This window comes from Chlorocebus sabaeus, chromosome 5 (genome assembly GCF_047675955.1).
Source record: "Chlorocebus sabaeus isolate Y175 chromosome 5, mChlSab1.0.hap1, whole genome shotgun sequence".
NCBI lineage: Eukaryota > Metazoa > Chordata > Mammalia > Primates > Cercopithecidae > Chlorocebus > Chlorocebus sabaeus.
Window position 1 is genome coordinate 46,906,431 of NC_132908.1, and position 71,566 is coordinate 46,977,996.

Here is a 71,566-nt window from a genome sequence, read left to right on the forward strand (position 1 = left end):
AGGCAAGTAACAGCCATGGTGTTCTGGCAGGAAAACATCAGCTAAGAAAGGAAACTGGGTCCTATGGCTTAGACTTTCCAATCCTGACAGACCAGCAGGACAGACACAAGTGGTTCAGGAGCCCTTGCCGGCCTCTAGAGAAACCCCAGAACACTCAACCCTAACACATTAACACCCTGCACTGGTGGGAGACTGCTGGCCACGCAGACCCACCGAGCCATGAACTTGTCTTCCACAAGCACGTTCTTACCTCAGCCACAAAGTGACCAAGCCACATATACTAAGGCCTGAGATCCAAGATATGTACAGGGTACTTAACAGATAGCAAGGGAACAGTTAACTTGCATACAAGGTCAAAATCAGCAACAAGTTCTACAATCCAGTGCTGATATTGGATACAAACTTCAAGGACAGATTTCTTTTCGAAGGCTTATTCCAGTTTCATGAGGCTAGCATGGGGTGTATGCATTTGCCAGGAGCAAATTTATTCTTCTCAATTAACCCATGCAGCAAATGCTAGGCATCTGCTCGCAGTCCATTTAGAAGCATTTGCGCTGGATGACGGAGGGGCCCGACTCCTCGTACTCCTGCTTGCTAATCCACATCTGCTGGAAGGCAGACAGGGAGGCCAGGATGGAGCCACCGATCCACACCGTGTACCTGCGCTCAGGGTACTCGATGATGTGATCTTCATGGTGCTGGGCGCCAGGCTGGTGACCTCCTGCATCCTGCCCGCAATGTACAGGTACATGGTGGTGCCGCAGGACAGCACCATCTCGGCCTACAGGTATTTGTGGATGTCCACGTCACACTTTATGATGGAACTGAAGGTGGTCTCGTGGATGCCGCGGGTTCCATGCCCAGGAAAGAAAGCTGGAACACTGCCTCTGGACACCAGACCCACTCGTTGCAGATGGTGACGACCTGGCCGTCAGGTGGCTCATAGCTCTTCTCCAGGAACGAGGAGAACACGGCGGTGGCCAGATCCTGCTTGAAGTCCAGGGTAACATAGCGCAGCTTCTCCTTGATGTCATGCACTATCTCCCACTCGGCCATGGGGGTGAAGCTGTAGCCACACTCAGTGAGGATCTTCATGAGGTAGTTGATTAGGGGAGATGGGCATCATGTGGGCGACCCCATCTCCAGAGTCCGTGACAATGCCACTGGTGTGCCCAGAGGACTAGAGGGGCAGCACGGTGTGGATGGCCACACACATGGCCAGGGTGTTGAAGGTCTCAATCATGATCCAAGTCATCTTCTCTCTGCTGGTCTTGGGGTTCGAGGGGCCTTGGTCAGCAGCACTGAGTGGTCCTTGGGGCCGCACACAGCTCATTGTAGGTGTGGTGCCAGATCTTCTCCATGTCATCCCGGTTGGTGACTATGCCCTGCTCGATGGGATACTTCAGGGTCAGGATGCTGCACTTGCTCTGGGCCTCGTCACCCACATAGGGGTCCTTCTGGCCCATCCATGTCCACCACCATGATCTGGTGCCCGGGGCACCCGACAATGGAGGGGAATATGGTTCAGGGGGCATCATCCCTAGCAAAGCCAGCTTTGCACCTGCCAGAGCCATTGTCAATGATAAGCATGATGATCTCTTCTTCCATCGCCATCGTGCAGAAGCAGGTGGCTGAGCAGCAGGAGGACATGGTGTGCAGGCTAGTGGTGGCGAGTGAGCAATAATTTCTTCTACAGGACCTTTGTTAAAGGCAGCATAAAGCTGCAAGGCTAGACAGACTGTAAATGCCACGACGTCATGGACTGGGGCTTAGTTCTCTCATTATCGCTAGCACCTGCTGCAGGGACTGATACCTGGCAAGCACTCAATAACCAATATCTACTAAGTGAATGAATAAATGAAGGAATGGCATGAAATTCAGTGGGTAGCAGGTCCCTTTGCAGTGACTTCCTTGGGTTGGCTGTCAGCAGTTATGCAATTGTCACACCTATCTCAGCAAGTTCTGAGGACCAAGTGGGGGACGACCAGCAACAGTGCCTATCCCAGGTTCTGACACCCACTCAGGAGGCACCCAACAGGCAATTTTCCTTCCTTTCCTGAAATCATCAAAATAGTTCCCAGCCCTCTAATATTTCAAAAACCCTTACCAAGTCTATGTAAATAAAGAAAACTTCCCATGTACATACAGCCTGTTAGTGGCAGAATTGCAACTAGAGACCCAGTGTCTAATCACCTTGCAGATGACTTTGCCAGCAGTGACATTCCTTGTTGGTGACTACTGAGTCACTCTATGTAGGGTCAGCTCAGAAGAGGACAGTAACCGTGAAGAGGGAGTAGACATTCCAGGGACATTAATTCAGCGAAGTGCCAGGCACTGCTAATTCAGAGGCTAGTGTGGGCAGCTCATGTGTATATGTATTTTTTTGTTTTTGAAACAGGGTCTCACTCCATCACCCAGGCTGGAGTGCAGCGGTGCAATCACAGCTCTCTGCAGCCTTAAACTCCTGGGCTCAAGTGATCCTCCCACTTCAGCCTCCGGAGTAGCTGGGACCACAGGCTTGTGCCACAATGCCTGGCTAATTTTTTGTATTTTTTGTAGAGACAGGATTTGCCACAACGTTCAGGCTGGTCTTAAACTCCTGGGCTCAAGCAATCTGCCCACCTTGGCTTCCCAAAGTGCTGGAACTACAGGCGTGAGTCACCGTGCCTGGCCTCACATGTATACCTTTGATGACAACTCATGAACAATTACTTTTTTTTTTTTTTTTAGGGACAGGGTCTCGCTCTGTCACCCAGGCTGGAGTGCAGTGGTATGACTGTAGCTTGCTACAGCCTCCAACTTCTGGGCTCAAGCGATTCTCCTGCCTCAGCCTGATGAGTAGCTGGGACTACAGGCGTGCGCCACGACACCTGGCTTCATGAAAACTTCTGAGAGAGGTACAGGGCACATAAAGTACACGGCTGGCCCAAGGGCGCAGCATCTGCTGGGGCAGCAGGAAATGGAGGACAGTAGGCCAGGGCCCAGGGCTTGGCCATCTTTTGGGTTTATATTTCTCATTCTTCCCACAATGAGTCCCTAAAGCTCACAGGAACTGTAAGTGGATCAGAGATTGTGTGCTAGGAGAATGGCGATGATTAACACCAGCGTGAGCTATGGAAGCTTGCCCAGCTCTACAGTCCTCCAGGCCTAAGGAAAGCAAAGTCCCACAGAGTTTCTGGGAAGACTAAGGAGGCTCCCAGGGCTGGAAATGTGGTGTTGGAGGCACATGGCAGAGGGCTGTGGCCACATCTTGTATGTTATGTAAAGGGCTGAACCTGACTGTATAGGACCATGGGACTGTCTAAATGTTCTAGAAAATATTGATCTGAGTGTGTTGTAGGAAGATTACATTATAAAAATTCGAAGGGGGAGAAACAGGAGTCTGGTAGAGCATCTTTTTTTTTTTTTTTTTTTTTTTTTTTCCAGACAGGGTATCACTTTGTGGCCCAGGCTGAAGTGTAGTGGTGCAATCATAGTTCACTGCAGTCTCGAACTCCTGGGCTCAAGTGATCTTCCCACCTCAGTCTCCTAAATAGCTGGGACTACAGGCAAACACCAATGTGCTTGGCTAATTTCTAAACTTTTTGTAGAGATATGGTCTCTTCATGTTGTCCAGGCTGGTCTCAAACTCCTGCAGTCAGGTGATTCTCCCACCTTGGCCTCCCAAAGTTCTGGGAATACAGGTGAGCCACTGCACCCAGCCTAATTCCTTTTTTTTTTTTTTTTTTTTTAAATTTGTCAGACCAATAATTGATGACAAGCTTATTTCCAACTTGTCTCAAGGGAAGAAGCTTCTAAGCAGTCTAATTCAAAAATTCCCTCTTGACAAAGATAATTTGCAGGAAAAAGGGATGGTTAGCTAATCATTACTTCACTGCATTTTAAAAAATGACTGGTGAAGGAAGATTAGACTGGTTAAAGATCACTGGGCTCCTTCCAAGACTGACAATCGACTGAGGGCGGCTCCCAGAAGAGCTCTTAAGCTCATTAAATAAAGCTAATTATTCATTTTAGTAGCAATGGTAATTTATCACTGGAAAGAGTAACTAACGATAACAGACCACAAAGTTCTGTTCTAGCTATAGTACTTATATTTATTTATGTTTTTTAAAGACTTTATTTTTATTTTTTGAGACAGGGTCTCACTCTGTCACCTAGGCTAGAGTGCAGTGGTGTGATCTCGGCTCACTGAAGCCTTCACCTCCCACGCTCAAGTGATCCTCCCACCTCAGCCTCCCAAGTAGCTGGGACCACAGGCACACACCACCACACTCAGCTAATTTTTTAATTTTTTGTAGAGATGGGGTCGCATTATGTTGCCCATGCTGGTCTTGAAATCCTGGGCTCAAGCGATCCAGCAGCCACGGCCTCCCAAAGTGCTGGGATTACAGGTTACAGCCACTGAACCTGGCCAACAACTTTATTTTTTAGAATAGTTTCAGGTTCATGGCAAAATTGAGAGGGAAGTACAGAGATTTCCCACATACTCCCAGCCCTGACATATGCACAGCCTCCCCCATGATAACATCTTACACCGTGATGCATTTGTTACAACCACGAACCTACATTGACACGCCATTATCACCCCAAATCTGTAGTTTACATTAGGGTTTGCTCTGGGTGTTATACATTCTAGACGTCTGGAAAAATGTACAATGACATGTATCCACCATTATATCATATAGAGTATTTTCACTGCCCTAAAATTCCTCTGTGCTCATCTAGTTAAGGTTTTTGTTTTGTTTTGTTTTGTTTTTGAGACAGAGTCTCGTTCTGTCGCCCAGGCTGGAGTGCAGTGGTATGATCTCAGCTCACTGCAACCTCCACCTCCCAGGTTCCAGTGGTTCTCCTGCCTCAGCCTCCTGAGTAGCTGGGACTACAGGCACGTACCACCACGCTTGGCTAATGTTTGTATTTTTTGTAGAGACGGGGTTTCACCATGTTGGCCAGGCTGGTCTGGAACTCCTGACCTCAGGTGATCTGCCCGCCTCAGCCTCCCAAAGTGCTGGGATTACAGGCATGAGCCACTGTGCCTAGCCTGGGTTTTGAACCACTTTTTTCTTGTTTATCACCACAGTGAGAGAAACAGGAGGAATCTGTTTCTATCTCATCTAAATTCTTATCATCTTATTCCATCTAAATTGCATGTCCTACTCTTTCCTGTGTGGTCTCTCCATTCATTCAAGAAATTGCATGACTATCTTGTGCCAGGCTCTAGGCTAGTGTTGGGGATACCGTGATGTGTGAAAATGGGCACTGTCTTGTCTTTATAGGTGCGTAGTGTTCAGTTGGGGAGAAAGGCAATGGTATAACCGTTCACAAAGAAATTAAAATTACAACTGTAATTTTGATATGTGCTTTGAAGCAAAGAAACGAAGTACATGCAGGTCTCAAGGGAGACCTCTCACTATGAAGTCCCTGTCCCTGCCTATGGAGACTGTGTTCACTAGTTCATAGGGTAGGGGCTGGGGTTTGTGCAAAGCCCTGAGGCCCCATAGATGTTGGCTAAAAGAGCAAAATGAAGAGGTGACGCTGGGGGCCGGGGTGAAACCCTGCAACCCTGCAACCCTGGTAAGATTTGGATCTTTATCCAAAGAGAAAGGGAAGCCATTGAAAAGTTGTTTTTTTTTTTTTTTTTTTTGGGACAGAGTCTTGCTTTGTCACCCAGGCTGGAGACCAGTGGTGCAATGTGGGCTCATTGCAACCTCCGCCTCCCAGGTTGAAGTGATTCTCCTGCCTCAGCCTCCTGAGTAGCTGGGACTACAGGCCAGCGCCACCACACCCAGCTAATTTTTGTATTTTTAGTAGAGACAGGGTTTCACCACTTTGGCCAGGCCAGTCTTGAACTCATGACCTCAGTGATCCACCCGCCTGGGCCTCCCAAAGCGCTGGGATTACAGGGGTGAGCCACCATGCCCAGCAGCCACTGAAAAGTTTTAAGTGAGGAAGTGAATACAATATAAGGAGAAAGGTGGAGGAATATTTTGAGATCACTCTAGCTGCTCAATGGATGGGGGACAGGCAGGGTGGAAATGGAGAGACCAGAAAGCCACGTGCTCAAGATAAAAGAAAGTAGCTTAGGCTGGGCGTGGTGGATCACGCCTGTAATCCCAGCACTTTGGGAGGCTGAGACAGGTGGATCACCTGAGGTTAGGAGTTTGAGACCAGTCTGGCCAACATGGTAAAACCCCATCTCTACTAAAAATACAAAATTTAGCTGGGTATGGTGGCACGCACCTGTAATCCCAGCTACTCAGGAGGCTGAGGCAGGAAAACCACTTGAACCCAAGAGGCAGAGGTTTCAGTGAGCCAAGATCATGCCATTGCACTCCAGCCTGAGCAACAAGAAAGAGACTCCATCTCAAAAAATAAAGACGGTTGCCTGGACTAGGTAGGTGGCAGGCAGATAGATGGCCCGATAAGATATACAGGAAGGAAAACCCACCAACATGTATTTAGTGGCTCCAAGGTTGATTTTTTTTTTTTTTTTTTTTTTTTGAGACGGAGTCTTGCTCTGTCACCCAAGCTGGAGTGCAGTGGTGCGATCTCGGCTCACTGCAACCTTTGCCTCCCAGGTTCACCGCCACCTGCCGGGCGCGGTGGCTCAAGCTTGTAATCCCAGCACTTTGGGAGGCTGAGATGGGCGGATCACGAGGTCAGGAGACCGAGACCATCCTGGCTAACACGGTGAAACCCTGTCTCTACTAAAAAATACAAAAAACTAGCCGGGCGAGGTGGTGGGTGCCTGTAGTCCCAGCCACTCCGGAGGCTGAGGCAGGAGAATGGCATAAACCCGGGAGGCGGGGCTTGCAGTGAGCTGAGATCCAGCCACAGCACTCCAGCCTGGGCAACAGATCGAGACTCCGTCTCAAAAAAAAAAAAAAAAAAAGAGATTCTCCTGCCTCAGCCTCCAAGTAGCTGAGACTACAGGCACACGCCACCATGCCTGGCTAATTTTTGTATATTTAGTAGAGACGGGGGTTTCATCATATTGGTCAGGCTGGTCTTGAACTCCTGACCTCAGGTGATCCACTCACCTTGGCCTCCCAAAGTGGTGGGTTTAACAGGTGTGAGCCACAGTGCCCAGCCCAAGACTGATCTTTGATAGGCCCAAACGCAACACGAGCTACACTTCTGTTACTCTCTAAAATTTGCCATAGTAATTAATGTTATTTCCCTTACTGGACAGTCAACTCTTTGATGGTAGCGTTGCCATGGAATGGAACTTTTCTCCAGTAGAATGTTGACCTGAGCCCGGGCGTGGTGGCTCATACCTGTAATACTAGCACTTTGGGAGGCTGAGGCGGGCAGATCATTTGAGATCAAGAGTTCGAGACCAGTCTGACCAACATGGTAAAACCCCGTCTCTACTGAAAAAAAAAAAAAAAAAAAAAGCTGGGCATGGTGGCACATGCCTGTAATCTCAGCTACTTAGGAGGCTAAGGCAGGAGGATTGCTTGAACTCAGAGGCAGAGGTTACAATAAGCCCAGATGGCACCATTGCACTCAGCCTGGACAATAGAGTGAGACTCTGTTTCAAAAACAAAAAGAAAAAAAGAAAGTTGACCCAAAGCTATGCATATATTGAGTACTCACTCGTTACATGTCTAATTGTAAAGACCACCTAAGATTCTCTTGTACTTTTCCCTCTGCTTAGTATTTACTACAATTTACCACAAAGTTATTCATATGATTATATATTCAACAGATCTCTCCCTGGACTGTAAACTCCATAAGGACAGGGAGAGAGGACAGGAACCAAATTGTCTTGATTATTGTTTTATTCCAATGCCCAGCACTGTACCTAGTACTCAACAAATATTTCCAAAAGAATCTTTGTTAAATACAAGTTTCCAAACATTTCCATAGTGCTTATTATCTGCCAGTCTCTGTTCTTAGCACCTTAAACATATGAACACATTTAGTTTTCGTAACAACTCCATGAGGTATATACTATCAATGTCCCCACTTCACTGATGAGGAAACGAAGGCAGGGAGATTAGGTTCTTAAGCGATTCTGTTTTATCAAATATAGACACACATTTGTTCCAAAACATTAACTGGTCTCTATGACAGGAGCTATGGGAGGTGCTGGGGACACAAAATAAAATCGTGGTTAACACTTTTTGAGTACCTACTATATGTCAGGCTTGGTGTTAGGCACTTTATAGAACTTTATGAACTTTACAGAACTTACAATATCCTTAATCACATTTGATTATTTGTACTCAGTATTACTGATTGCTTGCTTGATTGATAGAGGGTCTCGCTCTGTCGCCCAGGATGGAGTGCAGTAGCAGGATCACGGCTCACTGTAGCCTCAAACTCCTGGGGTCAAGTGATCTTCCCGCTTCAACCTCCCGAGTAGCTGGGACTACGCACACACGCCACTGTGCCCAGCTAATTTTTAATTTTTTGCGGGGGAAGGGTCGGGGGGTGGAGTGTTTTCCTATGTTGCCCAAGATGGTCTCGAACTTCAGGCCTCAAGTGATCCTCCCGCCTGGGTCGGCGTTACTATTCTAGTCCAGCCTCCTACTTTCCCGGTAAACCCACAAGACTCCGCCCCTTTGCAGAAGCTGGCCCCGCCTATGCCCTCTCCCACGCCTGCGCGCTCCGCGCACCAGCCCCCCCCCACTCCCCCGCCCCGACCCCGACCCAGCAGACGACGCGCCGCGCGCCTGCGCACGGTTTCCCCATGTGTTCTCCAGCCGTCAGCAGGCCCAGCTGAGCAGCAGCCACGGACGTTGCTTGTCACCGGCGCGGCAGCCTCCCCCGCCTGCTGTTGCCCTCCTCCCTCGGTGGTCTGTCAGCACAGCGCACGTCGCCATGGGTAAGAGCCGGACGAAGCGCTTCAAGCGACCTCAGTTCTCCCCTACGGGCGACTGTCAGGCCGAGGCGGCTGCGGCGGCGAATGGGACCGGAGGCGAGGAGGACGACGGGCCAGCGGCGGAGCTGCTGGAAAAGGTGAGGCGAGGGCTCCGTCGGGCGGGGAGAGCGAGACGAAGTTGCCCCGTGCGCGTGCGCACTGCTCTCCTTCTGACCCTCCTCGCTCTCCGCAGCTGCAGCACCCGAGCGCCGAGGTCCGCGAGTGCGCCTGCGCGGGGCTGGCCCGGCTGGTGCAGCAGCGGCCGGCACTCCCGGGCCTGGCGCGCCGAGACGCCGTGCGCCGCCTCGGGCCGCTGCTTCTGGACCCTAGCCTGGCCGTCAGGGAGACTGCAGCCGGCGCGCTGAGGTGAGCCGGGATGGGTCCGGGGCGGTGCCCACTTCTAGCCTCCCCCGCGCCTGGGCTGCGGGCGGTCGCAGCGGTCAGCCAGCGCCTTCTGTGTGCCACCAGGCCCTGGCCGGGTCTCCCGTTTGCAGAGATTTGAAGCCAGTCTCCAGGCTCCAGAGAACTCCAGTATCCCCGAACCACACGCATCTCATCTGTCCACCTGGCTGCTTCACCTGCAGCGTCCACCTGCTCAAGCGTCACGCCTGCGCACGTTTTACCCTCTCCAAAAGCCCTCCTTAGGGTCCCTTCCTTGGATGAACTCTTCACTTCATGTGTCAGGAATCGTTCTAAATGCAGGGAATTTTGAGCAGCCAAGACTGTTGAGCGAGATCTGTTGACAGCCAAGATCTCCTGTCTTGGCACAAGTCATGTTGATGGGGAGACAGACAGGAAGCTAGTAAAAAGGTAAAACATAGTATTACATAGTGAGAATTGCTGTGGGAAAACGAGATGATGATGAGTTGGGGGTGGGAAGTTTGAATTAGGTGCTCTTGGGCCGGGCGCGGTGGCTCACGCCTGTAATCCCATTGCTTTGGGAGGCCAAGGAAGGAGGATCACTGGAGGCCAGGAGTCTAAGGCCAGTCTGGGCAACATAGCAAGACCCCGTCTCTAGAACAATTTTAAACAATTAGTCAGGCGTGGTGGTGGGTGCCCTTTATCCCAGCTACTCAGGAGGCTGGGGTGGAAGTATCGCTTCAGCCCAGGAGTTCGAGGCTGCAGTGAGGCATGATCACACCACTGCACTCCAGCCTGGGTGATAGAGCAAGACCCTGTGTCAAAAAAAAAATAAAATAAAAAAGAAGGTGCTCTTTAGATGGCTTGTGAACAGAGATCTGCAGGGTGAGAGAGCCAGGAGACATGGGAAAATAGGGGGAAGAGCATTTCCCACAAAGGGAGCAGCAGCAGCAAAGAAGCGAAGCAGCAGGCGGCTTGATGTGGTTAAAGAGCAGAGCGGGTAGGTAGGTGGCTGAAAAGAGCAGGGGTGGGTAAGTACAGGAGGTGAGGCTGGAGAGAGGGATGAGCTGTACGATGGTGTAGGGCTGAGGACTTAATCTAAGCAGGGAAGAGACATGCTGTAACTCACCTTTTGAGAAAGCCACTCTGCTGGCTGTGCAGAGAATGGACTGCAGAGGGGGCAAGAGTGGAAGTTAGTATTTGTAGTTCTTGTAGCTCTGTCTCTACTTGTTATTTATATTTCATTCACTGATATAGCAAATATGTATAAAGTGCCTATGTGCTAGACACTGAGCTAGGCTGTGGGCATGGGGTAGTGAGCAAGGCAGCGTCTCTCCTTAAGAAATCTTAAAGTTATTGAGGGAGACAAGCATTAACCAAACAGTTACATAAGTGTATAATTACAATGAATGATAGTGACAAAGGATGCTACAGGAGGGTACAAACAAAGGGTTCAGGGAAGAAGACTCTGAGTGAGTGGTGCTGGAGGTGAGCTCTGAGGGATGAATGGGCATTCACCAGTTGCTGGAGGGGAGAGAGACGCTCTTCTTCCTCTAGGGAGGAAACAGCATGTGGAAAGCCCTTCGCTTCCTCCCACAGCATACACAGGCTAGGGGATCCTGGCGGATTGTGAGGGCATCTTCTGACTATATCCTTAGGTACTAGCACAGTGCTGTGTACTCGGAAGTCATGTCTTTCCAATTAAATTTACCCAGGGCTGCTTTAGGGGATATCATTCTCAGTAGCCCCACCTTGCTGCCCTTGCAGTTCACTTTTTCTTTTTTATTTTTTTCTTGTTTTAGAAACAGGGTCTCCCTACGTTGCCCAGGCTGGTCTTGAACTCCTGAGCTCAAGTAATCCTCCCACTTAGGCCTCCCAAAGTGCTGGGATTACAGGTGTGAGCTACAGCACCTAGCCTTGCCCTTGTAGTCTTGATTCCAAGAAAAGGTCCCTTCATACATGATGTGATTTATTCACATGGGAAAAGTCTCCCCACTTCCCTTCTTGTTGCCATGTACCTGTATACTGTCTCAAACCTCAGAACTAAGTTGTTATATGACAGCGTCGTCTGTTTATATCTTGTAGAACAAGGATCAGAACAGGTGGAAATCTCTGATCTCTGGATTGGTTCTGCAGCATATGACAGAAACAATAAGCTATTTCCTCTGGGAAACCTTAAATATGGCTAAAAATAGAAATGTGAGAGGGTAGAAGTGTTCTGTGACATGTGATGTGGAAGTAAAACATGTTTTAAATTTCTTGTGTAGAAATCTCAGTGCTTGTGGAGGTTTTGAAGTTTGTGATGACATGGTGACTAAGGATATCATGACCCCTCTGGTTGTGCTGCTAAAAGAGGTATGCAGTTTTTACAATATCTTGATGGTAGCTTTTGGGATGCAAACTTAGAGTTTTTGTATTACTTTGGTGTTAGTGACTTTGTCTTCTATGTAAACATCCTGTGGAAATTTCATTCCTTTTCCTGGAAACACCAGTCTACTCTCTTAATTGATACTAATCTCTATTATTTTGTAGCTTTATTTTTATGATACTTAGAAAAGACCTGCCTAAAACTGTACAGACTCACTCCTTTAGATGTTAAACTTCTTACAATAAAAATAATTAGTGTTTAGTCATTGCTTATTTATGTGCCAGGTATTATTTTCATGTTTTGGATATTATATAATTTAATCCTCACAGTATCCTATGAGGCAGGTATTATTCCCATTTTACAGATGACAAAGCCGAGGCATAGACATTAGGAACTTGTGAAGATTACAGTAAGTTCTCATGTTTGATCTCATTCCAGTCTTATTGCATGACATAGTTAAGAGGTTAAGGAGCTTTCTCTCTGGAGTGCCTCTGGTCCGCTATTCTGTATTGATGGGTAATTTTCAGTTAAGGGTACATAAAGCATATCCAGTTTTGATGAGAGGCATCAGTCGTTTTAGAGCAGTGATTCTCAACTGGGTATGATCTTGCTTCACAGGGCACAACTGGCAATGTCTGGAGACATTGGTTGTTACAGAGCTTGTGGGGTAAAAGTTGCTACTGGCATCCAGTGGGTAGAGGCCAGGGATGCTGCTAAACATCCCCAAATGAACATGATAGCCCTTCTTTCCCCAACAAAGAATTTTCTGGTGGAGAATTTCAGTAGTACCTGGATTGAGAAACCTTGCTTTAGAGTGTCTCCTGGTCTGTACTAGAGGGGCTTAAGAGCACCAGCTTTGGAGCCAAACGCTGGGGCCTGAATCCCAGCTTCACCACATGCTAATCTAACACCTTCAGCAGCCTCCCTGTACCTCACTTTCCCATTTGCAGCTGGAGATTGGCGATAATAATAGTCATCCTACCTCATAGGTTTATTGTTTGGATTAAATGATTTGATACATGTAAGAAGCTTAGAATAGTAGCTTAGAAGGTGCTATGTAATAAAAAAATGGAAGGCGCTAGGTAGAAGCTCTTATTTCATCTTTCGTTGCCTTCTTACTGTACTTTATTACATTTATTAGGTAAAATACTTTGTATTGATTTTGTACTACTGCTTGTAAGGATTCGATTGACTTGTTAACCACGGTAATTTCTGATGTCTAGCCTTTGTGTTTCATCACCATCTTTACCCTATTTGTTTAATTCTTCTTTGGAACCAGGGTGCTAATCATGATATTTGTTTACAGTGTAGTGCTGGACTGGATTCAAATGAGATGTCCCTGCAGGAGAAAAAAGATCAGAACAGAAATTCTGTTGAGAACATAGCCAATGAGGCTGTGAACGTGCTGTGGAATATATGGTAAGATGCCTTCCAAACACAGCCTCCTGCTATAGCAGTACCCAGGCTGCTATTCTCTGTTATACTGTGTGGGAATCTCTGTTCCCCTTAGTAGGCCTGTTAACCTGGGATGTTAAGACTTGGTAGGAGCCGGACATGGTGGCTCATGCCTGTAATCCCAGCACTTTGGGAGGCCAAGGTGGGTGGATCACTTGAGGTCAGGAGTTTGAGGCCAGTCTGGCCAACACTGTGAAACCCCGTCTCTACCAAAACTATAAAAAAATTAGCCGAGTGTGGTGGCACATGCCCGTAATCCCAGCTACTCGGAAGGCTGAGGCAGGAGAATCGCTTGAACCCTGGAGGCAGAGCTTGCAGTGAGCCAAGATCATGCCACTGCACTCCAGCCTAGGTGACAGAGCGAAACTCCATCTCAAAAAAAAAAAAAAAAAAGACTTGGTAGGAGGTAGGATCAGGTGACCTAAGGTCGACCCTCCTCCCCAATCCCTTTCCTCATTGCATCACTGCATCTTTTGTTTTACGGCTTTCCTCTCCAGTCATTGCACCTGACAAAAAATAGGAGGACTCATGACCACTAGCACCTGTGGCTCCTCCGTTCCCATGACTTCCTGCGCACCCTGAGAAAAATTTGTCTTTAAGCTGGTCAAGCCCAGATGCAGGTGCAGCTTTGGTTTGGCCTCTAGACTAAGATGGGGACCACAGACCTTGGCTGGTGCTTTTCTTCCTCTCCCCTGGCGGTTACCATCTGAGTGGGAAGTGGATGCCTAAGAAGAGCTCCCTTGGCCCCTGGAGGAAGAAGGCCACTCTCCATTCTGTGATTGTAGCAGTGGTAAGGGTGGAGTGGACTTGCTACTAGGAATGGAAATGGCTAGAAACCCAACCTGGATTTGCTTTTTTCTGCCCCATTTTATGTCCCACATTTCTAGCAAGACTCTGTCACAGTTTCTTATCTTCAGTCAGCAGCAATTACAGTGGCTGACCTAAAAGCACAGATGTTTCTTAGAATACAAGATTAAGTTGGATCCTGAAATGCCTATGTAGCAATCTGACCTTGCCTGTGATTTCATTTTACTGAATGCATTCCACCAGAAATATTAGAGAGATCAGATCTGAGGAAATGGCATTTGAGCAAAAACTGATGGGTGCTGTTTTTCTGTGCACCAGATAACTTTGAGTCAGAAATCGTTGCATTTGGAAATTTTAAAAAAATTTCCTTGAAAAGAGTCTGAATATATCTCCAAGGTGATTTCTCTTTTCTGAATACCTGTGAGCCCTGTAGGTATCACTGAGTTACTTTTAACATTCTTGTTTCATATTTATATTTCAAATTATCTTTACACACGTATGGCTTATCTTCCTGACTAGACAGTGGTCTCCTTCATGCTACCATAACTAGATAGGTAGGTAGGTAGGTAGGTAGGTAGATAGAAGATATGAAATATTTTTCATCACATAACAGATTAAGTTTAATAATTTAGTCAGCTCTGTTAGCTGTTAGCATGTCACGTGTGTATGTTGTATGTATGGAGGAAACATACAACATGGATATTTCCTCTGGAAACATGGATACAATTATTATAATTAGCCTTGTGTACTCGTATTTAATGTGTTTGCTTATTCATAACACTGATAGCTGTCTGAGTCTTTTATTAAAAGGTAGTATAATTTAAAAAATACTTACTGTAATTTCTCTATTGTAGACTGCAAATTCTGCTTGATGAAATTATGATTGCACTTTAAAAGGCTTGAATAAAATATAATTTTATTTTCCTTTAAATTTGTGTTTTTGTTAATGTTCTAAAATGTAGGTTAAAAAAATATAAATTTGTGTTTTTGTGTGATAAATATAGAGGCCTTTTATCCTCCTTTAACTTGTTATCGTTGTGGTATAGAGTGAAGAAAAAACAGTAGGCTGGACCCAGGGAACCTAGGTACTGGGCCTGGCTCTACCGCTGACAAAATATTTGCTCTCTGATGGGCCACATTACCGCTTGGGTCCTGGGTCTTCGCATTTATAAAACGGGGAGTTGAATTAAACGATTTACAAGATCTCTTCCAGCTTTAACCTTCTATAAGGAAACTGGCATCATGGCAAAGAGATTGATGAAAAGGTCCCACTGTGATAGAGATAAAATATAGATAGCCAGTTCTCATGTATAGTGAATATGAATGGGTGTTAGTTCCTTCATCGATAAAAATGGTGGGTGTTTGATTCCAACTCCTTGGTTTATAAAGCCTGATTTGTTTTTTTATGGATTGCTATGGTTGATTTCCTACTGTTAAAATGTGAATAGTAAAACTTTTTTTTCCCCCTTCAATTTAGTGAATGCAGTAGTAGAGCAGTGTCTATATTCAACAAAGAAGGGTGTTTGGAGATTGTGTTAAAGTATTTAAGTAGGTTTCCTACCAATGTTGACCTGGCTATTTCAGTAGGTAAGTGAAGAAAAGGTGATGACTTATTAAGAATGTGTAGCCTTGTTCAAAAATTTTCATGCAGCTTTAGTGTGTTTATTCCACTGGAGTGATTTTTTTTCTCATTGTATGTGAATGTGTAGCTCAGCACCTGTGTTTTCTGGGTCTTCTTAAATCTGTGATTAATATTAATTCTTTACCTGCTCATTCAATTTTTCTGCTTTTGGCTCTGAAAGGGAGAAAGGTAATTATGTGAAGATATGTGGTTTCTGGCCTGTTTTCATTCTTAGCAGCCTTTATTAATTCTTAAAGTTTTCATCTCCATTTACTAAGAAACAGTAACCCACAACTACCAGGTCTTTAAGCCAGTTAATTGGAATCTAAACTTACTTAAATGTATTATGCTACTATCTCATACTTCTGGCAGAAAACTGACGGCCTGAGTTTTGTTGAGAGAGAAAGAGAAAAAGAAGTGATTGAAATTCCACTTAGGCCTGCGTGCCTTCCATGAGACAGGGAAGGCAAAGTCCAGCAACTTCAGTGGCCTTGGCTGCCTTGCCTTCTCTTTATTGGACTGAGGAGCCACTGGGGACCCTCAGCTCAATGGCAGCAGGCAGAAACCAGAGCATGGGCAGCTCAACAGAATGCTGGGTGGGAGTGGAGAAACAATTGAGGGAGAGCATTTCTTTTCTCCCCATCATTACGGCAGGTGTCCAGCTGTCCCTTTGTGGAACTGCGTTTCTTCTGGGGAGGAAGAAGTGTATTCCCCTGACTGCTGTTTCTCTTGACTCTAATGGATATTTTTAAGAGAACAGAATTGAGGGAAAATAGTAGAATAAATACTACTGAGAAAATTTTAAAAATCATTTCTCCAAATGGAATCTTGCTGGGTTTGGGGAGTTGTGAGTAAATGGGGATTTTAAAAACAATTCAGCCATTTTTAGGAATTTGATAGGTTACCTAATCTCAGAGGACAGTTTTTGTTACAATAAGAGAATTTCAGGAAAGTTAGTTCATACGTTTTAAAAGAAAAACCACTTCTATTTTTCTGCCTTTAATCTTACAGATTTATTTCTGTTTTTAGCTTTTCTTCCCCTTAATGAGCATTTTTGAAATGGATTAGAATGAAGTCATTTTGCATTGCTTAATAGTGTTTTCCTTCTGCATGTAGCTAGATTAATGATTTTTAAAATACATTATTACTTTTACTTCTAAAGTCAAGCAATGCTTACATATAGTAAAATGAACTACAAGATTCCGTCCCATGTATTCATACAACTTTTTTTGAACTTGTATGGTAGCAATCATGGCTGTTAGCTAAAGTAAATTAGTTTCTTAATGACAAAGATACTACGTTTGAATATATGTACAGAAATGCGTATATATGGATTTCTATGTAAATATATTGTCAATCACAGCAGTAACATGCATTTAAAGTAATTTTGATGGGCGTGATTTAATATTTTACATGTCTTAATTTGCTCATACTTTTATATAAACTACTTTTTTTCTTAAAGAATTATTGCTCCACCAGAAATAACCGTAACTTTGAAGGTCATGATAAATTTAAAGGAAGCCAGACATCCCAAAACCTAGGACTGTTTGCTACTGGTCCTTGATAAGTACATAAATTGAGGGTAAATTTTTTTTTTTTTTTGTGATGGAGTCTCGCTCTGTCGCCCAGGCTGGAGCGCAGCGGTGCGATCTCGGCTCACTGCAAGCTCTGCCTCCCGCGTTCACGCCATTCTCCTGCCTCAGCCTCCCAAGTAGCTGGGACTACAGGCGCCCGCCACCACGCCTGGCTAATTTTTTGTATTTTCTGTAGAGACGGGGTTTCACTGCATTAGCCAGGATAGTCTCGATCTCCTGACTTTGTGATCCGCCTGCCTCGGCCTCCCAAAGTGCTGGGATTACAGGCGTGAGCCACCACGCCTGGCCTTTTTTTTTGAGATGGAGTCTCAGATCTATCACCCAGGCTGGAGTGCAGTGGTACAATCTCGACTTACTGCAACCTCCGCCTCCAGGGTTCAAGCTATCCTCTTGCCTCAGCCTCCCAAGTAGCTGGGATTTCAGGCGTGCATCACCATGCCTAGCTAATTTTTGTGTTTTTAGTAGAGATGGGATTTTGCCATGTTAGCCAAGCTGGTCTGCAACTCCTGACCTCAGGTGATCCTCCTGCCTCGGCCTCCCAAAGTGCTAGGATTACGGGCATGAGCTACCACGCCTGGCCTGAGGATAAGCTTTTATAAACATTTATAGTAACGACATTGCCACATTTAAGAGTCTATTTAGGCCGGGCATGGTGGCTCCCACCTGTAATCCCAACGCTTTGGGAGGCCAAGGTGGGCGGATCACGAGGTCAGGAGATTGAGACCATCCTGGCTAACAAGATGAAACCATGTCTCTAGTAAAAATACAAAAAATTAGCTGGGCATGGTGGCAGGCATCTGTAGTCCCAGCTACTCAGGAGGCTGAGGCAGAAGAATGGTGTGAACCCAGGAGGCAGAGCTTTCAGCGAGCCGAGGTTGTGCCACTGCATTCCAGCCTAGGCGACAGAGCGAGACTCCGTCTCAAAAAAAAAAAAAAGAGTCTTTGTAATTGTATTTTGTAAAAAAAAGTGTAGATCTGGCTGAACGTGGTGGCTCATGCCTGTAATCTCAGCATTTTGAGGGGCCGAAATGGACAGATCACTTGAGACCAGGAGTTCCAGACCAGCCTGGCCTTCATGGTGAAATCGTCTCTACTAAAAATATAGAAATTAGCCAGGCATTGTGGCGCACGCCTTTAATCCCAATTACCTGAGAAGCTGAGACACAGGAATTGTTTGAACCTGGGAGGCGGAAGTTGCAGTGAGCTGAGATGCGCCACTACACTCCAGCCTGAGTGACAGAGCAAGACTGTCTCAAAAAAAAAAAAAAAAAAGGATACATCTGTTCAGCATTAGAAATGTAAAAAGAAAAGAAACGTCTTTTCCAGCGCTAATAGTTTGGGAAGCCTCATTTGTGCATATCACCCTGAGATAAAGCATATATAGTCTACAAAAGCTACATGTATCTAATGAAGTGGTAACGATACAACGTTTTACTGATGAATTATACTGGTATAAATTATCCAAAGCAGAATTCATTTGTTTCTAAATATTTATGTTTTGCCTTATAGCATATTGTTTGCAGACAGTGACCGAGGATAACCCAGAGCTGCTGAAGTCTTTCAGTGCTACAGCACTGAACGTGCTGGAATCAGCACTGCTTTCTCCTGTTAGTTCCATGGAATCCCTTCTATTGAAGACATTGGTAGCAGGTAAAATTTAGCCTTATGGCAGAGTATATTGTTTTAGTAGCTTTTGATATGGATGTGTGGCGGCAAAATTTAGTCATTCATTTCAACACATCGGGCCTTCTGTGCTTTTATCTGTTCTGAAAATTTTAATATTTGAGAAGAGACCCTTACTTCAAGCAGTTGTCTATAGTTGTAAAGCCTTGTGGAATAGATTTGTTTTGAATTTAACAAACTACTGTTAACCTGATAAAGAGACACTGTTGTCAGGATCCCCACTTACTTATGAACCAGTGATTTCAGAAATTGACCACTTAGTTTTCCGTAGGTTTTTTTTTTTTTTTTTCACCAACTCTTTTCTCTCCAGAATCTCTGAATACAGAAGTAAGAAATTATCTGAAGGTCTGTTTAGTATGTACTTTTAGTTTCTGTATCTATTTTCTTCTTGCCCTTTGGCCTTACAGAGATAATTTATATTGAGAGTTTTTTGTTTTTGTTTTATTTTTTTAATTTTTTAATGTTTTGAAATGGAGTCTGGCTCTCTCACCCAGGCTGGAGTGCAGTGGCTGGCTCTGCAACCTCACCTCCGAGGTTCAAGTGATTCTCATGCCTCAGCCTCCCAAGTAGCTGGGATTACAAGCATGCGCCACCATGCCCAGCTTATTTCTGTATTTTTGGTAGAGACAGGGTTTTATCGTGTTGGCCAGGCTGGTCTTGAGATCAGAACCTCAGGTGATTTGCCCACCTTGACCTCTTAAAGTGCTGGGATTACAGGTATGAGCCACTGTGCCTGGCCTGTTCTTTTTATTTTAATAGTGGTAAATGCACATTAAATTTACCGTCTTAATCATTTTGGGTTTTCTTGAGATAGAGTCCTCCTCTGTTGCCCAGGCAGGAGTGCTGTGGTGCGATCTTGGCTTACTGCAGCCTCCACCTCCTAGGCTCAAGTGATCTTCCCATCTCAGCCTCCCAAGCAGCTGGGACTACAGGTGCATGCCACCAGGCCCATTTAATTTTTTTTTTTTTTTTTTTTGAGACGAACTCTCACTCTGTCACCCAGGCTGGAACGCATTGGTGCAAGCTTAGCTTACTGCAGTCTCTGCCTCCTGAGTTCAAGTGATTCTCCTGCCTCAGCCTCCTGAGTAGCTGGGACTACAGGCGCCCGCCACCACGCCCGGCTAATTTTTTGTATTTTTTTAGTAGTGACGGGGTTTCACCTTGTTAGCCAGGATGGTCTCGATCTCCTGACCTCGTGATCCGCCCGCCTCGGCCTCCCAAAGTGCTGGGATCACAGATGTGAGCCACCACGCCCGGGCTAATTTTTTTATTTTTTAATAGAGATGGGGTTTCACCATGTTGACCAGGCTGGTCTCAAACTCCTGACCTAAAGTGATTGGCCCGTCTCGACCTCCCTGTGCTGGGATTACAGGCATGAACCACAGTGCCCAGCCACAGTTAATTCTTTGTATTTTTTTTTAGAGATGGCATCTCACCACGTTGCCTACGCTGGTGTCAAACTCCTGAGCTCTTATAATATGCCCACCTTGACCTCCCAAAGCGCTGGAATTACAGGCGTGAGCCACTGCACCCAGCCTTTAATTGTTTTTAAATGTATAATTTAGTGGTGTAAAGTTCATTCATATGGTTGTGCAATAAAAATCCGGAACTTGTTTTCATCTTGCAAAACTTTAGACACAATTTTTCCCATTTCCCCTTCCCCCAGCTGCTGTCAGCCACCATTCCTTGACTACTCTAAATACCTCATAGAAGTGGAATGATACAGAATTTGTCTTTCTGTGATTGGCTTATTTCTTTTTGCATAGTGGCCTCAAGGTTCATCCATGTTGTAGCATGTGTCAGAAATTCCTTCCTTTTTAATGCCGAATAATATTGCCTTATAGGTATAATACCACATTTTGTTGATCTGTTCATCTGTTGATAGACACTTGGGTTACTTCTACAACTTGGCTATTGTGAATACAGCTATTGTGAAAGTGGATGTAATTTTTTTTTTTTTTTGAGACAGAGTCTCACTGTGTTAACCAGGCTGGAGTGCAGTGGCAAGATCTCGGCTCACTGCAACCTCTGCCTCCTGGGTTCAAGTGATTCTCGTGCCTCAGCCACCCAAGTAGCTGGGATTACAAGCGCCCACCACCATGCCTGGCTGATTTTTGTATTTTTAGTAGAGATGGAGTCTCACCATGTTGGCTAGACTTGTCTCAAACTCCTGACCTCAAGTGATCCTCCCACCTTGGCCTCCCAAAGTATTGGGATTACAGGGTGAGCCACCGCACCTCGCAAAAATGGATGTAATCTGTTCAAGTCCCTGCTTTCAGTTCTTTTGGGTGTATAGCCAGGAGGTGTTTTTATTTTTGTAGTAACTTAAAAAAAAATTACTCTGACTACTTAATGATAGCTCCTGTTCTTTTTTGATAACCAAAAAACTAAGAACCTGCTCTCATGTTTGTATGTGAGACCGATGTTGGAATTTTAGTACATTCCATTCCATTCATGGAATATGAGAAGCTGCTGAGGAGAGCAGCTTAGGTTACAGTGAGAGAAAGTGAAGCCACTCACTTTGTCATTTTAAAAGAAACTTGATAAGTGTTCTCTGGGTCTGCTGATAACGCAGTGTATCAGAGAAAGGCATTGTGTGCCAAGAAAGGAAGATGATTGTGCAGGGTTATAACTAAGGGCACTGCCTCAGTGCAGAACTCATTGACATTTAATAAATAATGAACAAAGGCAGTGGGGCTGAGATTTTTTGAAATTACACTGGCCTTAAAAGTCTTGCGAAAATTTAAACTTAATAAAATATTTCACAGGCATTTCTTCTCCTTATGCTTATTTTTTCCCAGGCACAATTTGGAATCTAAAGGACATTATTCCATGCAAGAGTCAAGCAGAAATCATAAATGCCTTACTAAAGATCTTATCTGAAGTTTTGGGAATGGATGCTGGTGAAACAGTTATTCAAATGAAAGAGACTGAAACGCAAAGGTTAAAAACTGCTGCAGAGGCTGAGGAAATATTAGAGAACACTAATGGGGATGATTTGATTGAAGATGATGAAATGGAAGGAATTTCTCATAAGAGAAAAGTCAGAAGGAAAACTTTCGTTTCAGATTTACTTCCGGTAAGTCAGGTTGATGTTCTCAAATATGGATTAATACAGCTGTTTTTTTTTTTCCAGCAGTTATCCTTGGCTTTGCAGAAAAATATTATAGCAAATTTAGCTATAAAGGGCGTTTCGGTAAAAATGAGTCGTATTTTCCGGTTGATTCTCTTTATGTCATTAAAAATCTCCTAAAGGGGGAAAAGTCTTTTATCTAACGTGATAGTTTTATACACAGGAGAAGATTTCAGAGATGGTATAAACCTATCCTTTTGGAACACTTTAGAAATAGATGATCATCTTTGTAACTCTTGCATCTCCACACTTGTGTTACATACTGTCTGCCATACTGTCTTCAGACTAAAGGAATTTGTACTGTGCCTGAATTGTCCCTTGCATTCTTGCCTCTTATTTTTGTATCTAGCCTTATCAAGGTGGCAAAACAAATCTTCATTTATCCACTACTGATCCGCAGAGGTTGGGTGACTGTGAGATGAATGATGGTTTGTAGTTTTCTTGGAGTGGGTGATGGTGGCATAGTTGTGCTGGTGGTGTGATACTGCAGTAAAGGGGAGCAATCTGGGGTGCAGGAAGCATTTCAGCTGACAGTCTGCAGAGAGAGAGCTGTATTTGGGGAGAACACTTTGTTAGGAGAGCAAATAGGAAAACAGGGAACACAGTGACTGAGGCTTTATTCATTCAGGTTCACATTTACTGTGCTCCTAATGTATGCCAGGCGCTGTGCTAGACACTGGTCATAAAAAGATGATTAAGATGTAATTTTCAGCCTTCAGGAACTTCCTCCGTGTTGGGAAGACAGACACATAAAACCATGGCTCTAAGGCCTTGTGCCGAGAACAGTGCTGTGGCCCTGCACAGATTTCTAAGGGAATGGTATCTGTAGAGTAGGCCCTTGTGACTCAGCCTTTATGGGAGAGCTAAGGAAGAGGCTGCCAGAGAGAGCCTTTTGGACACAATATCTGGGGCGTCATAAAGGAGGGGGTAAGAAAAAGCAGGTTAGTGTTTGGAGAGCGCACTCAGGCAGCTGGAGGAAGGAAGAGCACAAGGGGCCTGGCAGCAGGAGGACCAGTCAGGAGGCTGCCGAAGGACAACGAAGGCTGAGTTGGGAGGAGGCAATCATGTCCTCTCATGCTTACCTGTGTTCATGATGTCTCAGGAAGCATAAATTGATGGTGTTTCAAAGAAATCAAAATGTAGATAGAACCACTTTTCCCCTCATATGAGCAACCTGTGGGTGCAAAGCACTGTGTTAAGTGCTGGCACAAATAACAAAAATGAGAAGGCCACGCTGTCCTTGAGTTGCTCACAGATTTTTTTTTTTTTTTTTTGGAGACAGAGTTTTGATTTTGTTGCCCAAACTGCAGTACAGTGGTGTGATCTCGGCTCACTGCAACCTCCGCCTCCCAGGTTCGAGCAATTCTCCTGCCTCGGCCTCTACAGGCATGTGCCACCACACCTGGCTAACTTGGCGTTTTTAGTAGAGATGGGGTTTCTGCATGTTGGTCAGGCTGGTCTCAAACTCCCAACCTCAGGTGATCTGCCCGCCTCAGCCTCCCAAAGTGCTAGGATTACAGGTGTAAGCCACGTGCCCAGCCTAGATCTTTTTATTTTATCATTATTGGTTTATTTTGAGACGAGATCTTACTATGCTGCCTGGTCTCAAGCGATCCTCCCACCTCGGCCTCCCAAAGTGCTAGGATCGTAGGCGTGCACCATGGTACCCAACCTGTTTCATACCTGTTTGTGGAAAGAGGGGATGTGATAAATCAGGGCTTATGGGGTCATTTTCAGCTGTGGGCACCATGGTACTCAGGTTTCTGTTGATCCTATCTGATGCAGGTATACTGTGTTTGAAGGATCTGAAATCCCTTGCTGGGAATGAGAGAATGGCATTCTTGTGTGATTGTCCCCACCTCCAGCCTTGCTTCCAAGGACCTTCTCCAGGGAGTAAGGTTGGGGGTGAGACCCAAGTCTAACAAGGTTTAGATAGAAGTGCCACTGTTGAAAAATTATTGATACTTAACTGTTATGTAGAGATTTATTTTCTTATTACTTTTATTTTGGTGCTTATAAAAATGCAGTGTTTTCTTACAGTAAAAACTGGCTTTTTAAAGTCTTCTGGCCAGGTGTGGTGGCTGACGCCTGTAATCCTAGCACTTTGGGAGGCTGAGGTGGGCAAATTTCCTGAGTCCAGGAGTTCAAGACCAGCCTGACCAACATGGTAAAACCCCATCTCTACTAAAAATACAAAAATTAGGTGTGGTGGCGTGTGTCTGTAATCCCAGGCACTCAACTTGGAAGGCTGAGGCACAACAATCACTCGAACCTGGGAGGTGGAGGTTGCAGTGAGTCAAGATCACGCCACTGCACTCCAGCCTGGCAACTGAGCAAGACTCTGTTTCAGAAAAACAAAACTAAATGAAAATAGAAATAAAGTCTTCCTTAAGATTATAGTGATGGGCGGTGGTGGGGTGGCGGGATAGAGGAGAAAAAAAAAAAAGAAAAGGAAAATAAAGTGTTCTTAACTGACTCGACTGGATGATTAACATGCTAGTTGGTCAGCCAGCCGGTGTTTAAGTGCCACTAGGGTGCCAGGAACACAAGTTATATTCAGCTGTGGTCTTCCACACTATCCAGTGTCTTCTGCAGCACTCCTTCAGAATCAAAACTGCATCATTTAACTTAAGAAGGTATAACCACAGAGATACAAAGGAAGAGCAGTTCAACCCGTTTTTTTGTGGGGGCACATGCAAAAGTAAAGTACTCTCTGCTTAGCTTCCACAGTTACCAATTTTCAAATTCTCTTCTATTTGATTTCATCTAGTTCCCCTCACACTGTCTTTTCTCTACTGATTATTTTGAAGCAAATCTCAGATGTCATAACATTTCATCTAAATTGGTTCTTTATGTCAGCTCGATAGCAGTGAGAAGCAGAGAAAAGTTCTGAGCAAGAGAGTTACATAAAGAGGTGGAGTTTAATTTCAGATTTCCTTTTAAGCCACATCTTTGGCTGGGCATGGTGGCTCACGCCTGTAATCCCAGCACTTGGGGAGGCCAGGGTGGGTGGATCACTTGAGGCCAGGAGTTCAAGACCTGCCTGGCCAATATGGTGAAACCCTGTCTCTACTAAAAATGCAAAAAATTAGCCGAGCATGATGGTGCATACTGTAGTCCCAGCGACTCGGGAGGTTGGGGCATGAGAATGGCTTGAACCCAGGAGGCGGAGATTGCAGTGAGCCAAGATCATGCCACTGCACTCCAGCCTGGGTGACAGAGCAAGACTCTGTCTCCAAAAAAAAACCAAAAAGAATAAAAAATAATAAGCCAGATCTTCATATATTTTAAGTGGATGACAGCCCAGCAGCAACATGTCTTCTTTAGCTTTGAATCTCCTCTAATAAATGTATATTTAGTTGAATTAGCACACACACAAAGCAAATAGAAATTATTTTTATATACATTCTTGCTACCGATAAGTAGAATTCAAATTTAGGGATCCCTGAGCTACATCTATTAAATTAGCAATTTGCTTTGCTTTTTTTTTTTTTTTAAATAATATGATTAAAAGTTACAGTTAAATTGTTGCACAAAGAAGTCACTGGGGCTGGACATGGTGGTCACGCCTATAATCTCAACACTTTGGGAGGCTGAGGTGGGAGGATTACTTGAGGTCAGGATTTCAAGATCAGCCTGGGCAATATACTGAGAGACCCCATCTCTCAAAAAAAAGCAGGTAAATTTATTTATTTTCTTTTTTTTTTTTTTTTTTTTTTTTTTTTTTGAGACAGAGTCTCGCTGTGTCACCCAGGCTGGAGTGCAGTGGCGCGATCTCGGCTCACTGCAAGCTCCGCCTCCCGGGTTTTACGCCATTCTCCTGCCTCAGCCTCCGAGTAGCTGGGACTACAGGCGCCCGCCACCACGCCCGGCTAGTTTTTTGTATTTTTAGTAGAGACGGGGTTTCACGGTGTTAGCCAGGATGGTCTCGATCTCCTGACCTCGTGATCCACCTGCCTCGGCCTCCCAAAGTGCTGGGATTACAGGCTTGAGCCACCGCGCCCGGCCTTTTTTTTTTTTTTTTGAGACGGAGTGTCACTGTCGCCCAGGCTGGAGTGCAGTGGTGCAATCTCGGCTCACTGCAACCTCTGCCTCCTAGGTTCAAGGGATTATCCTGCCTTAGCCTCCCAAGTAGGTGGGATTACAGGCATGTGCCACCATGCCTGGCTAAGACCTTGTCTCTACAAAAAAGTAAAAAAATTAGCCATCCATGGTGGCGTGCACCTGTAGTCCCAGCTACTCAGAGGCTGCAGCAAGAGGATTGCTTGAGCGCAGGAATTTGAGGTTGCAGTGAGCTATGAACGTGCCACTGCACTCCAGCCTAGGCAAAGAGTGAGACTCTGTCTCTAAGCAGGGGGAAAAAAACAGTTGAAAACTAAAGTTGGGAAATATTCGAATAGTAAAATATACATTATTTTTAGCCCATGTACTGTTTTGGAATATCATTGTGGTTATTTCACTTTTCATAGACAATTTGAGAATAAAGGTTATATAAATTTATATTACCCATTTTAAGAAATATTAGTTGATAATGTTAAGTTTAAGTTGGCGTTATATATTTACAGAGAAAAAAAAAAAGCTTCCTGCTTTCTTTAGTCTTAGAGAAATGCTTTATTATAGTCTTTAAAGAAAGGCAGGAAGCAAGTCTGTCTGCTCCATAGCAAGTTCTACAGGTCATATAAGGGCTCCTTAGTAGTGTTTGTTAACGCAGCCATTCCAAGAAAGACATCTAAGCTGAGCATCTAAAAGCAGATTTGTTTGTAAGTGCCTGGTGTCTGAAATGAACTCTTGTTTAAATCTTAGTATGCCCAGCTACTTCTTGACATAGTAGATTAAGTTTCAGGGTGAATTCCGTTCAGAATTCCTGGATATTTGTCTGTTCTCTCCAGCTAACTAAGCGATGCTTGGGGAATAGCCATGCAGATGGATGGGAACCCAGTTAATGGGGGCATGCTCCACTGTACCAAGAGGAATTATAATGCTCGTTTGTACTTCTGGCACTTCATGACTTATCTTTTACCTACCCCATTCTCCATGTGCTCTATTCCAAGTACAAAAATCTAGTAGGCTTTCACTAAGGAAATTCCCCAAAAACATTTTCCCAACCATTGAGAGTTGGTCATTTACTTTTTTTTTTTTTTTAAAGCCCACTGACAAGGAGCTGAGAGAGACTATAGCATTGCTGACAGCTCAACAGACTGCTCTGGAAATTATCGTCAACATGTGCTGCAATGAAGGTTTGTTAACAGTTTACATTTAGACATTTTCCCCCTGGGCCAAGAGGGAAACTCCCGTGGAGATTTTCTTAACTATTCCAGTTCTGCGTGGTTTGCCCGCTTCCCAGATCCCTCTGATGACGAATGGGAAGAACTTTCTAGCAGTGATGAAAGTGATACATTTATGGAGAATTCCTTCAGTGAGTGCGGGGGACAGCTGTTCACTCCCCTCTGCCTCTCCCATGAGGTTCACACTGCTCTCACCAACTACCTCATCCCAAAGAAGGTAATCCGTTTTCATTCTAGGCTTACCGTGGAGCGTGGGAAAGGCTTAAGCAAGGTATTCATTCTGTGTACAAAAGAAGCAAGCTCACACTTTCAGGTTGTAGATGGTGGTAAGATCTGAGACAAAGCTGAGCTAACAGTACTGGCAATAGGTGAAAAGGTCATTCTATATGAAGCCTAACCATTTCACTTAGGAGTAATATTTTGGAATTATATAAGGGAATCATGTGTTAAATGACTACTCTTTAACTTTTGCTTTACTGCCTCTTTTAAATCTAGATTTTTGAGAAAACTGCCTTTCCAAACAGCATTGCAGTTGACCTATGTTCTAGGAACCCTACTTGGAAACCTTTGATTAGAAAGTAAGAACTTTTCTACTTTCAAAAACCTTTGTCATTATTTTATTTTATGAAATGATGGGCCATTAAATAGAAGGTGCTGACTCCCCCTCAGACCCAGAAGTTTTGTTCCTGGGTATATATACCAGAAAAATACTGCCCATGTGCCCTAGAATACATGTTCATAGCAGTGTATGTCACAGTTGCCCCAACCCGTAAACAAATTTGTTGTCCATCAGAGTTAGAATGGTAAATATATTTTGACAAAATCACTCAGTACAATACATGCAGCAGTAAAAGGGATCTGAATTAGAACTACTCACAACTTGGATGGAGCTTACATTGTTGAACCAAAAAAGCAAGACATAAAAGAATACGCACACTGTGATTCAGTTTTTACAAAGTTGAGAAACAGGCAACGTTGAACTATATTGTTCAGGGATGCATACCTTGGTGATAAGCCTATTAAAAAAAAAAAAAGGGGGGGGCAAGGAAATGTTTACCGTAAAAGTCTGTGTGGTGGTTACCTGTAGGTGTCAGGGAGGTGGGATGTTATAAGGAAGAGATACAGGGGCTTTCAGGGTCCAGCAGTGTTTCTTTCTTTCCCAGGTGCATGGGTGTTGGCTTCATAGACTATTTGTTAAACTCTCTATATATGTTGTGTACTTAACCATATATATGTCACATTTCACAATTAAAAATAATTTTAGGCTGGCGTGGTGGCTCACACCTATAATCCCAGGACTCTGGGAGGCCGAGGTGGGAGGATCACTTGAGGCCAGGAGTTTGAAACCAGCCTGCACAGCATAGCAAGACCCCATCTCTACAAAGAAAAAAAAACATTACAAAAACTAGCCTGGCATAGTGGCACTCAGCTGTAGTCCTAGCTACTCAGGAGGCTGAAGTGAGAGGATTGCTTGAACTCAGCAGTCCAAGGCTGTCGTGAGCTATGATGGTGACACTGTACTCCAGCCTGGGAAACAGAATAAGAATTCTTCCTATCTGAAGAAAATTATAATTTTAAGGATGCTACCCTACATAGAAATTTTTCTAAAACAGATTCCTCATGACTCATTAATGAGTTGTATATCAGAGGACGTGAATACTCAAGCAGTTTGATTTGGCAGGTTAACAGTTACTTTACAATTCTAGCACTTGTCCAGGCAGGAGGATTGTTTGAGGCCAAGAGTTCCAGACCAGCCTGGGCAACATAGCAAGACCCCTGTCTACAAAAAATAAAAAACTTAGCCAGGTGTGGTTGCGTGCACATGTAATCCTGCTCCTTAGGAGGCTGAGGCAGGAGGATCACTTGTGCTCAGGAGGTTGAGGCTGCAGCAAGCTGTGATCACACCACTGCACTCCAGCCTGGGCAACAGAGCAAGACCCCTTCTGAAAAATGATAATACATTTTAGAAAACACAAAAAACAGTTCACCTTGTGATTCTTTGCTAACTGCCATAGATTGCCTTGTATTTGTAGATATTTCCAGTCAGAACCTGAAGCTTAGACTAAAAGTTAATACTGAATTCTGATGGGCAACTTCTGGAGAAACAGACAGCATTGTTTCACTTCCTTTCCAGAATGAACACTATTCAGTGCAGAGCCCTCTTCTGTCTCCAGAGTCTTGTGTCCCTCCTGGATGTGGAGCACCTGGGAGGAGCCGCAGCCCTTCAAACGCTTGCACAGCATCTGTCACAGCTGCTTTTTTCTCAACCAGGTAAATATTTAGGCTTTATTGTGAAAGACTACACAGACGGAACAGAATTTTGAAGGGGCAGGAACTTGGATTTTGTAAATGTATGTTGTTTGTCATCCAGTCTGCAGAAACCTTTCCCAGACACAGGAGTCACATATTTATAGTTGCCTGGGGGTACAGAGTCAAAACGAGGTATGCAGGCAGCTCCTGGGCTTATAGTTTTCTTTCTTATTAAAATTGTTTGCATCCAGTTTTATCAGGCCAATCAAGGCTGAATCATAAATATCATAAAGGCCTCATTAAGGTATTTGGGTAATTCTTGGCCAGACGCGGTGGCTCATGCCTGTAGTCCCAGCACTTTGGGAGGCTGAGGCGGGAGGATCACCTGAGGTCAGGAGTTGGAGACCAGCCTGGCCAACATGATGAAACCCCTCTACTAAAATACAAAAATTTAGCTGGGCATAGTGGCGGATGCCTGTAATCCCAGCTACTCAGGAGGCTGAGGCGGGAGAATGGCTTGAACCCAGGAGGCGGGGATTGCAGTAATCTGAGGTCATGCCACTGCACTCCAGCCTGGGCAACAAGAGCAAAACTCCATCTCCAAATAATAATAATAATAATTGAGTAATTTTCTATTATTTTCTTCCCAGTTATAAGCATTTAAATTTGATTAATATATGTATGTAGTACAGAATTCAAAAGTTTATTAGAGGACAGAAACTGGAAGCCTCACTCCTTTCTTCCACACCCAGTTCCTCTCTCAGAGTCAAGTTACAGTTACACCAGTTACCTGTGTATCCTTCCAGAGAGATTCTTCATATGTAAGAGAGCGTGTGTATGTGGGCATGCATGCGTGTGTGTAAGGCAAATGGTAGAATACCATCCACACAATTCTACACCTTGCCATCATCTAATATATATCTTTCTTCAAACACATTTGCATGGTAGGAGCTGAATCTCTAAGTTACAAGTCTCTGATATGGATTAATTTCATATGCACACAAAGATCTATAGAGATACCGGAGTTAAATATTCTTTTAAATGACCTAGCTATAGGTTTCACTTGGAGGAAAAAAAAAAAAAAAACTAGCTGTACAAAGTCCGATGCATATTCTTCTAACAGATTTTCATAGTTCCTCATAGTAAAATCTTATTTAACTTGACTACATTAAACTATAGGAGCTCAAACCAAACAAACAGAAACAATAGAGACTGAGAGAGAACAAGTGGTGTTTTCCATACTAAAGGAAAACTCTCCATGTTACTCCACCCAGCATCCATTGCTGGAGCGAGTGTAGCCTGGGAGGTGGGAATCTGCCCCTCTCTCTCAGCTGCTGAGGTTCCAGGTGTCTTTCAGGACTTTTGGGGGGTAAACGTGAAGATAGTTGCTTTCTACGCCGACTTAAGGGTAAACGTGAAGATATTTGCTTTCTACGCTGACAAATAAGATAATTCCATTGTGTTACATGCAGTGTATTCTTCATATATTTTATCCTCCTTTTTAGACACAACATTAAGTCCAAGAACTGAACTCTTAAAAGATCAGGCCAGGCGCGGTGGCTCACGCCTGTAATCCCAGCACTTTGGGAAGCCAAGGCGGGTGGATCACCTGAGGTCAGGAGTTCGAGACCAGCCTGGCCAACATGGCAAAACCCTGTCTCTACTAAAAATACAAAAATTAGCCGGGCGTGGTGGCAGGCGCCTGTAATCCCAGCCACTCGGGAGGCTGAGGCAAGAGAATCACTTGAACCCTGGAGGCGGAGGTTGCAGTGAGCCAAGATCGTGCCATTGCACTCCAGCCTGGGCAACAACAGTGAAACTCCGTTTCAAAAAAAAAAAAAAGATCAAAAGAGAGTCACTTTTTACTAATACAAGTTTTTGTGTCAACATCCATTCAAATGTTGGTCCCCAGTTCTTTAGACATCTGTTTTACATTCCGTCAAGTTCCTGAGAGGTGCTGTGTGTTTAATGGTACATGTTTTTCAAGTTCTAAATTAATCTTTAAAAATGAAGTAATTAAATGTTCAGAAACCCATATATGGTTATGAGCTGTCTCTGCCGCCCTTTCAACATTGATTAGTTAACAGGTGTAGCTTTCAAGTACTCCCTGACTGTGCATTCATTGGCTGGAATGATCCCATGAAAGCTGTGCCCAGCCATGCCCAGGACAGGATATAGTCAGGATATGGGCAGTGCTAGTCCCATTCCCATTCCAAGGCAGGACGGGACAAGCACTGGAGTACAAAGGCTCGTCAGTGTGAGCAGACCAGATGATGGCTGTAGCTTTGTATTTGTCTCGCAGCCTCCTTCTAAACCTGGAAGAGATCTGGATGATAAACGGGGAGGGAACTTTCCCCAACTTCTGCAAGCATTCTGGCTCCCATCAGCCCAGCAAGATATCCTGTGGAGTGGGAGTGAGAGGGCTGCTGTTGCTCATGCCCACCCCCACCAGTTCCCCTGGGTAGAGGCAAGGGGCAGAGCCAGGCAGGGAGACCACAGCCAGAGTCCCAGGTGAGCAGGACCCCAAGTCTCTCACTGCTTCCAAGCCCTGCCTAAGCTCTAGGTAACCCTGGCAGCCCTGGTTCCACAGGCTGCCATCTCTCAGCTCTGGGCCATTTCTCAGTGAGAGTCTGGTCCAGGTACCCCAGGTCCCATCCTCAGGCAGCATGCAAAGTTTATTTCACTTGAAACAAACTCCCTGTGTGCCTGTGCTATAGTGAAAGCACTTAGGTATGTTTCTCCTGGTTCTACTGGTTATTTGTGGTCACTGAGGCCAGCACATTTATTAACTGCAAAGATCACAGGAAAACCATCCCAGGCTGAGTCCTGGAGAAATAATGGAACGTTTCTGAATTGTGGGAAAATATAACTAAGCACTTTGATTTTAAATAAATTCCCATTTCATGTCTATTCTTGACATCATCTTTTTTTTTTAAGGTTCAGGAATGTGACATGCTGCTAGGTTAAGAATACTTTTGTGTATCCTGAGGGCCATGATGTTATTCATGTAGAAATCACCTACCACACATTACTGTCACAACAGTGATTTTGAAAATGTATTCACCTAATGACATGGGCTCAGTTACTTCCAGGGATTGGTAGTCTGAATTGGCCTTGCCTGTGTAATGGGTTTGGATGGTTACTGCTGGGGGAAGAGGGCCATTACAATACCTCTGGGCTATCCAGCTTGCTTGGGGCCCATACTCATATCCCATCTATGGCCTTCGTATCACCTGACACTGGCATTCGGAGAAATGGAGAATGAAAATGACTCGAAAAGTAGTATCATTGTTATTTATTTTGGAGTAACAGAATATTTTCTTATCAGAATGAATTTGATAAAGGATAATTGCTTATATTTGGAAGTAATTTTTTTTTTTTTTCCATTTGAGACAGAGTCTCACTCTGTTGCCCAGGCTGGAGTACAGTGGCGCAATTTTGGCTCACTTCTCTTTCCGCCCCCCCAAGTTCAAGCAATTCTCCTGCCTCAGTCTCCTGAGTAGCTGGGATTACAGGCACCTGCCACCGTGCCTGGCTAAATTTTTTTTTTTTTTAATACTTTAAGTTCTAGGGTACATGTGCAGAACGTGCAGGTTTGTTACATATGTATACGTGTGCCATGTTGGTGTGCTGCACCCATTAACTCATCATTTACATTAGGTGTATTTCCTAATGCTATCCTTCCCCCCTCCCCCCACCCCATGACAGGTCCCAGTGTATGATGTTCCCCTTCCTGTGTCCAAGTGTTCTCATTGTTCAATTCCTACTTATGAGTGAGAACATGCGGTGTTTGGTTTTTTGTCCTTGCGATAGTTTGCTGAGAATGATGGTTTCTAGCTTCATCCATGTCCCTACAAAGGATGTGAACTCATCCTTTTTTATGGCTGCATAGTATTCCATGGTGTATATGTGCCACAGTGGTTGAACTAGTTTACAGTCCCACCAACAGTGTAAAAGTGTTCCTATTTCTCCACATCCTCTCCAGCACCTGTTGTTTCCTGACTTTTTAATGATTGCCTTTCTAACTGGTGTGAGATGGCATCTCATTATGGTTTTGATTTGCATTTCTCTGATGGCCAGTGATGATGAGCATTTTTTCATGTGTCTGTTAGCTGCATAAATGTCTTCTTTTGAGAAGTGTCTGTTCATATCCTTTGCCCACTTTTTGGTGGGATCGTTTGTTTTTTTGTAGATTCTGGATATTAGCCATTTGTCAGATGAGTAGATTGCAAAAATTTTCTCCCATTCTGTAGGTTGCCTGTTCACTCTGATGGTAGTTTCTTTTGCTGTGCAGAAGCTCTTTAGTTTAATTAGATCCCATTTGTCAACTTTGGTTTTTGTTGCCATTGCTTTTGGTGTTTTAAACGTGAAGTCCTTGCCCTTGCCTATGTCCTGAATGGTATTGCCTAGGTTTTCTTCTAGGGTTTTAATGGTTTTAGGTCTAACATTTAAGTCTTTAATCCATCTTGAATTAATTTTTGTATAAGGTGTAAGGAAGGGATCCAGTTTCAGCTTTCTACATATGGTTAGCCAGTTTTCCCAGCACCATTTATTAAATAGGGAACCCTTTCCCTATTTCTTGTTTTTGTCAGGTTTGTCAAAGATCATATGGCTGTAGATGTGTGGTGTTATTTCTGAGGGCTGTGTTCTGTTCCATTGGTCTATCTCTCTGTTTTGGTGCCAGTACCTTGCTGTTTTGGTTACTGTAGCTTTGTGCTATAGTTTGAAGTCAGGTAGCGTGATGCCTCCAGTTTTATTCTTTTGGCTTAGGATTGTCTTGGCAATACGGGCTCTTTTTTGGTTCCATATGAACTCTAAAGTAGTTTATTCCAATTCTGTGAAGAAAGTCACTGGTAGCTTGATGGGGATGTCATTGAATCTATAAATTACCTTGGGCATTATGGTCATTTTCACCATATTGATTCTTCCTATCCATGAGCATGGAATGTTCTTCCATTTGTTTGTGTCCTCTTTTATTTCCTTGAGCAGTGGTTTGTAGTTCTCCTTGAAGAGGTCCTTTACATCCCTTGTAATTTGGATTCCTAGGTATTTTATTCTCTTTGAAGCAATTGTGAATGGTAATTCACTCATGATTTGGCTCACTGTCTGTTATTGGTGTATAAGATTGCTTGTGATTTTTGCCACATTGATTTTGTATCCTGAGAGTTTGCTGAAGTTGCTTATCAGCTTAAGGAGATTTTGGGCTGAGACGATGCGGTTTTCTAAATATACAATCATGTAATCTGTAAACAGGGACAATTTGACTTTCTCTTTTCCTACTTGAATACCCTTTATTTCTTTCTCCTGCCTGATTGCCCTGGCCAGAACTTCCAACAGTATGTTGAATAGAAGTGGTGAGAGAGGGCATCCCTGTCTTATGCCAGTTTTCTTTTCTTTTCTTTTTTTTTTTTTTTTTGAGACAGAGTCTCGCTCTGTTGCCCAGGCTGGAGTGCAGTGGCTGGATCTCAGCTCACTACAAGCTCCGCCTCCCGGGTTTACGCCATTCTCCTGCCTCAGCCTCCTGAATAGCTGGGACTACAAGCACCTGCCACCTCGCCTGGCTGGTTTTTTGTATTTTTTTAGTAGAGACGGGGTTTCACCATGTTCGCCAGGATGGTCTCGATCACCTGACCTTGTGATCCACCCGTCTCGGCCTCCCAAAGTGCTGGGATTACAGGCTTGAGCCACCACGCCCGGCCTTGTGCCAGTTTTCAAAGGGAATGCTTCCAGTTTTTGCCCATTCAGTATGATATTGGCTGTGGGTTTTTGTCATAAATAGCTCTTATTATTTTGAGATACTTCCCAGCAATACTTAATGTATTGAGAGTTTTTAGCATGAAGAGCTGCTGAATTTTGTTGAAGGCTTTTTCTGCATCTCTTGAGATAATCATGTGGTTTTTGTCTTTGGTTCTGTTTTTATGATGGATTATGTTTATTGATTTGCGTGTGTTGAATCAGATATGAATCAACACACTTCTCAGGGATGAAGCTGACTTGATCGTGGTGGATAAGCTTTTTGATGTGCTGCTGGATTCGGTTTGCCAGTATTTTATTGAGGATTTTTACATCGATGTTCATCGGGGATATTGGTCTAAAATTCTCTTTTTTTGCTGTGTCTCTGCCAGGCTTTGGTATCAGGATGATGCTGGCCTCATAGAATGAGTTAGGGAGGACTCCCTCTTTTTCTATTGATTGTAATAGTTTCAGAAGGAATGGTACCAGCTCCTCCTTGTACCTCTGGTAGAATTTGGCTGTGAATCCGTCTGGTCCTGGACTTTTTTTGGTTGGTAGGCTATTAATTATTGCCTCAATTTCAGAGCCTGTTACTGGTCTATTGAGGGATTCAACTTCTTCTGGTTTAGTCTTGGGAGGGTGTATGTGTCCAGGAATTTACCCATTTCTTCTAGATTTTCTAGTTTATTTGCGTAGTGCTGTTTATAGTATTCTCTGATGGTAGTTTGTATTTCTGTGGGATCAGTGGTGCTATCCCCTTTATCATTTTTTATTGCATCTATTTGATTCTTCTCTCTATATTAGTCTTGCTAGCGTTCTATCAATTTTGTTGATCTTTTCAAAAAAACAGCTCCTGGATTCATTGATTATGTGAAGGGTTTTTTGTGTCTCTATCTCCTTCAGTTCTGCTCTGATCTTAGTTATCTCTTGCCTTCTGCTAGCTTTTGAATGTGTTTGCTCTTGCTTCTCTAGTTCTTTTAATTGTCATGTTGGGGTGTCAATTTTAGATCTTTCCTGCTTTCTCTTGTGGGCATTTAATGCTATAAATTTCCCTATACACACTGCTTTAAATGTGTCGCAGAGATTCTGGTATGTTGTGTCTTTGTTCTCATTGGTTTCAAGAACATCTTTATTTCTGCCTTCATTTCATTATGTACCCAGTAGTCATACAGGAGCAGGGTGTTCAGTTTCCATGTAGTGGAGCGGTTTTGAGTGAGTTTCTTAATTCTGAGTTCTAGTTTGATTGCACTGTGGCCTGAGACAGTTCATTATAATTTCTGTTCTTTACGTTTGCTGAGGAGTGCTTTACTTCCAACTATGTGGTCAATTTTGGAATAAGTGTGATGTGGTACTGAGAAGAATATATATTCTGTTGATTTGGGGTGGAGGGTTCTGTAGATGTCTGTTAGGTCTGCTCAGTGCAAAGCTGAGTTCAGTTCCTGGATATCCTTGTTAATTTTCTGTCTCATTGATCTTTCTAATGTTGACAGTGGGGCGTTAAAGTCTCCCATTATCATTGTGTGGGAATCTAAGTCTCTTTGTAGGTCTCTAAGGACTTGCTTTATGAATCTTGGGTGCTCCTGTATTGGGTGCATATATATTTAGGATAGTTAGCTCTTCCTGTTGAATTGATCCCTTTACCATTATGTAATGGCCTTCTTTGTCTCTTTTGATCTTTGTTGGTTAAAATCTGTTTCATCAGAGACTAGGATTGCAATCCCTGCCTTTGTTTGTTTTCCATTTGCTTGGTAGATCTTCCTCCATCCCTTTATTCTGAACCTATGTGTGTCTCTGCATGTGAGATAGGTCTCTTGAATACGGCACAGTGATGGGTCTTGACCCTTTACCCAGTTTGCCAGTCTGTGTCTTTTAATTGGAGCATTTAGCCCATTTACATTTAAGGTTAATACTGTTATGTGTGAGTTCGATCCTGTCATTATGATGTTAGCTGGTTATTTTGCTTGTTAGTGGATGCAGTTTCTTCCTAGCATCGATGGTCTTTACAATTTGGAATGTTTTTGCAGTGGCTGGTACCGGTTTTCCTTTCCATGTTTAGTGCTTCCTTCAGGAGCTCTTGTAGGGCAGGCCTGGTGGTGACAAAATCTCTAAGCATTTGCTTATCTGTAAAGGATTTTATTTCTCCTTCACTTATGAAGCTTAGTTTGGCTGGATATGAAATTCTGGGTTGAAAATTCTTTTCTTTAAGAATGTTGAATATTGGCCCCACTCTTTTCTGGCTCGTAGAGTTTCTGCCAAGAGATCTGCTGTTAGTCTGATGGGCTTCCCTTTGTAGGTAACCTGACCTTTCTCTCTGGCCTTAACATTTTTTCCTTCATTTCAGCTTTGGTGAATGAGCGCCTGGCTAATTTTTGTATTTTTAATAGAAACGGGTTTCACCATGTTGACCAGGCTGGTCTTGAACTCCTAACCTTATTATCCACCCACCTTGACCTCCCAAAGTGCTGGGATTATAGGCATGAGCTGCCGTGCTTGTCCTAGAGATGATATTCTAATACAGTCCTTGTAAGCATTTAAGATTTATTAATAATGTAATCCTATGGGTTCTATATGGATAGTGGGAAATGTTACAAGATAATTTAGTGGAGGCTGGCCACGGTGGCTCACACCTGAAATCCCAGCACTTTGGGAGCTGAATTGGGAGGATCACATGAGCCCAAGAGTTTAAGACCAGCCTGGGCAACATAGTGATACAATGTCCCCACCAAAAAAGGTTTTTTAATTAGCCAGGAGTGGTAGCTTGCTTGCGCCTGTGGAAGCTAAAGTGGGAGGATTGCCTGAGCCCAGGAGGTCAAGGCTGCAATGAGCTATGATTGTGCTGTTGTACTCCAGCCGGGGCAACAGAGTGAGACTCTGTCTCAATTTAAAAAAAAAAAAAAAATAGAGAATTTAGTGGGGAGAATGGGGCTAAATATCTCTGCTGTTTTATGTTATGGTTGAGAGTTAAAGGTATGATGGTTCTACTGCTCTATCTAACTTGTTTTAATTTTAATGCTAAATACAGTTCTGAATACAGTAGTTATAATGTTTGTGATACTCTGTACATACCTACATTTATGTTTGTGTCTGATATCAGAGATAAAAGGAGGACGTTTTAGTACAATCTGGTCCTTGCATTCAAAAGCACTATTTTCTTTGTCTCCTTCATTAAAAGCTATTGGTTTTTAGAACATCAATGTGTTGTTTTTTTTTTTTTTTTTTTTTTTTTTTTGAGACAGAGTCTCGCTCTGTCGCCCAGGCTGGAGTGCAGTGGCCGGATCTCAGCTCACTGCAAGCTCCGCCTCCCGGGTTTATGCCATTCTCCTGCCTCAGCCTCCCGAGTAGCTGGGACTACAGGCGCCTGCCACCTCACCCGGCTAGTTTTTTGTATTTTTTTTTTTAGTAGAGACGGGGTTTCACCATGTTAGCCAGGATGGTCTCGATCTCCTGACCTCGTGATCCGCCCGTCTCGGCCTCCCAAAGTGCTGGGATTACAGGCTTGAGCCACCGCGCCCGGCCGACATCAATGTGTTTTTTAGGAATGTTGTATTTCATATTGGGTCAGTCTGTCATTCAGCTCTATTACATGAGTTCTGAAATTTAGGATTCTGTTTTTCCAGATTTTCAGAATCAGAACGTTCTTTTTTAGTTATAATTAAAATGGTAGTATCTCATTCTGGGATATATTTTCCATTCCACATCAGAATATTGAAAATTCAGACTGTGTGTCTGGGCGCGGTGGCTCACGCCTGTAATCCCAGCACTTTGGTAGGCCAAGGCAGTTGGATCACCTGAGGTCAGGAGTTTGAGACCAGCCTGACCAATATGGTGAAATCCCGTCTCCACTAAAAATACGAAAATTAGCCGGGCATGGTGGCGTGCACCTGTGGTCCCAGCTACTTGGGAGACTGAGACAGGAGAACTGCTTGAACCCAGGCGGTGAAGATTGCAGTGAGCCGAAATCGCACCAGTGCACTCCAGCCTGGGTGACAGAGCAAGACTCCGTCTCAAAAAAAAAAAAATAATTAATTAATTAAAAATAAGAAAAAAAGAAAATTCAGGCTGGGCATGGTGGTTCACAGCTATAATCCCAGCACTCTGGGAGGCCAAGGCGGGCAGGTCACCTGAGGTCAGGAGTTCAAGACCAGCCTAGCCAACATGGTGAAACCCCATATCTACTAAAGATACAAAAATTAGCTGGGCGTGGTGGTGCACACCTGTAATCCCAGCTACTTGGGAGGCTGAGGCAGGAGAATTGCTTGAACCTGGAAGGCGGAGGTTGCAGTGAGCCCAGATCTTGCCACTGTACTCCAGCCTGAGCGACAGAGTGAGACTCTGTCTAAAAAAAAAAAAAAAAAATTAAAATCAGTCTGAAAAATTCACCTGAGTGTAATTACTCCTGCGTTGATTATGTACCTACATTTAGACGTGCTACAAATTCTTAAATACTGTTCAAAGTTGTTAAGAGTAAAGACATTTTGAATCACCTCTTTGTGTACAATTCATAAATTTATAGGGCTATATTTAGACCTTTAATCAAATATACATTTCACAGTCAATGTGGTAACTTTTTGAAGTTTAATAGCAACAAATTGGCTGGACAGGGTGGCACACACCTGTAATCATAGCACTTTGGGAGGCTGAGGCAGGTGGATTGCTTGAGCTCAAGAGTTTGAGACCAGCCTGTACATATGATGAGACCCCATCTCTACAAATACAAGAAAAATTAGCTGGACATGGTGGCACGTGCCTGTGGTGCTACCTACTCGGGAGGCTGAGGCAGGAGGATTGCTTGAGCCCAGGAGGTCCAGGCTGCAGTGAGCCTAGATCACACCACTGCACACCAGCCTGGGTGACAGAGCAAGACCCTGTCTCAAAAAAAACTCAAATGTATTAACAACTTCACGCTGATTTTTGAGTGCCTGTTAGGTACCATGTTTTAAGAGATAGGCCTTATTACTTCATCATCCTGCTGAGGAAGCTGAGATTTAGGAACCTTAGCTGAGAGATTAAGGAACCTCTTCCAGGTCATTCATTCTTTTTTTTCTTTTTCTGAGACGGAGTCTTGCTCTGTCGCCCAGGCTGGAGTGCAGTGGCGCAATCTCGGCTCTCTGCAAGCTCTGCCTCCCGGGTTCATGCCATTCTTCTGCCTCAGCCTCCCGAGTAGCTGGGACTACAGGCGCCCACCACCACACCCAGCTAATTTGTTGTATTTTTGGTAGAGATGGGGTTTCACCATGTTAACCAGGATGGTCTCGATCTCCTGACCTCGTGATCCGCCTATCTCAGCCTCCCAAAGTGCTGGGATTACAGACGTGAGCCACTACACCCAGCCCAAGGTCATTCATTCTTTTAACTTGTATTTATTGAACGCTTTGTGTCGTACACTGTTCTAAATGCTAGGGTTGCAGGCGTGAACAAGATAAGCCCGGTCACTATGTTCGTGGAGTTTGCATTCTAGTAGAAATAAATGTTTTATGTGATATTAGCTATGAAGAAAACAATAAAAGCAGAATGATATGAGGCGTTACACTAGGCCAGTTAGTGTGGAAAGGCCTCTGTGAGGAGGTAACGTTTGAGCCAAGACTAAAATGAAGGTGGGAGGAGTCACATAATTACTCTATCCCAGGTCTCCTATTACTTGTTCTGTGATCATTACGGGAAGTCCCCTATTTTGGTACATTTTATATATCTGAAAATGAAAGAGCCAAAAAATAAAATCAATCAGGATTAAAATTTGAACAGAAGCTGCCTGTCTTCCACCCGGGTAACCTAAAAGCGGGGGATCGGAATGGTATCGAGTCCCAGGCACTGTGGGGCAGGAAATGAGTGTATCTATTGCTGCATAACAAATTACCCCAAAACTCTGTGACTTAAAACAACAACAATCATTTATTAGTTCTCAAAGTTTCCTTAGGTCAAGAATTTAGGGCACAGTGGAGATGGCTTGTTCCTACTCCACAATGTCTAGGCCAGTGGTTCTCAACCATAGCCACTTATCCCCTTTCACCTCCCACCTGGGGACATTTGGCAACATCTGAAGGAATTTTTGGTTTTACAACTTGGAAATTGCAACTGGTATCTAGAGGGTTGAGGCCAGGAATGCTCCTTCACATCCTGCGGTGCCCAGGAGACCTCTGCACACACACAAAATTAAGAATTATCTGGTCCAAAATGTCAGTAGTGCAGAGACTGAGAAATACCAGTCTAGGGCCTCTGCTGGAAAACTTGCAGAGTGTGGGCCAGAATCATCCGAAGTGTTGTGCACTCATGTGTCTGGCAGTTGGTGCAGCGGTTGTCAGGTAGAACACCCACGGTGACCTCTTCATGTGACATGGGCTTCTGCATAACAGGATGGCTAGGTTCCCAGGGCAGAAGTTGAGAGAAAAAAGAGCTTGCACACATGCGTCAGGGCTGGAAGTCATACTGCCTTTTGTGACTGTCACTTTGTATTCTGTTGGTTGAAGAAGTCACAAAGTCCTACCCTGATTTAAGGAAAGGAGAAGTAGATTTCACATCTTTATAGGAAGTGGCAAGGTTCTTGAAGATCACACAGGACTTGAAATATTGCTGTGGCCATTTTTAGAAAATACAGTTTACCACACCAAGCAAATCTCTTCCCATCAAAGGGGTTAAGGAGCCAACTCCCCTGGGTGACCGTCACTGTCCCTTGCCTGTGCCTGTGCCAGAGTAATGGCTTACTGCTGGTGTTCTGTTTGTCCTGTGTGGGAAGAAGGGACAATAGGAAAAGTGTGCGAATAAGGAGTAGGAGTGGGAAGGGGATGTTGGGTCAGTTAAAATGATGGTGCTGTCATGTCCTGGCTCTGCACAAGCAACAGTTTGTGGCTAGGCAGTGAGCTTGGGTTGGCAAGGAAGCATTCTGACTCTACCAAAGGTAGGTCTACCCAGCACCGTGATGGAGATCTATGAATGACAGAATTCAGTCTGCAAAAGCTAGCTCAGGTTTATTATGTGCTAACGTGTGAGTCAAATGAAAACCCAGTGTCTGAAGTCAAGGACTGTCTGTAGAAGACCTCCTCGCTGTGATTATTTCAACCACGATCATCTTTCAGACTTAGGTTTAGAGTGTACAGGGGACTGTTAACTAAATATTTTGGCTTAAATATCGAGGGTTTTTTTGTTTATTTTATTAAGAATAGCATTTATTCACATTTAGCATGCTTTGTTTCGTTTGCTGCTTCTACAAAATAGCCTATCTTGGAGAAATGCAAATTTTATATTTCAGTTTTGTGTTTTAGATTTTGCTAAACATGCTGACTTTCTAGAAGCCATAAGTAGTGCTTTGAGGGCCCTTTTGCAAACAATGGCCTCCAAGAACATTTCCCAGGTAAGAGTTCTAAAATTTTTTGTATGAAACTTGTAAAGATTCTGTATTATGGAGGCAAAATTCATTACTTCACTATTTTTAAAAATACATATTTCTGTTACAAGAGTAATTATCTTTGTAAAAAAGAAAACAAAAGTGATTAAAATAAAAAGTAATATCTTTCTGCCCCCTACCATCAGCAACACACAGGTGCTTTTAATTTAATTTTTTAAATTTTTTAATATATAGGCTTACTAGCTAAACAAGTGCTTTTTAATCAATACAACTTAATTGATAAATATGTTGTAAATAATTTATCATTGGTCTTTTTTTTATTTTATTTTATTTTATTTTATTTTTTGAGACAGAGTCTTACTCTGTTGCCCATGCTGGAGTGCAGTGGCACGATCTCAGCTCACTGCAACCTCTGCCTCCTGGGTTCAAATGATTCTCGTGCCTCAGCCACCCAAGTAGATGGGATTACAGGCATGCGTCACCAAACCCAGCTAATTTTTGTTTTTTTAGTAGAGATGGGGTTTTGCCATGTGGCCAGGCTGATCTTGAATGCCTGACCTCAAGTGATCCACCCGTCTTGGCCTCCTAAAGTGCTGGGATGACAGGTGTGAGCCACCATACCCAGCTCTTTTTTTTTTTTTTTTTTAACATTTCATTACAGATTTTGCAAGCATGTCCTCCTCACCCTCCACAGCAATCCATGTGCACTTCATCTCCCATAGGTGCCTTACCACTTCTGTTAACTTTTTACTGAGGAGATTTTCAAACATTCCTAAAAGCAGAGATAATTCCGTTGCTTTGTTTTTTGAGACGGGGTCTTACTGTGCTGCCCAGGCTAGTCTCTTGGGTTCAATCATTCAGCATTCCTCTGTCCCCTGTGTTTCCTGTGAGCCGGGAGCTAGGTCTAGAGCCTTAATTAGATCCAGCTCCAGATTATTTTTTGTTTTTTTTTTTATATTTATAATAAGTAATCTAGACAGGTCCAGATTTTTTGGCAGGAATAATTTATAGTGCTATATATATTTCTACATTTATATCACAAATCATGTGGTATCATAAAATAGTGAAGCTGAGATTAATTAGTGAGTTCACGTTAATGGTTTCATAACCAGTGATTGTGGTTGCCTGACTCCATTATGTCATTAGTGGGTTGCAGAATAGAGATATCCTAATTTTGTCTATTTTTTACATTTATTAGCTATGTTTTTTTTGTTTTTTGTTTTTTCCAGAATAGGTATCCTAGCAATCTCTATTAAGTGGCCAGTGATTTTTTTTTTTCTCTAATATATTTGTATTTCATTCCATTACAGTCAGGCTTTTTGCTGCCAAATTCATCGCATCTTTGGATAGTAGGAGTCCCTTCAAATTGGCTCCTGTGTCTCTTTGACAAGAATTTTAGGTTTTTGATCACTTTTGCTTCCAGGCATAAGATTTTCTTGCTTAAAACCTGGAATCTGACTGGGCACAGTGGCTCATGCCTATAATCCCAATACTTTTGGAGGCTGAGGTGGACGGATCACTTGAGGTCAGGAGTTCGAGACCAGCCTGACCGACATGGCAAAACTCCATCTCTACTGAAAATTCAAACATTAGCTGGGCGTGGTGGCACGCGCCTGTAATCTCAGCTACTTAGGAGGCTGAGGCAGGAGAATCACTTGAAGCCAGGAGGTGGAGGTTGCAGTGAGCCAAAATAGCGCTGAGCTCTAGCCTGGGTGACAGGAGTGAGACAAGAGTGAAACTCTGTCTCAAAACAAAAAAAAAAACCCTGGAATTAGTTACTTCTCCAAGAAGCTCTGACGTCTTTAGTTGGGAAACTGAATTATAGAGTGCTTATTGCTACCATGTTGTCATTGTTTCTAGGTCTTTTTAGTGGAAATAGCTAGGAAATAAGCATTTTTTTAGGAGACAAAACTAGTAAGTTTATACTGATAATTTCCAGTTTAAAAAATGGTACAAGTTTTTACTTAATTTTTGATTTTATATTTGTATCTTTTTGTACCCCCAAAAGAGATACATTTGTAACCAAAAAGGTACATTGTACCCAAAAAGATACATTAGTGACATTAAAATTCTTACTTGCAACTGGTCTGATGGTAGTGGGTTATGAGAGCTTATTAACATTGTGTCACTAAAGTTGGTATACAACCCCCCCATGCTAAGTTTGACTGGCTTAAAAAATAATAAAAAATAGGCCAGGCGCGGTGGCTCACTCCTGTAATCCCAGCATTTTGGGAGGCCAAAGTGGGTGGATCATGAGGTCAGGAGATCGAGACCATCCTGGCCAACACGGTGGAACCCCGTCTCTACTAAAAAATACAAAAAAATTAGCCGGGCATGGTGGCGGGTACCTGTGGTCCCAGCTACTTGGGAGGCTGAGGCAGGAGAATGGCGTGAATCCGGGAGGTGGAGCTTGCAGTGAGCCGAGATCGCACCACTGCAGTCCAGGCTGGGCGGCAGAGCATTTTTTGAGACTCCGTCTCAAAAAATAACAATAATAATAATAATAATGATACATAATTTTAAAAATTAAAATTAGAGAAAAGAAGAAAGAAAAAGATTTTTCAAAATTTTATTATTTGCTTTCTCCTACAGAATGTACTTTGTAGTAGTGACATTAAAAGACATTAAAATTATTTGCTATATAGTAATACTAAAATTGTTTACTGTAGTAACATTAAAATTGTAGTGACTTTAAAACTATTATTTGCTTTATCCTACAGAATGTACTTAATAGTATCAAAATAACAATGCCCTTGTTATTGCTCACAATAACACTATTTCTTTTTGCTTCTTTATATACTTTTTTTCTTAATGCTTTTAAATTTTTTTATACTTTATTTTTATTTTTTAATAGAGATGAGGTCTTGCTATGTTGCCCAGGCTGGTCTTAAACTCCTGGCCTCAAGTGATCCTCTTGCCTCAGCTTTCCGAAGCTAAGAATTTTTTTGAAGAGCATAATTTGACCTTCAGTTTCTAAGAAATGGGAATGGTAATGGGATGCATAGCATGCTGTGTGGCTGTTGGATGGACCAGAAAACCTTATACTCTAGGGCCTATAGGAATATCAAGTATTTTTATTGATTTCCCCTGGTATATAAGCAGCAGCTTATGGGATCAGTGTGATGGTTAAGGAAAATTACTCAAAGCCCATGCTCAGGGCCAGGTGAAGTGGTTCATGCTGATAATCCTAACACTTTGGGAGCCTGAGGCGGGAGGATTGCTTGAGCCCAAGAATTCAAGAACAGCCTGGGCAACTTTGTGAGACTTCATGTCTACAAAAACTAAAAATAAATTAGTCTAGTGTAGGGGCGCACGCGAGTGCTAAGTAGTGAAGCTAGGATTTGAACCCAGGGTGTCTGGCTCCAGATTCCAAGCCTTTCATCACCACACTGTGCTGCTGCTTATAGGAGATAGTCTCACTCTGTTGCCCAGGCTGGAGTTCAGTGGCATGATCTCAGCTCACTACAACCTCTGTCTCCCGGGTTCAAGCATTTCTTGTGCCTCAGCCTCCCGAGTAGCTGAGATTACAGGCATGAGCCACTGCGCCCAGCCTTAAACTGAAAATTACCCACTACATGGTAGAAGCACCATATAATGTAATGGTTTTTACAATGTTTAATTATGATAATACAAACATCTCAAAGTAAGTTCTTGCCTTGTATAGACTCAGCCAGTTTTTTTAAAGCTACACAATCCTGTTTATGCTTTCAAAGCCCTTTTTTTTTTTTTTTTTACCATTAATATTAAAAAGAAATTGGAATCTCTTTAGTCTGTGTACATCTGGAATGAAAGTCTTCATCAAATTAAATGAATAGGACCTGGAGCCCCTTTGATATTAAGATAACAATGGCGACATGAGCAGGGCTCATCTTAGTTCAGAATTACCAGCTCTGTCTGGGAGAACTGGAGTATATATTAATAGTAACTTACCTGCCAGGAGTTTATGTCACTCTTAAAATCCTGCAGCCTATAGAGGAGATTCCCGTCAGTCCAGTTTTTGCATGCTGATATAATTGATTGAGTTTAACATTATAAATACTCTCCTCTTCTCTTTCAACAGTGCATGACTCCTGATCAGCTGATGACATTATGCAAAGCAGGCATTCATAGTAGTAATGTCGGGGTTAGAGTGAATGTCGTTAGCATTTTAGGAATCACTGGCAGCGTCCTTGCCAAAGAAGATGGTACACTTGAAACTCTTAAGGTAAAACAATTTGCTTCTGACCTAACATGTTAAATAATTAGAAATGGGAGGAGAAGAACTGTTGGTGTAGGATTTCCTAAAACTTGTGTGGACATGAAGAGAAGAAGTCATATCAAGTTGCTTTATTGAGTTATATTATTAGAATGTACCCTTTGGCTTGATCTAACCATGTGTATTAATTAGGTAAGTACTTGAAAAGTTGAGCCACATTTTACAATTTAATGTTATTCCAGAGGTACTTTTTTTAAAAAAATAAATCTCTCTTTAGTGAAAGGGCAAATTCAGAATTTTAAAAGATGCCTACTGCCTTTGCTGTTGTATCCAATGTATGCATGTTACATTCTCCTGCTGATGAAGGAACAATCCACACCATTTTCCTTGCACATCAGGCAACATGCATTCTGAAAAATACCACACAGTTAATTCTAATACCACTCCATAAATGTTAAGCAGCAACCCTGGTAGTGCCAATATACTAGGAATTCCCTCAGCATATTTACTCTTAACACTTGGCGTAGTTGCTTACAAACTGCACTGTTAGGAGTACAGCGTCACTAGTAATTAAAAGGACAGTCATAGTAAAATTACCCTTTGGTGTGCTAATAATTGCTGAAGTGTGAGACTAATGGATAGTAAACTCATTATTATGAAGTACCTCTTCACCTGCTAAGAACTTTACAGTGATGACTGATGTTTTTAAGAATCTATTTTTGAAAAATGATACTTGCAAAGCTTTTTTTTTTTTCCCCCGAGATGGAGTCTCACTCTGTCACCCAGGCTGGAGTGCAGTAGTGCGATCTCGGCTCACTGCAACCTCCTCCTCTGGGTTCAAGCAATTCTTCTGCCTCAGCCTCCCGAGTAGCTGGGATTACAGGTGCCCCCTACCACACCTGACTAATTTTTCTATTTTTAATAGAGGTGGGTTTTTGCCATGTTGGCCAGGCTGGTCTTGAACTCCTGGGCTCAAGCCATCTGCCCCCTTCAGCCTCCCAGAGTGCTGGGATTACAGACATGAGCCACTGCACCCGGCAACAGTTATTTCTTAGTGTGTCTAATTCCAGTCCATATTCATAATTTTAAAGTTGCCTCAAAATTATCTGTTTACAAAGAGCTTGTTTACATTGCTGAAGTCCACATGTTATGTTTCTTGTGGGGTCTTCTCTTTCTCTCTTAATCTTGAACAATTCCTCCCCGGCACCACCTGGTTATTCTCAGCTCCTGAATCAATTGTCCTATATGGTGTCCAGCCTTCTGGATTTGTCTGATTGCTACCTTGTGGTGCTAAATTTGTTCTTTTATCCTTTTATGTCTTGCACACTGACAGTTAGATTTACAGACTAGTTTAGATTCAGATCAGTCCTATTTACATTTTTTAGAGATGAAGTCTTGCTCCATTGCTGAGGCTGGTCTTGAACTCCTGGGCTCAAGTGATCCTCCTGCCTTGGCCTCACAAGGTGCTGAACTTACAAGTGTGAGCCACTTGCGACTGGCCCTAAAGTGTTTTTCTTATGCTTTTAAAAGCAGATTTTTTGTTGTCGTTGTTACAGATAAGATTTCTATGCATCTTGACATCATAGAGCAAGCCTTTTGAGAGAGGTAGAGAGGAAAGTTTAGTGATTTCCTAAATCATACATCATTTATGGTTTTTAATTCACTTTATGAATATAAACTATAATATGTTTAATTTATCTTGCTTATACTTGGTATGTTTATAAGTATTTAAGTCTGATCTCTTAAAGTTTTAATTTTTCCCTGGCATTTGTATATAAAATAATATGCATGAGTTATTGCCGCATTCAAAGTTAGTACTTGTTTTGGAGACTGGTGTTAGTCATATTAAATGTGTTTTGTTGTTTCTAGAATATTGGGTGCTTTCTGCTTGAGGTTACCACCAAAGATCCTTCCCTTGTGGTAGCAGGAGAAGCTTTGGATGCCCTCTTTGATGTTTTTGCAGATGGTAAAGAAGCCGAAAGAGCCTCGATTGAAATTAAATTATTATCTGCTCTGAAAGAATTCCAGCCGGTCTTTAAAATGAAGGTTTGTAGCCATTTAACTTATAAATGCGTAAGTCTGAACATTCTGTGGGGACGAGGGTGTGTGTAGTTACCGCTGTGCAATTCAGAAGCATGTGCATGACAAATCCCCATACGTAGCACAGCATCCCCAGTACTTTGTAAAATGTTTATTGACTGAGTCATAGCTCAACAGTGTGACTATTGAATCACTGAAACTGAAGCCAAAATGGTATCTGACAAGTTCTTCTTTTTTTAACAGTTCAGTAATTTTGACAATGCTTCATATATGTCAGTATTATACTCTGTATTTTGTAAAGCACTTTCATACACATTTTGCATTTATTTAATTTTACTTTTGTGTGTTTTTGAGACAGAATCTTGCCCTGTTGCCCAGGCTGGAGTGCAGTAGCGCAATCTTGGCTCACTGCAACCTCTCCTTCCTCGGTTCAAGTGATTCTTGTGCCTCAGCCTCCCATGTAGCTGGGATTACAGGTGTCCACATCACCCAACTAATTTTTGTATTTTTAGTAGAAACTGGGTTTCACCTTGTCATCCAGGCTGCTCTCGAACTCCCAACCTCAGGTGTTCCCCCACCTTGGCCTCCCAAAGTCCTGGGATTACAGGTGTGAGCCTCCATGCCTAACCATATTGTTTTTAAAGGTTACAGTCCTTTAAATTTCTGGATAAAGAGCTTGCAAGATAAGGAAAAAATATCCCCTATTTCCCTGCAACTTTAAGGAAAGCAGATATTTTAATAGTTAAGAGTCATCAAACTCTGCAGAAGCAGGTGCTTAGAAAAGGTTAGATAAACAGTGAACTGGGAAAATAACCCCCGACTTCTGAAAGGTCTTTGTTCTGATTGATTTTCCTACTCAGTATGTATTGCTGTGGTAATAACATTTGTTTTTCTTTTATCAAAGGTATAAAGCTCTAATGAGATTTCTTACTAGCCAGAAGCTAGCCTGTAGTTATTTATATGAAACTTTCTTTGCGAAATGAAGCCACAATTTGTATTAAAGGCTGTTCAGTGTATATTTAGCTACAAAATGCATTTATGTACAATCAAGAACTTCTCTTGAGCAGTGTTTCTCAAAAGTGCCCTCCTTGTATCAGCAGCATCAGCCCTGCCTGGTAACTTGTTCGAAATGCAGGTCCTTGGCCCCAACTCCAGACCTACTGAGTCACAGACTCTATGGATGGGCCTACCAGTCTGTTTTTTAACAAGCCTTCCAGGTGATGCTGTTGCACACTAAAACCTGAGAGCCACTGCTCTAGACTAGAGATGAGATCAAACTCAGATTCCATACAATTGTTATAAAAAACCACAGGCCAGGTGCAGTGGCTCACACCTGTAATCCCAGCACTTTGGGAGCCCCAGACAGGAGGATCACTTGAGTCCAGAATTTCAAGACCAGCCTGGGAGACATAGCAAGAATTTGTCTCTACAAAAAAATTTTTAAAGTTAGCCATTAAGTGGTGACTTATGCCTGTCGTCCCAGCTACTCAGGAGGCTGAGCAGAAGGATCGCTGGAGCCTAGGAGTTGGAGGCTGCAGTGAGCTGAGATTGCAGCACTGTACTCCAGCCTAGGTGACAAAGCAAGACCCATCTCTACTAAAAACAAACAATACCAGTGCTGGGCATGGTGGCTCACACCAGTAATCCCAGCACTATGGAAGGCCAAGGTGGTAGGATCGCTTGAGCCCAGGAGTTCAAGACCAGCCTGGGCAACATAGTGAGACCCCACCTCTACTAAAAATTTAAAAAAATTACTCCAGCATGGTAGTGCGCCGCTTGTAGTCCTAGCTACTGTGGTGGCTGAGGCAGGAGGATCACTTGCTTTCAGGAGGTTGAGGCTGCAGTGACCCATGACTGCACCACGGCTCTCTGGCCTGGGTGACAGAGAGAGACCCTGTTCCCAAAACAAAAAAAACCACAACACTACAGACTAACCTCTGGCTAACAAAGGAATTTTTTCTTTTTTTTTAAGATGGTGTCTCACGTGTTGCCCAGGCTGGTCTCGAACTCCTGGACTCAAGCAATCCACCCGCCTTAACCTCCCAAACTGCTGGGATTACGGGCATGAGTCTGTACCCAGCCTAACAAAGGAATTTAATTAAGGCTTTATACCTTTGAGAGAAGAAAAATAATTAAATATTATTACCATAGCAGTGCATACTAACTAGGAAAATCAGTCTGAACAGCAGACCTTTCAGAGGTTAGGGGTTATTTTCCCAATTCATAGTTTACATAATTCCTTTCTATAGTTTATATAACTCTTAGCACCTGCCATTCAGTCACCTTTGTAACTATCATTTTTAACATGCACATTCTCAGTTTATTCTTTACTTACCAAGTTCCATTTACCTTGGAAGTAAAAACGTTTTTGCCAAATTCTTGCAGCTGTCTCTATCAGCAAATGGTTAAATACACCCTAGATTAAATACTTTATATAAATGAGTTAATAATATCTACCAAGTCACATATGATCTGTTTTTTGTTGTTGTTGTTGTTTTGGTTTTTTTGCAGATACGTAAAGAAGGGAGAGGTAACTGTAGCACAGATCAGCTGTGTGTTCTTGACAATGTGAAAATGAATTTGAGAAGATTTATTGCTTATCAAGAAACTGTTGAGAAAAGACTGACTTCTTAATCCCAAAAAGAAACAGTTCTTCCCCCAAAGTAGTCAATGCTCAGAATACTAAAAGGTTTTCTTTGAATGTATATGTTTCTGAAAGTCCTCTGTTAATGCTTACATTCTGTACATTCTGTAAAAACTTCAAAACCTGGCCGGGCGTGGTGGCTCACGCCTGTAATCCCAGCACTTTGGGAGGCCCGGGTGGGTGGATCACTTGAGGTCAGGAGTTCAAGACCAGCCTGGCCAACATGGTGAAGCTCCATGCATGAGCATGGTGGCAAATGCCTGTAATCCCAGCTACTCAGGAGGCTGAGGGAGGAGAATCGGTTGAACCTGGGAGGCGGAGGTTGCAGTGAGCTGAGATCACACTACTGCACACAGCCTGGGTGACAGAGGGAGACTCTGTCTCCAAAAGAAAAAAGAAAGAAAAAAAAAAAAAAAAAACTTGCAAAACCTGTCAGAAACTCTGTTGGTTTTTTTGTTGTTGTTGGTTTTTTCTTTTTGTTGCTGTTGGTTTGTTTTGAGATGGAGTCTCACTCTGCTGCCAGGCTGTATTACAGTGCCGCGATCTTGGCTTACTGAAACCTCTGCCATTCCAGGTTCAAGTGATTCTCCTGCCTCAGCCTCCCGAGTAGCTGGGATTACAGGCACCCACCACCACACCTGGGTTTTTTTGTTGTTGTTGTTGTTGTTGTTGTTGTTGTTAAGTAGAGACGGGGTTTCACCATGTTGGCCAGGCTGGTCTTGAATTCCTGACCTCAAGTGATCTGCCCGCCTTGGCCTCCCAAAGTGCTGGGATTACAGGCATGAGCCACTGTGCCTGGCCAGAAACTTTTTTAAGCATTGAGCTCTGTGTGCCGTTTCTAGCGCTCTCTAAATTATGTCTCTGGCATATTTTAATCACTGGAAATTCAAAGAGTGGAAGAGTGGAAGTGCAAAGGAATCTCAGGTAGCTCTTAACTAATTCACCAGCGGTGAAGAAACTTCAAACAATCATGTTTTCCTTGAATTTTGCAAAAAAAGAAAATCCAAAGCATTGCTTGGATGGTCTTTTAAGGCATTTTATATCAGCTGAACCTTAAACTGAAATATGAAGACAAGCTTTATAAACTAGTTTTTTTATATGAAGTATACCGCTTATGTCTGCCTTTTGTGAAGAAGTGAATGAGTTGAATTTGTATTTCACTTACTAGATTATACTAATGAGCTAATGGGGTCATTGCCATCCTCCCTACTCATGACTTTGATGATTTATTGCTGTAATACCACTTCTTGATTTAATCTGATATGGAATCAGAATTGGGAGAAGGTATTTTTAAATAAACAACTTTTTGATGGAAAGTTTTGTGTCTTACAAAATCTTTTTTAAGATACTAAATAAAGGGTTATTAGTAGATGAGATGACACTATTCCTGGATGTTTGTTTGCTAATGGATATTGCTTGGAATATATGTGAGACATTAAAAAAATGACAGCACGACTTTGCAGTATTACCTCTCAGTGTCTTCGAAGTACTAGGTGACCGCTGGAGCTCGAGGGAGCTTCCCTGTGCATCATTGTCTTGGCTGGGCCTCTGAACTGGCTTCATTGTCCATCCGTTTGCCTGATAAGAAGGGAAATTTGAAAATTTCTTTACAGTTGATCTCAGTTGCCCTGATAAAAGGCCCAATCCCCAGTATAGGACTTAATTTTAATTCACTGCTTCCATAGCAGCATGAAATGAGCTAGTAGTGTTAGATTTCATCTGCACTGTGGTGTTTTACAGTTTTTACCTATATGATATAGATTGTTGGGAAACCAAGATTGTTTCCCAGCCCTAAGAGTTCCTAGCCCATGGCACCAAGTAAAATGACCCAAATTGTATATATGGTGGGAAAATGGAAATCGTATACCATATACAACACCTCACTTTATTATGGTCCTTGCTCATGAATTTTAAGGTATGTTTGTATGTTTAGTGATCATTTCAGCTAAATGATTGGCCCAAGCATGCCTCCCTGGAGAACGATTCTTCCCAAAAAGGAAGTATTAGTGTTTTCTCTGCCTCAATTATTTATAAAATATACTTATTTTCAAGGAGAAGAAAGTTTCTTACTCTGTTTGTTCTTCCCCACAGTTTCTGACCTATAAACAATCTGCAGGATATTTAGCACAGGACCTAGTATATAGTCAACTCTTGATAAATATTTGTTGAGTAAATAAATGTGGGTGATTTTCTCGTCATTTTGTGTGTGATTTTCTGTTTTACTAAGCAAGCTCTAAAGTGGCTGCTGAATGCAGAATCATCCTTAAAACACAGTAGAAGATGAGATGACACTGAAGATGTGCCATCCTAAAAATCTCTTAGATTCTGAAGCATGGATAATTGGGTCTGGATTTCTCCCATTCAGCTTTACTTTAACAACACAGAGGAAGGGAAAACAACTCATAAATACAGCATACAGTTTTAACTATTTACACAATAGCTCAATAGAGCATGCAAGTATTATTCATGGCACAGTATAATGGAGAGCTTTTTCTGTATGACCATGGGGGAAAAAAGTCTGCTTTAAAATACACTTATTTGAAAATCACCCAGAATAGCCCGTTAGAAATACACACTGGGGGCCCAGCGTTTTGGGAGGTCGAGGTGGGCGGATCACGTGTGGTGAGGAACTTGCGACCAGCCTGGCCAACATAGAGAAGCCCCATCTCTACAAAAATACAAAAACTAGCTGGGTGTGGTAGCATGCACCTGTAATCCCAGCTATGTGGGAGGCTGAGGCAGGAGAATCACTTGAACCTGGGAGGCGGAGGTTGCAGTGAGCCGAGATTGCACCACTGCACTCCAGCCTGGGCAACACAGCAAGACTCCACCTAAAAAAAAAAAAGAAAAAAATTAACCAGGTGTGGTGGCCCATGTCTTTAATCCCAGCTACTCAGGAGACTGAGGCATGAGAATCACTTGAACCCAGGAGGCGAAGATTGCAATGAGCCAAGATTGCACCTTTGCACTTTAGCCTGGGCAACAGAGTTCAAAAAAATATATATAGATACACTGTTCAACTGTTCAGGCATAGTGGCTCACACCTGCACTCCCAGCACTTTGGGAGGCCAAGACAGGTGAATCACTTGAGCTCTGGAGTTTGAGGCCAACCTGGGCAACATAAGGAAACTTTGTCTCTGCTAAAAATACAAAAATTAGCCAGGCGTGGTGGCGCACACCTGTAGTCTCAGCTACTTTGGAGGCTGAGGCAGGAGGATGGCTTGAGCCTAGGAGATTGAGGCTGTAGTGAATCATGATTCCATCCTGAGCAACAGTGCAAAACCTTTCTTTAAAAAAAGGGGGAAGTGGGGGGCAGGCGCGGTAGCTCACACTTGTAATCTCAGCACTTTAGAAGGCCAAGATAGGCAGATCACTAGAGCCCAGGAGTTCGAGACCAGCCTGGCCAACATGGCAAAATCCTGTCTCTACTAAAAATACAAAAATTAGCCAGGCGTGGTGGCATGCGCCCGTAGTCCCAGCTACTCAGAGGCTGAAGCAGGACAATTGCTTGAACCCAGGAGGCAGAGGTTACAGTGAACTCAGATCGCGCCACTGCACTCCAGTCTGGGCGGCAAGAGCGAGACTGTCTCAAAAAAAAAAAAAGGGGTGGGGGCGGGCGCGGTGGCTCACGCCTGTAATCCCAGCACTTTGGGATCACGAGGTCAGGAGATCGAGACCATCCTGGCAAACACTGTGAAACCCCATCTTTACTAAAAGTACAAAAAAATTAGCTGGGCGTGGTGGCGGGCGCCTGTAGTCCCAGCTACTCCGGAGGATGAGGCAGGAGAATGGCATGAATCCCGAGGGGTGGAGCTTGCAGTGAGCGGAGATCACGCCACTGCACTCCAGCCTGGGCAATAGAGTGAGACTCCGTCTCAAAAAAAAAAAAAAATGGGAGCCGGCCTGGGTGTGTTTGGCTGTGCATATGTGTCATGCAACCTGATTTTAAACTTACTGTGTATAAAGCTAAAGCAATCAAATCAGTATGGTTTTAGCATAAGTAAAGACATACAGATCAATGGAACAAAATTGAGTCCAGAAATAGACCCATAATTATATGATCAATTGATTTTCCACTAAGGTGCCCAGTTAACTTGATGGAGAAACAATAGTCTTTTCAATAAATGGTGCTAAAATAACGGATATCTATATGAAAAAATACATACTGGGGTCAAAATTTAATAACTATGAATTTTTTTTTGCTAATTCATCAAGTACAGTCTTGGGTGCCGCTTGCTTGCTTTTTCCTATAAATGCGTGACTGGGGAGAATGCAGTGATAATTAGTACAGTTTGGTGCCCATGCCCTGATTCATACTAGACACCAGCAGTTTCATCCCATCACTATAGTGTCCACAGCCCCAATGTGCCACTATAGCAAAAAAAGGCAAGTCACATTTAGTATTGTGAAAATAGTATTGACCTCATGAACCCCCCCGAAAACGATCCGTGGAACACACTTTGAGAACTACTGGTCTAGAAAGAGCTAGAAAGAGAAAATAAGGAGGATTGAGGCAAAGTTGTGAAGAAATCTAGTTAAGTGCTGGCCTGGTTGGAGAATGAACCTGAAAAGAAACATAGAAGGAGTCTTCTGAGATGTAGAAGAAACCAGAAGGCTGAGCACAGTGACTCACACCAGTAGCCCTAGCACTTTGGGAGGCCTAGGTAGGAGGACCACTTGAAGCCAGGAGTTTGAGACCAGCCTGGGCAACAAAGCAAGACCCCGCCTCTACATTTTATACATTTGATTGATTGAATGATTGATCAATTGGTTGATTGATACAGAGTTTCTCTCTTGTCCCCGAGGCTGGAGTGCAATGGCACGATCTCGGCTCACTGCAACCTCTGCCTCCCAGGTTGAGCGATTCTCCTGCCTCAGCCTCCCAAGTAGCTGGGACTATAGGCATATGACACCATGCCTGGCTAATTTTTATATTTTTAGTAGAGATGGGGTTTCACCATGTTTGCCAGGCTGGTCTTGAGCTCCTGACCTCAAGTGGTCCTCCTGCCTCTGCCTCCCAAAGTGCTGGGATTACAGATGTGAGCCACGGCTCCTGGCCTCATTTTATACATTCTAAAAGAAAAAAAAGAAAAAAAAAAAAAAAGAAGAGTGCAGTCAAGAAGTAAGGGAGTGGCCAGGTGCCGTGGCTCAGGCCTGTAATTCCAGCACTTTGGGAGGCCATGGCGGTGGATCACTTGAGGCTAGAAGTTCAAGACCAGTCTGGCCAACATGGTGAAATCCTGTCTTTACCAAAAATACAAAAAATTAGCCTGGTGTGGTGGCACACATCTGCAGTCCCAGCTACTTGGGAGGCTGAGGCATGAAAATTGCTTGAACATGGGAGGCAGAGATTGCAATGAGCTGAGATTGTGCCATTGCATTCCAGCCTGAGCAAGAGAGTGAGACCCTATCTCAAGAAAAAAAAATTTAAAAAGAAGGGAGCGGCTTCAGAAGGAAGAAGGGGCCATGAGCATGGATGCAGTTGAGAGATGTGAGGAGGGATGAGGGATAGCTGTTGGTTTCAAGGCATGATATCACCGGGGAGCTTAGCAGGGGATATTTCCATGGTGACTAGGTCAGACGTCAGGTTGGAGGGAGTTGGGGGAGTGTGAGAGAGGAGGAGATGGAGCTGGTGAAATCACAGCAGTCTTCAGAGAAATGTATGAAGGAGAAAACAGCCACAGCTGAATGAAGGAGTCACAATTGCTAATGTCCTCCTCCTGCATAAATGGATGAACTGGTGATGCAGAGGATTTGGAGGATGGAGCAAAGGAAAATGCTAAGATGATGCTTGAGTTTCCCACTTGGGGAATCGACTGAATAGTGGTCTATTGAGATGGGAAAGAAGGCCTAAGTTGGGTAGAACACTCCTATAGTTTGAGGTGAGAAAGCATTTTCCTACGAAATCTTTATTTCCTTTGTAAGGAAGTTTTTGGGTTCTTTTCTCCCAAACCTCAAAGACTGCCTACTGCTTCTGTTGGTTTACACACACACACACACACACACACACAATCAAGAGCTTCAAAATCTTACATGGTCTTGTTCTGTTGTCCAGGCTAGAGTGCAGTGGCATGAACATGGACCACTGCAGCCTCGACCTCCTGGACTCAGGCAATCCTCCGACATCAGCCTCCCAAGTAGCTGGGACCACAGGCACGTGACACCATGCCCAGGTCGTTTTTTTTATTTTTGTAGAGACAGGGTCTTGCTATGTTGCCCAGGCTGGTCTCAAATTCTGGGGCTCAAGTGATCCTCCCACTCCACCTCCCAAGTGCTGGGAGTACAGGCATGAGCCACTGTGTCTAACAAGGTCTTAGTTTTAATGCTCTTTTTATCTTTTTTCTTTCTTTTTTTTTTTGAGATAAAGTCTCACTCTGTCACCCAGGTTGGAGTGCTGTGGCATGATATCAGCTCACTACATCCTCCGCCTCTGGGGTCCAAGTGATTCTCCTGCCTCAGCCTCCAGAGCAGCTGGGATTACAGGCACACACCACCGCACCCAGCTAATTTTTGTATTTTTTAGTAGAGATGGGGTTTCACCATGTTGGCCAGGCTGGTCTCGAACTCCTGACCTCAAGTGATCCACCCGCCTCAGCCTCCCAAAGTGCTGGGATTACAGGCGTGAGCCACTGCGCCTGGCCTAATGCTCTTTTTATCTTGTCCCTTCTGTGAGTTAAAAGTACATATTAATTTATCTAAGAACAAAAAAAGTTATGTCTTCATATTGTGGAAGATTCTCAATTTTTGCTCATCAGAGAAATGTATATCTTTAATTGGGACTATTTTGGTCCACTTAATTGAGCATTTTCTTCTTTTAGTGAACGGAATTAACTTGAGTCATTTTTTTCTATGCAGAGTGAGAAATTATAAACAAGTGGTTTCAAGAGTTTTGCTTAAATGTATTTTTATCCCTCCTACTCTTATATAGGAGTCCTAATTATGAGAACACAGTTGCCCTAAAATTTTTACATTTTCAGCAATGTATGCTTGCCCATGAAAATAACACATTCTTTTTGAATAAAGAATCTACTATCTTCAATTACTTCCATTTAGTAAGAGTAAAACCAGGGCCAGATGCAGTGGTTACACCTCTAATCCCAGCACTTTGGGAGGCTGAGGCAGACAGGTTCCTTGAGCTCAGGAGTTCAACACCAGCCTGGGCAACATAGTGAGACCTCCTCTCAAAAAAAAAGAAAAAGAGAGCAAAACCAAGAAAAACACTTTTTTACTGTCATTTGTGGGGACAAATATCGCAAGTTTATTTAACAAAGATAATCATTCAAGTAAAATAAGAAGAAATGACGTTTTTCTGTTTTGTTTTGAGATGGAATTTCACTCTTGTTGCCCAGGCTGGTGTACAATGGGAAAATCTCAGCTCACTGCAACCTCTGCTTCCCAGGTTCAAGTGATTCTCATGCCTCAACCTCCCAAGTAGCTGGGATTACAGGCGCCCACTACCACACCTGGATAATTTTTATATTTTTAGTAGAGATAGGGTTTCTCCATGTTGGCCAGGCTGGTCTCGAACTCCTGACCTCAGGTGATCTGCCCACCTCGGCCTACCAAAGTGCTGGGAGTACAGGCGTAAGCCACCACACCTGGCCTGAAATGAAGATATTTTTGAATGAATGTTCTTGCATTAAAGGAATAATGGCCAGGCGTGGTGGCTTGCACCTGTGATTCCAGTTGCTCAGGAGGCCAGGATAGGAGGATTGCATAAGCCTGGGAGTCCAAGGCTGCAGTGAAAATACATAGATAAATAAAGGAATAATGGATTTGCTTTTAGGCCCATCAGATTTTAAATTACATATAATGGAACAGGTACAGAACATGGAGCTGAAATGATTTTCACAAAGCTGTTTCAAATAATCACCTTCATATTTTTTCCTTTTTAAAAAGAATTTTAAATAAAAAAGGTATAGAGACAGGATCTCCCTTTGTTGTCCAGACTGATCTCGATTTCCTGGGCTCAAGCAATCCACCTGCCTCAGCCTCCCAAAGTGCTGGGATTACAGCCATGAGCCACGATGTCTAGCCTCCTTTTTTCTTTCAAAGATGAATGTACAAAAACGGAAATTAAGTTTAGAATCTTTTTTTTTTTTTTTTTTTTTGAGACGGAGTCTCGCTCTGTCGCCCATGCTGGAGTGCAGTGGCGCGATCTCGGCTCACTGCAAGCTCCGCTTCCCAGGTTCACGCCTTTCTCCTGCCTCAGCCTCTGGAGTAGCTGGGACTACAGGCGCCCGCCACCACGCCCGGCTAATTTCTTTTTTTTTTTTTTTGTATTTTTAGTAGAGATGGGGTTTCACCATGTTGGCCAAGTTGGTCTCGATCTCCTGACTTCGTGATCCGCCCGCCTCGGTCTCCCAAAGTGCTGGGATTATAGGCTTGAGCCACCGCGCCCAGCCCATTCGAATCTTTAAAACGTTACACCGTCCAATGAAATAGACAACTGCATATTGCACAATTATTTTCATGAAAATTTGCACATAAATTTAATGCATTTCACAATTTGACAAAATATTCTCATAAACTACCAAAAAAGCCTTAACGCTATATGAAATATATGGAAATGTTCACTTTTGATCTGTCACTTTCACCTTAAATAATAAGGTAAAATAAGTTCTGAAAATTTCAGATGACATTTTCCATTGCTGTATTGAAAGAAGGCATAGTTCCTTTGTATTTTCTTAAAACTGTGTTTAATAAAACAGGTAATACCCATGCATTATAAACAGTTAAAACAATGTTTGTTTTTTGTTTTTTGTTTTTTTTTTTTTTTTTTGAGACGGAGTCTCGCTCTGTAGCCCAGGCTGGAGTGCGGTGGCCGGATCTCAGCTCACTGCAAGCTCCGCCTCCCGGGCTTACGCCATTCTCCAGCCTCAGCCTCCCAAGTAGCTGGGACTACAGGCGCCCGCCACCTTGCCCGGCTAGGTTTTTTTTGTATTTTTTAGTAGAGACGGGGTTTCACCGTATTATCCAGGATGGTCTCGATCTCTTGACCTCGTGATCCGCCCGTCTCGGCCTCCCAAAGTGCTGGGATTACAGGCTTGAGCCACCGAGCCCGGCCAGTTAAAACAATGTTAAAAGAGAATTCTTTTTTTGTTTGTTTGTTTGAGATGAGTCTCGCTCTTGTTGCCCAGGCTGGAATGCAATGGCACGAACTCAGCTCACTGCAACCTTAGCCTGCCTGGTTCAAGCGATTCTTCTGCTTCAGCCTCCCAAGTAGCTGGGATTACAGGCACCCGCTGGTCTTCAACTCCTAGCCTGAAATGATCCGCCCACTTCAGCCTCCCAAAGTGCCGAAATTACAGGCGTAAGCCACGATGCCCAGCTTTTAGGTTATATTTAAGTTGTTGTTTGAAGTGGGGGAAATGTCTCTCTGTGTGTGTCTAAGATATGCAAGTTCATAAATTTACATTCTGGGTATGTAAGAGTTCTATTCGTTAGTCACACTTGAGTAGTGCTTGTCAACGTATAGGGCAATTATATTAGATTTCTTGCTTTAGGATAGAAGATAATTCTCCTGGCCAGGTGCGGTGGCTCATGCCTGTAATCCCAACACTTTGGGAGGCTGACACGGGCAGATCACCTGAGGTTAGGAGTTCGAGACCAGCCTGGCCAACAGGGTGAAACCCCATCTCTACTAAAAATACAACAATTAGCCAGGTGTGGAGTACGCACCTGTAATCCCAACTTCTGGGGAGGCTGAGGCAGGAGAATTGCTTGAACCTGGGAGGTGGAGGTTGCAGTCAGCTGAGATCCCCCCACTGCACTCCAGCCTGGGTAATGGAGTGAGACTTCATCTCAAAAAAAAAAAAAAAAAAATTGCCAGGTATGATGGCATGTACCTGCAGTCGCAGCTACTTAGGAGGCTGAGGCATGAGAATCGCTTGAACCCAGGAGGCGGAGGTTGCAGTGAGCCAAGATCACATCACTGCACTCTAGCCTGGGCAACAACAACAGAGCAAGACTCCATCTTAAAAAAAAAAAAAAAAAAAAAAAAAAAAAAAAAAAAAAAAAAAAAACTAGACTCTGTCTAAAGAAAGAAAAATCTAGACTCTGCCTAATATATATATATGTATGTGTGTATATATATATTCAGGAGACTGAATATCTAGAATATACAAGAAACCCAAACATCTCAACAGCAAAAAAAAAAAAAAAAAAAAAAAAAAATCCGATCTAAAAAATGGACAAACAAGGGCCAGGTGCTTACAGGCTCACACCTGTAATCCCAGCACTTTGGGAGGCTAAGGCAGGCAGATCACCTGAGGTCGGGAGTTTGAGACCAGCCTGTCCAACATGGTGAAACCCCGTCTCTACTAAAAAGTAGCCTGGCGTGGTGGTGGGCACCTGTAGTCCCAGCTACTTGGGAGGCTGAGGCAGAGGAATTGCTTGACCTTGGGAGGTGGAGGTTGCAGTGAGCTGAGATCACACCATTGCACTCTAGCTCGGGTGACAAGAGCAAAACTCCATCTCAAAAGAAAAAAAAAGGACAAATGATCTGAAAAGAAGACATTCAAATGGCCAATAAATATAGGGGGAAAATGAACAAAATCATTAATCGTCAGGGAAATGCAAATCAAAACCATAATGAGGCATCATCTCACCCCAGCTAGGATGGCTATTACAAAAAGACAAAATAAATAAATGAATAAATGCTGGTGAGGATCTGGAGAAAAGCGAACTCATGCAGTGTTAGTAGGAATGTAAACCAGTACTGCCACTAAGGAGAACAGTTGGGAGGTTCCTGAAACAACGAAAACTACAACTACCATATGATCCAGCCATCCCACTACTGGATATTTATTAAAAGGAAAGGAAATCAATATACCAAAAAGACATCTCGGCTGGGTGCTGTGGCTCATGCCTGTAATCTCACCACTTTGGGAGGCTGAGGCCAGTGGATCACCTGAGGTCAGGAGTTTGAGGTCAGCCTGGCCAACATGGTGAAATCTCATCTCTACTAAAAATACAAAAATTAGCCGGGCGTGGTGGTGTGCACCTGTATTCTCAGCTACTCAGGAGGCTGAGGCAGGAGAATCCCTTGAAGCCAGGAAGCAGAGGTTGCAGTGAGCCGAGATGGCGCCATTGCACTCCAGCCTGGGAAACAAGAGTGAAACTCCATCTCAAAAAAAAAAAAACAAACAAAAAAAGACACCTCACACCCTTGTTTATTGCAGCACTATTCTCAATAGTCAGGATATAGAGTCAACCAAGATATGATATCAACTTTTTTCCAGTCATCTGGAAAAAATAGATGAATGGATAAAAAGAATGTGGTATATTTACACAACAGAATACTATTCAGCCACGTTGTCATTTGTGGCAACAGGGATCAAACTGGAGGACATTATTTTAAGTGAAATAAGCAGGGAACAGAAAGTTAAATAAACACTGCATGTTCACATTCTTCTTTTTTTTTTTTTTTTTTTTTTTTTTTGAGACAGAGTCTCACTTTGTTGCCCAGACTGGAGTGCAGTGGTGCAATCTCGGCTCACTGCAACCTCTGCCTGTCAGATTCAAGCGATTTCCGTGTCTCAGCCTCTCAAGTAGCTGGGACTACAGGTGCGTGCCACCACACCCGGCTAACTTTTTTTTTTTTTTTTTTGTATTTTTAGTACAGACAGGGTTTCACCATGTTGGTCAGGCTGGTCTCAAACTTCTGACCTCAAATGACCCACCCGCCTTGGCCTCCCAAATTGCTGGGGTAATAGGTGTGAGCCGCTGCACCCGGCCTGCATGTTCATATTCATATGTGGAGGCTAAAAAAAGTTGATCTCATAAAAGTAAAGAGTAAAATAGAGGATAGTAGGGCTAGGGAGGGTAGGGAGAATGGAGGGATAGGGAGATATTTGTCAAGGATACAAAATTTCAGCTAGATAAGAGGAATAAGTTTTCGTGTTCTACACCTGTACAGGATGACTACAGTTAACAATAATATATTCTACAGTTTCAAATAGCTGGAAGGAGGGCCGGGTGCAGTGGCTCATGCCTGTAATCCCAAGCACTTTGGGAGGCCAAGGAAGGAGAATTGCTTGAACCCAGGAGGCAGAAGTTGCAATGAGCCGAGATGCGCCATTGCACTCTAGCCTGGGTGACAGAGTGAGACTCCGTCTCAAAAAAAAAAAAAAAAAGAAAAAAGAAAAAGAAAAGAAATAGTGAAGGGGCCAGGTGCTATAGCCCGTGCCTGTAATCCCAGCACATTGGGAAGCTGAGGTGGGACAATTGCTTGAGGTCAGGACTTTGAGACCAGCCTGGGCAACATAGTGAGACCTCGTCTCTATAACAAAATCAAGAAAATTAGTCGGGCATGGTGGCATGTACCTGTAGTCTCAGCTACTTGGAGAATGAGGTGAGAGAATCGCTTGAGACTGGGAGGTCAAGGCTGCAGTGAGCTGAGATCATGGTACTGCACTCCAGTCTGGGTGACAGAGTGAAACCCTGTCTCTCAAAAATAAAATAAATAAATAAATAAATAAATAAAAATAAAAGTAGTGATGGGAGGGATATGTGATTTTTGTTCTTTGAAATGTGTCGTGATAGGGGCTGGGTGTGGTGGCTCACATCTGTAACCCCACCAATTTGGGAGGCCAAGGTAGGTGGACCACCTGAGCCCGGGAGTGCAAGACCCACCAGGACAACATGGTGAAACAAAAAAATAACCAAAACAATTAACCAGATGTGGTCGTGTGTGCCTGTAGTCTCAGCTGCCTGGGAGCCTGAGGAGGAAGAATTGCTTGAGCCCAGGAGGCAGAGGCTGCAGTGAGCCAAAATTGCACCACTGCACTCCAACCTGGGTGACAGAGAGAGACCCATCTCAAAAAGAAAGAAGCAAGAGAGAGAGAGAGAGAGAGAGAAGAAAGAAATGTGTTGAGATAGATTCTTCCTGATCGTTCTTTCCTCCTTCTCTTCACTTGGGAATCTGAGGATATGGCACCAGGATGCTCTGCTCCAGGAACACCAATTTCCCCACTTGAGTTACCCATCCTTTGTGTTTCTTCTCCAGGAGCTCGCACTCCAACCAATTGAGAAAAGATTTGGCTACAATGACACATTGGCTGAAAGACACACCCACAAACCCATGGACCACTGGACTGTGAGTAACAGTCCTTACTTATGCCTCCTTGCACCCCAGTGTTAAATATTGGTAGAATGAATGAATGGATGAATGAATGAATGGCAAAGACAACTATTTAGTCAAGTACCCAGATATTTCTTGAAAAGGATGTTACTGTGGCCCAGAGGCTGTGCACCGCCTTATTTATTTATGTATGTCACCCAGACTGGAATGCAGTGGTGCAATAATAGCTCACTGCAGCCTGTAACTCCTGGCCTCAGGTGATCCTTCCAGCTTGACCTCCCAAAGCTCTGGGATTACCAGGTGTGAGCCACCATGCCTGGCCTGAGCATGACTTTTGATCTTCATAGGATCCCAAGCCATGAACTTGTAGCCACGTTGACAACTTGTCCAGCTTGAACAGATTGAATAATCAAGCAGACGTGGCTGTAGTGTCACCTGTGAGAAATTGCAATATTTTATAGCTGCTTTGTCTTTTGAGATGGAGTTTCACTATGTTGCCCAGGGTGGTCTTGAACTCCTGGACTCAAGCAACCCTCTCGCCTCAGCCTCCTGAGTGGCTGGAACTATAGGGACTCACCACTGTGCTAGGCAAAATTGTAATGTCTTACAGACACGCACATACACACAAAACTAAGATTTAAAAAGCTAGACAGAGATAATATCTTATAATTCAAGGTTTTTTAGCCATCAACACATAGATGTTGATTAATCATTCAACATTAATTGTGGTTGTGTTTTTCAGGTCCAGTTTTAGAACTTTGAACAAGGTTAATAATCTTGTATTGCTGTGGTCATAGTCCCTTGCTAATTACCGAAGATAAATAAGATGTGATCACAAGAACAGTCCACTCACTGTGTCTCACATATTCTCTATAGCCCTAAGAGAAATGACTTTCATCATATTTTAAGTTGGTTATATTGGCTAGTTTCTTTCTTTTATTTATTTATTTATTTATTTATTTATTTTATTTTATTTTTTTGAGATGGAGTCTTGCTCTGTCGCCCAGGCTGGAATGCAATAACACAATCTTGGCTCACTGCAACTTCCTCCTCCCAGGTTCAAGCAATTCTCCAGCCTCAGCCTCCCAAGTAGCTGAGATTATAGGTGCCCACCACCACACCTAGCTAACTTTTGTATTTTTAGTAGACACGGGGTTTCACCATGTTGTCCAGGCTGGTCTCGTTCTCCTGACCTCAAGTGATCCACCCGCCTTGGCCTCCGAAAGTGCTGGGGTTACAGGTGTGAGTCATCATACCCAGCTATTATTGGCTAGTTTCAAAACAAATCAGGGGCTATCCATCTGAAACCGTTCCACTAACATGATATGACAAGGTTTGTAAGTGATAAGCTCGGCAACTTCGATTTCTGGCACAAGGTGTGTGGCCTCCCAGAGCTCTAGCCTGTCCTTTCTGACTCAGTTTTTCTTGCTCTGTAATGGGTTCTGTCCATTTGTCAGCCTGCAGATTTTCAGCTGGAATTTTTTTTTCATGTCAGCCAAATAAATACAGAAATTGCTCCCCCCACCCTGATTATAATCATTTTGGTCACATTTTTCAAAGCTTACCCTTAGACTATCCCCAAACTCCAGGGTAACTCCATATTATTATTCAAATTTTTTCTCAGATTAAATGTCTGTTAGGCTGGTTACACAATTACAATAAGGGAAAAGCGTGGCCCTTTCATTTTGCATTTTACCTCGGAGAAGGTCCTCACGGCTTGACTTTGCACATTTCTGGAAACAGAATTTGCCTTTCTGCTCCTGTGTGAGGTAGTCAAAGCACGATGTGCGTGTGGTTCCAAACACATTTAATTCTGTAGCTATTCTTTTGTTGAAGGCGCTCACGACGGGGCAGGTGCAACAGACGAGGGTGTTTCCTGGATGGGGAAGGCAGAGCGCCAAGTAAAGGAGTAAGTGCTGAAGAAGGGATTTTACTTGAAATTGGAAGTCATAGGAGCTATTTGGTTTTGGGGGTGGATGTATAAGTGATACATTTATAGAGTAAAAACGAAATTCAGGCCACGTGCAGTGGCTCACACCTGTAATCCCAGTGCCTGCGGAGTCTGTCTTGCCTTGGTCTCCCCAAAAAACAAAGAATTTTAGAGTCAATAGCACATTATGTTTTGACTACATCACAAAGAAGCAGAAAAGGGCCAGGCGCCGTGTCTCCTGCCTGTAGTCCCAGCACTTTGGGAGACTGAGGCAGGCGGATCTTTTGAATTCAGGAGCTCAAGACCAGCCTGGCCAACATGGTGAAACCTCATCTCTACTGAAAATACAAAAAAATTAGCCGGGCATGGTGGCATGCACCTGTAGTCCCAGCTACTAAGAGGCTCAGATGGGAGGATAGTTTGAACCCAGGAGACGGAGGTTGCAGTGAGTTGAGGTTGTGCCACTGTACTCCAGCCTGGGTGACAGAGTGAGACTCCCTCTCAAAAAAAAAAAAAAAGAAAAAAAAAAACCTCAAAACAAACAAACAACAACAACAAAAGCAACAGAAGGATACATTCTTATTTTCCTCTGTTTTATGAATTATTTTCCCAGATGTGTGCAAAGCCAAGCCACTTGGGCCTTTTCCAAGGTAAAATGCAAAACAAGGGGGCCAGGCTTTTCCCTTATTTTTACCTCCTTGCCTAGGAGTTCGAGACCAGCCTGGGCAACAGAACAAGACCTCGTCCCTAAAAAAAAAAAAGTAGCTGGATGTGGTGGTGCATGCCTATAGTCCCAGTTACTCAGGAGGCTGAGGTGGGAGGATTGCCTGAGTCCAGGAGTTGGAGACTGCTGCGAGCCATGATCACACCATTGCAGATCCAACCTGGGTGACAGAGTGAGACCCTGTCTCAAATAAATAAATAAATAAATAAATAAATAAATAAATAAATAAAAGCTCAGAAGAGTATAAAGTGAAAGTCTCAATTCTTCATGGATTTCTTATTCTCTAGTTTTCCTTCCCCAGTCTTCTGTTACTTCCTTGTATAGCCTTCTAGAGATAGACTATGTGTATGCAGATAGACAGGGCACTCTTATGACTGGTAACATATTATAACATTTGTGCACTTTGTTTGCTATTTTGCTTTTCTGTAACAATATACTCATTCAACAAATATTTATTAAGTACCTAATGAACGCTTGAATCCTGTCCTATGTGCTCTGGATAGAGCAATGAAAAAACCAATCCATATTAGTTTTCTATTGCTGTGTAACAAATTGTTGCAAATGTAGCAGTTTAAAAAAACACACAGTTACTCTCTCTCAGTTTTTGTGGGTCTAGAGTCCATGCACTGTTTCCTTGAGTTATCTGTTTCAGGTTCTTGCCAGGCTGCAATCAAGCTATCAACAGTGCTATGTTCTCATCTGGAGACTCAACTGGAGAAGAACTTGCTTCTGAGCCCACTTCAGTGGTTAGTGGACTTCATTTTCTGGTAGGAATAGGATGGAGAGCTTTGGATTTTTACCAGCTGTTGTCCAGAGGCCCTCAGTTCCTGGCGGCTGCCCCTGTGCAGTTGACAAGCAGCAGCTTGCTTCAGGTCAGGCCAGCAGGAGACAGCATATCTGCTAGCAAGATGGAAGTCTTATTGGCCAGGTGCAGTGGCTCATGCCTGTAAATCCAGCACCTTGAGGGACTGAGGCGGGTGAATCACCTGAGGTCAGGAGTTCAAGACCAGCCTAGCCAACATGCCGAAACCCCATCTCTACTAAAAGTGGAAAAATTAGCCGGGTATGGTGCTGGACGCCTATAATCCCAGCTACTCAAGAGGCTGAGGCAGGAGAATCGCTTAAGCCCTGGAGGCGGAGGTTGCAGTGAGTGCACACTACAGCCTGTGTGACACAGCAAGACTTAAAAAAAAAAAAAAAGATGGAATTATTTTTGTATCACTCTCTGTAACCTCGAATTTTTGGGCTCAAACAATCCTCCTGCCTCAGCCTCCTGAGTACCTGGGACTGAAGGCATGCACCACCATGCCTAACTAAATTTTTTTTTTTTTTTTTAGACAGTTTTGCTCTTGTTGCCCAGGCTGAAGTGCAGTGGTGCGATCTCAGCTCACTGCAACCACTGCCTTCTAGTTTCTAGTGATTCTCTTGCCTCAGCCTCCTGAGTAGCTGGGATTACAGACACCCACCACCATGCCCGGCTAATTTTTGTATTTTTAGTAGAGACGGGGTTTCATCACATTGGCCAGGCTGGTCTCGAGCTCCTGACCTTGTGATCTGCCCACCTCGGCCTCCCAAAGTGCTGGGATTACAGGCGTGAGCCACTGCACCTGGCCTGCCCAGCTAATCTTTAATAAACTTTTTATAGAGACAGGGTGTCACTGTGTTGCCCAGGCTGGTCTTGTACTCCAGGCCTCAAGCAACCCTCCCCGCTCAGCATCCCAAAGGGCTGGGATTGCAGGCGGGAGCCACTGTGCCTGGCCAAGATTGAGTCTTACAAAGCAACACAGTCATGGGAAAAATAGCCTATCACTCTGTCACATGCTATTGGTTAGATGCAAATCACAGGTCCCGCCCACACTGAAGGAGAGGAAATTACGTAAAGACTTGAGCAGCAGGAAGTGGGGATCATGGGAGACGAGACTATGTTAGAGTCTGTCTGCCTTGCAAACCAAGCTCCTGTTCCCATGGAGCTTACGTTCTAGTAAGGGAAACAGACCACCAATGAATAGGAAAAGAAGTGCATGTTGGGTGCTAAAAATAAGTGCCAAAGCCAAACAATACATTTGGGTAAATGGAGCAGATGTAAAGGAGTGTTACTATAGAAGAGAGCAGTCAGGGAAGGCCTTTGGGGCAGCAGCATTTGAGCAGAGACCTGAAGGAAATGAGGAAGGCACAGAGATTACTGGGAGAAGAGGCACCAGCCTCCAATGAGCACGTGCACAGGCCCTGCCGAGTGAGCATGCTGGAGGGTTCTGCAGCAATGCAGAGACCCATGTGGCTGCAGCATAGTGATCCAGTAGCAGGATGCAAAGCTAGAGAGGAGATGGGGTTGGACCAGACAGGGCCTTGCAGCCGTGTTAAGGATCTGAGTGTGATACAAAGCCATTAGGAAACATGGGGCAGAGGAGAAACACTGGCTTTCCATTGCAAAGAATCACTTTGATCCTGGGATAAGAACAGATGGAAGAGAGGCATGGCTAGAAGGAAAGAAACCAGTCTTAATCATTTCAGCAAGAAACACTAGTGGTTTGGACCGATGTGGTGCATTTCCTGGAAAGTAGGCAGCTGCCATCTGAAGGAAGAGCCTGCAGCATCAATGGTGGTTTGGATGTGTGGTAGGAATGAAGAAAATGTTAAAGGTGATGCCAAGGATTTTGGCCTGAGTCACTTGAAGGATGGGGTCATCATTTATTGAGATGCAGAAGACAGTGAGAGAAGTGGGTTTGAGCAGGAAAAAAAAAAAAATCTGGAGTTTCATTTGTTTCTTGTTTCTTTTTGTATTTTTTCTGGCAGGCAAGTTGTTACTTACACTCCTTAGCGGATTCTGACTTCCATGGCTACCATCCTGCTTAGAGTTTGATTTTATCATGTGCTGTAAACAAAGTGGCATTGTCATTGTTTCTTTTCTTTTTTCTTTTCTTTCTTTCTTTTTTTTCTTTTCTTTTCTTTTTTTTTTGAGACAGGGTCTTGCTCTGTCACCCACGCTGCAGTGCAGTGGTGTGAACACAGCTCATCGCAGCCTCAATTTCCTGAGCTCAAGAGATTCCTCGGCCTTGGCCTCCCAAAATGTTGGGATTGCAGGCAGAAGGGGTTCCAAGCGTTGGTGTGGATGATTCCAGACCAACAGGGAAGGTCTGGGGTTTTTTTTAATGTAGGAGAAACAGGAAGGTCATACTTGTCTCCTAGGCACAAAGCAGAAGGTGACTCAAAACAAAACAAGAACAATCATAAAACTGAGTTCTAGAAAAGAGCCTTGGAAACTTCTTTTGTGACCAAGTAACTCTTTTTCAAGAAGGCCTGGACTATGTTTCAAGCTATGTAGGCACTGCTAAGAGAACATTCTGGAGTGAAGTGTTGACATTTAGTAAGAGCCTTTGTCTTTCTATTACTTTTCTTTTTTTCATGCTATTCTGACAAAAGAGCCTTTGTCCGCCAGACGTGGTGGCTCACGCCTGTAATCCCAGCACTTTGAGAGAACGAGGTGGGCAGATCATGAGGTCAGGAGATCGAGACTATCCTGGCTAACATGGTGAAACCCCATCTCTACTAAAAATACAAAAATTAGCTGGGCGTGGTGGCATGTGCTTGTAATCCCAGCTACTGGGGAGGCTGAGGCAGGAGAATCGCTTGAACCAGGAAGCCAGAGGTTACAGTGAGCTGAGATCGCGCTACCGCACTCCGGCCTGGCGACTGAGCGAGACTTTGTCTTAAAAAAAAAAAAAAAAAAAAAGAGCCTTTGTCTTTCAAAACGGAATTTGCCTGGTTGGATTGTTTAATGACAGGTGAGGTAGCAATTGTCAGTAAGCACCTTCTAAGGCCAGACCACCTTGTCTGAAGCCTTCTCCTTTATCCATAGACTACATGGCAGGAATGAGTTAAAAAGAAAGGGTAAAATGGGGCCAGGCACGGTGGCTCACACTTGTAATTCTAGCACTGTGGGAGGCTGAGGTGGGTGGATCACCTGAGGTCAGGAGTTCGAGATCAGCCTGGCCAACATGGTGAAACTCCGTCTTTACTAAAAATACAAAAAATTGGCCGGGCGCAGCAGCTCAAGCCTGTAATCCCAGCACTTTGGGAGGCCAAGACGGGCAGATCACGAGGTCAGGAGATTGAGACCATCCTGGCTAACACAGTGAAACCCCGTCTCTACTAAAAAGTACAAAAAACTAGCTGGGCGAGGTGGCGGTCGCCTGTAGTCCCAGCTACTCGGGAGGCTGAGGCAGGAGAATGGCCTAAACCCGGGAGGCAGAGCTTGCAGTGAGCTGAGATCCGGCCACTGCACTCCAGCCTGGGCGACAGAGCGAGACTCCGTCTCAAAAAAATAAAATAAAATAAATTAATTAATTGACAAATAATAACTATAATATATCTCTGTGGGATGCAATGTGATGTTTTGATATATGTACACATTATGGAATAATTAAATCAAGCATATCCATCACTCCACATAATTT

At 43.5% G+C, this 71,566-nt stretch overlaps 1 protein-coding gene and 1 pseudogene across 2 annotated transcripts; one reads left to right on the forward strand and one right to left on the reverse strand.

Moving 5' to 3' along the window:
• Nucleotides 1-539: 539 nt before the first annotated feature.
• On the reverse strand, nt 540-1,774 carry LOC103232629 (actin, cytoplasmic 2-like; annotated as a pseudogene).
• A 6,876-nt stretch (nt 1,775-8,650) lies between these two features.
• Nucleotides 8,651-52,690, forward strand: HEATR3 (HEAT repeat containing 3). Of its 2 annotated transcripts, XM_007992827.3 has the most exons (15): nt 8,651-8,964; nt 9,060-9,232; nt 11,494-11,581; nt 12,901-13,013; nt 15,334-15,443; nt 18,582-18,722; nt 21,557-21,834; nt 27,035-27,125; nt 27,233-27,390; nt 27,669-27,751; nt 29,308-29,444; nt 42,413-42,501; nt 46,556-46,699; nt 48,560-48,736; nt 51,242-52,690. In XM_007992827.3, the coding sequence occupies exons 1-15, from the start codon at nt 8,827-8,829 to the stop codon at nt 51,362-51,364; spliced, it is 2,043 nt and encodes a 680-aa protein (XP_007991018.1). In that variant the 5' UTR covers nt 8,651-8,826; the 3' UTR covers nt 51,365-52,690. The 2 variants fall into 2 exon arrangements, with proteins under 2 accessions (XP_007991018.1, XP_072871458.1); XM_073015357.1 differs by lacking the exon at nt 8,651-8,964 and having other exon boundaries at nt 9,181-9,676; nt 51,242-51,467.
• Nucleotides 52,691-71,566: the final 18,876 nt, after the last annotated feature.

Bases quoted from the DNA above. Each gene is read 5' to 3' on its own strand.
- HEATR3 (XM_007992827.3), top strand. From the start codon at position 8,827: ATGGGTAAGAGCCGGACGAAGCGCTTCAAGCGACCTCAGTTCTCCCCT. The intron at 27,391-27,668 runs GTAATCCGTTTT...TTTTAAATCTAG, and splicing joins ACTACCTCATCCCAAAGAAG to ATTTTTGAGAAAACTGCCTT. The intron at 48,737-51,241 runs GTTTGTAGCCAT...GTTTTTTTGCAG, and splicing joins AGCCGGTCTTTAAAATGAAG to ATACGTAAAGAAGGGAGAGG.